This window comes from Wolffia australiana, chromosome 3 (assembly GCF_029677425.1).
Source record: "Wolffia australiana isolate 7733 chromosome 3, ASM2967742v1".
Lineage (NCBI taxonomy): Eukaryota > Viridiplantae > Streptophyta > Magnoliopsida > Alismatales > Araceae > Wolffia > Wolffia australiana.
In genome coordinates, this window is record NC_135837.1 from 17,468,185 (window position 1) to 17,534,743 (window position 66,559).

General features: G+C 41.1%; 11 protein-coding genes across 18 annotated transcripts in view; 4 read left to right on the forward strand and 7 right to left on the reverse strand.

Moving 5' to 3' along the window:
* Nucleotides 1–12,243: 12,243 nt before the first annotated feature.
* On the reverse strand, nt 12,244–13,416 carry LOC144701139 (uncharacterized). Its single transcript, XM_078572864.1, has one exon. The coding sequence runs from the start codon at nt 13,168–13,170 to the stop codon at nt 12,382–12,384; it is 789 nt and encodes a 262-aa protein (XP_078428990.1). The 5' UTR covers nt 13,171–13,416; the 3' UTR covers nt 12,244–12,381.
* On the reverse strand, nt 12,740–22,551 carry LOC144701135 (RAD3-like DNA-binding helicase protein). Of its 3 annotated transcripts, none has more exons than XM_078572858.1 (11): nt 22,049–22,551; nt 21,433–21,984; nt 21,252–21,349; nt 20,561–20,914; nt 20,128–20,418; nt 19,822–20,049; nt 19,527–19,748; nt 18,393–18,900; nt 18,120–18,324; nt 13,462–13,630; nt 12,740–12,874 (listed from the first exon to the last, which is right to left on the reverse strand). In XM_078572858.1, exons 1-10 carry the CDS (start codon nt 22,161–22,163, stop codon nt 13,579–13,581), a joined length of 2,625 nt encoding a protein of 874 aa, XP_078428984.1. In that variant the 5' UTR covers nt 22,164–22,551; the 3' UTR covers nt 12,740–12,874; nt 13,462–13,578. The 3 variants fall into 3 exon arrangements, with proteins under 3 accessions (XP_078428984.1, XP_078428985.1, XP_078428986.1); XM_078572859.1 differs by lacking the exons at nt 12,740–12,874; nt 13,462–13,630 and adding exons at nt 17,172–17,454; nt 17,531–17,650; XM_078572860.1 differs by lacking the exons at nt 12,740–12,874; nt 13,462–13,630 and having other exon boundaries at nt 18,080–18,324.
* A 346-nt stretch (nt 22,552–22,897) lies between these two features.
* On the forward strand, nt 22,898–26,715 carry NYC1 (NAD(P)-binding Rossmann-fold superfamily protein). Its single transcript, XM_078572861.1, has 10 exons — nt 22,898–23,419; nt 23,528–23,606; nt 23,683–23,818; nt 24,061–24,135; nt 24,243–24,438; nt 24,554–24,622; nt 24,721–24,860; nt 25,272–25,394; nt 25,509–25,701; nt 26,155–26,715. The coding sequence occupies exons 1-10, from the start codon at nt 23,051–23,053 to the stop codon at nt 26,341–26,343; spliced, it is 1,569 nt and encodes a 522-aa protein (XP_078428987.1). The 5' UTR covers nt 22,898–23,050; the 3' UTR covers nt 26,344–26,715.
* Nucleotides 26,716–27,347: 632 nt separating this feature from the next.
* Nucleotides 27,348–27,954, reverse strand: LOC144701141 (neuronal acetylcholine receptor subunit alpha-5). The gene is made up of 2 exons (XM_078572867.1): nt 27,725–27,954; nt 27,348–27,601 (listed from the first exon to the last, which is right to left on the reverse strand). The coding sequence occupies exons 1-2, from the start codon at nt 27,890–27,892 to the stop codon at nt 27,554–27,556; spliced, it is 216 nt and encodes a 71-aa protein (XP_078428993.1). The 5' UTR covers nt 27,893–27,954; the 3' UTR covers nt 27,348–27,553.
* Nucleotides 27,955–28,117: 163 nt separating this feature from the next.
* On the forward strand, nt 28,118–31,389 carry LOC144701140 (ras-related protein Rab7). Its single transcript, XM_078572866.1, has 7 exons — nt 28,118–28,262; nt 28,412–28,438; nt 28,542–28,641; nt 29,982–30,128; nt 30,208–30,288; nt 30,371–30,516; nt 30,593–31,389. The coding sequence occupies exons 1-7, from the start codon at nt 28,210–28,212 to the stop codon at nt 30,660–30,662; spliced, it is 624 nt and encodes a 207-aa protein (XP_078428992.1). The 5' UTR covers nt 28,118–28,209; the 3' UTR covers nt 30,663–31,389.
* On the reverse strand, nt 30,338–32,334 carry LOC144701138 (Rhomboid-related intramembrane serine protease family protein). 2 transcript variants are annotated; one of them, XM_078572863.1, is made up of 8 exons: nt 31,993–32,334; nt 31,797–31,915; nt 31,576–31,661; nt 31,462–31,502; nt 31,222–31,388; nt 31,071–31,133; nt 30,817–30,988; nt 30,338–30,681 (listed from the first exon to the last, which is right to left on the reverse strand). In XM_078572863.1, the coding sequence occupies exons 1-7, from the start codon at nt 32,219–32,221 to the stop codon at nt 30,821–30,823; spliced, it is 873 nt and encodes a 290-aa protein (XP_078428989.1). In that variant the 5' UTR covers nt 32,222–32,334; the 3' UTR covers nt 30,338–30,681; nt 30,817–30,820. The 2 variants fall into 2 exon arrangements, with proteins under 2 accessions (XP_078428989.1, XP_078428988.1); XM_078572862.1 differs by having other exon boundaries at nt 30,338–30,988.
* Nucleotides 32,335–41,108: 8,774 nt separating this feature from the next.
* Nucleotides 41,109–42,507, forward strand: LOC144701142 (chloroplast processing peptidase-like). 2 transcript variants are annotated; one of them, XM_078572868.1, is made up of 6 exons: nt 41,110–41,655; nt 41,731–41,799; nt 41,859–41,927; nt 42,002–42,088; nt 42,164–42,231; nt 42,315–42,507. In XM_078572868.1, the coding sequence occupies exons 1-6, from the start codon at nt 41,179–41,181 to the stop codon at nt 42,394–42,396; spliced, it is 852 nt and encodes a 283-aa protein (XP_078428994.1). In that variant the 5' UTR covers nt 41,110–41,178; the 3' UTR covers nt 42,397–42,507. The 2 variants fall into 2 exon arrangements, with proteins under 2 accessions (XP_078428995.1, XP_078428994.1); XM_078572869.1 differs by lacking the exon at nt 41,731–41,799 and having other exon boundaries at nt 41,109–41,655.
* Nucleotides 42,508–42,996: 489 nt separating this feature from the next.
* Nucleotides 42,997–44,761, forward strand: LOC144701143 (uncharacterized). Of its 2 annotated transcripts, none has more exons than XM_078572870.1 (2): nt 42,997–44,079; nt 44,487–44,761. In XM_078572870.1, exons 1-2 carry the CDS (start codon nt 43,651–43,653, stop codon nt 44,685–44,687), a joined length of 630 nt encoding a protein of 209 aa, XP_078428996.1. In that variant the 5' UTR covers nt 42,997–43,650; the 3' UTR covers nt 44,688–44,761. The 2 variants fall into 2 exon arrangements, with proteins under 2 accessions (XP_078428996.1, XP_078428997.1); XM_078572871.1 differs by having other exon boundaries at nt 43,538–44,079; nt 44,544–44,761.
* Nucleotides 44,762–55,938: 11,177 nt separating this feature from the next.
* LOC144701144 (RNA polymerase I-associated factor PAF67) lies at nt 55,939–58,713 on the reverse strand. The gene is made up of 7 exons (XM_078572872.1): nt 58,100–58,713; nt 57,182–57,513; nt 56,770–57,109; nt 56,499–56,647; nt 56,306–56,399; nt 56,162–56,233; nt 55,939–56,072 (listed from the first exon to the last, which is right to left on the reverse strand). The coding sequence occupies exons 1-7, from the start codon at nt 58,643–58,645 to the stop codon at nt 56,028–56,030; spliced, it is 1,578 nt and encodes a 525-aa protein (XP_078428998.1). The 5' UTR covers nt 58,646–58,713; the 3' UTR covers nt 55,939–56,027.
* A 431-nt stretch (nt 58,714–59,144) lies between these two features.
* LOC144701145 (uncharacterized) lies at nt 59,145–65,212 on the reverse strand. 3 transcript variants are annotated; one of them, XM_078572874.1, is made up of 7 exons: nt 64,652–65,212; nt 63,905–63,985; nt 62,628–63,784; nt 62,268–62,443; nt 62,028–62,162; nt 59,866–59,999; nt 59,145–59,408 (listed from the first exon to the last, which is right to left on the reverse strand). In XM_078572874.1, the coding sequence occupies exons 1-3, from the start codon at nt 65,019–65,021 to the stop codon at nt 63,369–63,371; spliced, it is 867 nt and encodes a 288-aa protein (XP_078429000.1). In that variant the 5' UTR covers nt 65,022–65,212; the 3' UTR covers nt 59,145–59,408; nt 59,866–59,999; nt 62,028–62,162; nt 62,268–62,443; nt 62,628–63,368. The 3 variants fall into 3 exon arrangements, with proteins under 3 accessions (XP_078429000.1, XP_078428999.1, XP_078429001.1); XM_078572873.1 differs by having other exon boundaries at nt 62,268–62,448; XM_078572875.1 differs by having other exon boundaries at nt 62,235–62,448.
* Nucleotides 65,213–65,243: 31 nt separating this feature from the next.
* LOC144701147 (uncharacterized) overlaps nt 65,244–66,559 on the reverse strand; it is a 2,182-nt gene continuing 866 nt past the window's right edge. Inside the window, exon 3 of the mRNA XM_078572876.1 lies at nt 65,244–65,457. Coding sequence (XP_078429002.1) covers nt 65,438–65,457 — 20 coding nt within the window. The 3' untranslated portion in view covers nt 65,244–65,437. The remainder of the gene's footprint in view (nt 65,458–66,559) is intronic.

Genomic DNA, 66,559 nt, shown 5'->3' on the forward strand with positions numbered 1-66,559 from the left:
TATGCCTCCTTTTTTCAAGAATATCTTAAATCACCTTATTACTTTCTCTAGGGAAATGTGCATTAGATATCTGAAATGTACATCTTATTAGATGAAGAATTCTCTAAGAGTTCTCCATACAAAAACATTTCACCATTGTCTCTATTCACATGGATTGGGTCAATCCTTCCTACCTTTATAATGTGTCCGTGTATACATGTATTCACAATACAAATATTTTTTTCTACTAGATCCTTCACAGGTAATGTCATCTATGTAAGGGATTACTTAAGTTATTACCCTACCATTGGAATTATGTACACATATAATTATCATTATGAATGAAATCATAAGTTCTTATCTTTCCATCCAATCATTAAATTCTAACGCTGGAAGGCTTAATTTGATAGATTGAGGGACTGATAAATATAAAGTTATTTGAAATAATTTACATGATTTTAGACCTACTAAAATTAAATTTATATTTTTTATATGGTTTAACTGAATATTCATGCCTCGCTGAAAATGTAGAAATTTTTTGTAAATTTGTGAAAATTCAATGTGTATCTTTGGACTTTTAAGATGTATTGGAGCATTGACCGGAGTAAATATTTGAATATATAGAGCATATTTTATGTACAATCCAAAGCTAGAGCGTCATTAGGCACCGATTGGAGAATATCTTTTGATTTGAATACTCTGTATGGTATTAATGATCCCATCGAAGACAAAACTCTCGCAATAGTGAAACAGCTTAATAAACTTATATTTATAGACTTCAACTACAAGCATCACATGCGCATTATAATCAATATATTTTATCTATGAATATTGACAAGGCGTGGAATGTGTGATTGGCTTTTAGGCCACATATTTTCAACATTCTTAGCTTGGATGTAGCAAGAAGCTCATAACTATGACTGAGTGGTCAGATAGGACTGTAATCCCTCAATATAGGAGAAGACATCTCAAGGAAGGTGATGGCATGAAGTCCTTGGAAAAGGTAGTGGACTATGGGAGACGAATTTATTATTATTTTACAACTTTATATAATTACTAGCTAACCTCACCATAAGTCATACCAGCAGCGTTAAGCAGATGATAGTCAATTTAGAGAACTAGGTATAGCTTACCAACCCATAGTATAGAAATTTAACATATTAATTGGGTTAATTTTTTCTGTATTTAACTAATCTATATGTCAATATAGATTATTAATCTGGTCAGAAAATAAAGATTTTTGGACCACTAGAGTTATTTAAGTAATAAATGGGCCACCGGAACATAGATAAATAGTCTTTTGAACATTAATATAGAGTTTAAGGTTAGGAGTTCTTATGAAAGATTCCCATCAAGTATAAATAGGAGAACCCTGTTATAAATATATTCATAAGAAAATTCGACTAGACTAGAATTTGTCTAGTGCCCATCCATCTTCTTCCCACTATCTTGGGTGGCCTTCCCTCCCAATGCAATCCAAATGGCAAAATATGAGGCTCATTAACAACATGGCTTATTGAGATGAAGTTGGAGATGCAATATGACACGGATCACATGGTTACATCTAGAGTTGGACACATGAACATGTCTTGCTTGATAAATTAACAAAATGCATATTCATTCCGTACAAAGTTGATTTTATTGTTGTGCTTTTAATAAATATAAAGGGGTTATACCATTATGATGAGTCTGTTACTGCAGGAATCATTAAATGATCATGTCAATCACATTCTCAGAACCCCAACACCATGGGTCATAGCCATGCATATATCCAGAACCTCATAAAGATTATCTCTAATGAAAACAACCTAGATGGCTCTGTCACATTCTATTAAGATTATCTAGTTTCTGCGTCATTCATCCAATATTAAGTTATCATATGAAAATCTTATCTAATGATTTACATCATAACTCTATATAGGTTCTTATTTCATTGGTTGCCAATAGGTTAATATCTTCATCTGCTTGATATATCTAATGTATTTATTTAAGGGATCTCAATAAATAAGAGTTTATGGAGAATCCTATAGGGTATGTTTTCAAGGGGACTTATCTCAAATGATGATTTATTGTGTATCATTATATGATGTCAAGTAGAGTCCAAGGACTAGTTTGAAAATATTATCTATCAGATTATTACATTTGGCTTTACTTCATGTACAATTGATATAGTTGTGGTGCATGAGATGACATCTTGAACCATTGTCGTATCTTTGATATATGTTGATTCTAGAAGGAAATGATAAGGTGGGTATATCTGCTACAAAAAATTATCTTAATTAATGATCATCACAAGAGATTTCAATAAATATTATTGCTTCATCAGGATTGAGTTTTCTGATCATTTAGAAAGGTAGCTCAATCTTAAAGGAAGTATAGTCGTCGATAGAAATTGGAATTTTATCCATGGAGGCTCACCCTATATTATTGCTTGACACTTCATTGATAATGAATGTTAGCATAAATCAATAATTATTGGGATAATGACTCTATTTTTGGAGTTAATGTTCTAAACCAGTTTGTGTAGGAAGCCCATCAAATCGGATAACCTGACAAGAATTTACATGTCTCAAGAGAATTTTCAACAAGGGATTTTCCCTTTTATAGAAGCATATTTTGACTCTCGATATAAAATGCAATCTTGGCACAATAATAGGTTAGAAATATGACTTGAGCCAACAAGCAGTGCTCTACTTGAAGTAGTTGATTCCGAAATTCATAGTACTAGATTCTTCAACCGTTAACTCCACGAGAGTTTTTTTATTGAGTCTAAAAGAATTGAAGCACTCTTTCACAAGGACAATACCCAGAATACAGAAACAGGCTTCTCAAAACAAAAAAATATTACTTTGAATTGTGTCCTTCTAGGTTACTATGGGACTTTATATAGGCCAAAGTGCGGAATGTACCAGTTGTGTCTATAATGGTGAAGACATTTCTGGGTATTTTCAGCTCAAAAGAATCAACATAACCAGTGTACTATAATTTAGTGCACTTTTTTTTATAACACTTGTAGAATGACAGGTTCTAATTAATGAGAAATAAATGGATCAGAACTGGGCATGTGGGCGATTCTTTCAATCCAAGATACTACAACAGGAATGTTAATATGGTGCAGGGATGCACCATAAATTAGAGAGATCCATGGCTGCAACTTAATTGTGGCCATTTGATCTTTTGTGAAGGAGATCGCATGGCCAAGGCCAGATCTGACACTCTCCATCTTTGGTCGCTGCCTTCTTGTTTCTAGATAGTGGTTTTTGGCTAAGGGGACTTCCAGGGGAAATCCTATGGCCCAAGGAGGACCTTCAAGGCAGCATCACACCATCAACAATGGAGGAAGGCACTCCTGAAGCCTTAAAAATGGCTCTCTTCCCAAATTCACCATCTCTCAAAGAAGTTCAAAGTGGCAATGGGAGACCCTTCCTGGTGTTGTCCATCCAAATCAAAGCTACTGACAACTCCAAGAAGGCTTGTGTGGATTTGGCTTGTGCGGTACTGCGTTGTCTGTTGGGGGAAGCCAAGGCAGGTTTTCACCACCAAAGGGGGAGGACAGCAATCCTGAAGCCTTAAAAAATGCTCTCTCGCCCCAAATTTACCATCTCTCAACATAATTTCAAAGCGGTTGTGGGAGACCCTTCCACGTGTTTTCCAGCCAAATCAAAGCTATGACATCTAAAAGAAGGCCTGTGTGCATTTGGAAGGTGTCATAGGAGGTGCAGAATGCCCAAGAAATGTGGTAGCATGGACGAAGATGAGCATACATGTACACAAGAGCGAGGGGGAAGCAAACTGCGGCCCGACCATTGTCCATCTGAATTAGGGTAACCTGAGGTTTTCTGAATTCAATCTGGTATCTATCTAGTTTATAAACATATCTGGATTCATAGAATTAGATTAAAATTTAGTTGGCACTTGGATTTCATCAAAATTTCATAGTTCATTATCTTTTCTAGGCATTTTGACAAACACTTATCAGGCAACAATCATTTTACCCAATTTCCCCCTTTTTACTTTCGATTTTATATGATAAAAATAATAATAAATATTTATTAAATATATTAAGCTTTATAAACTGTACCTTATTACTATAATCTACCCTCTAACCATTTCATTATTTAAACATTAACCCCTTATTTACTATTATGGGTCCCTGCTATCCTTTATTATTATCTCCCTCTCTTCTTAAGTGTTTATATTTCCCTATAAAAATTAAAATCTATCTCTCTATCTCTTGAATACCTATTGTATATCTATATCTACCTCACTCTATTAATTTACACATAATTAATAATTAATTATCATCAGTAACTCATATCAGGTTCCCTATTTATCAAAGGTCATATATTTCACTAAAAATTAATACACCTATTCACAAACGCCCTAAATCTTAATATATTTAATTACTATATACATCTCTCACATCCTACATATTACCTAAATATCACTTAAAATAAAATAATCATACTAAGTATCCTTATTAATCTCTTTAGCTCAATACTATAACATATTAATTAAAATCCAAAAATAATCTCCACAACCTATCTAACTCTCTCTCTCTTCATTATAATACTATTAATTCATTTCAGTATCCCACTTACTATCTCTGATTTCTATAAATAAATATAAATTCTAATAATAATATATTTAATATATTATCTTATAAATATCTTACGTCTACCTTTCCCTCTTTCTTCCTAAACTCTTACTACTAATCTTATACCAGTTCACTATCTTCATTATTATCAGTTTATCCTTCCTATTATTCTACTACATAACTACTTTCTCTTGTTATCAATACCACCCATTATTCTTCTAAATTATAACTCAAGCATTAGGTCTACCTCTAAAGGCCAGTCCTTCTAGAGAAGACCACACCCCTACTATACATATTTGAGTGAGTTTTTGTACCTAAACATATTTGATTTAAGAAATTTAATTTTACAATGACATTAAAATAACACCATAATGCTTTCTTGAATCTTTCCTATTCCAAGTAGATAAAAAGTATGGTGACGTGGAAGACCAATAAATGGTAAGTCACAAGAGCATAACTAGATGAATATGTAAAAATCTGATGAATTTGCCTGAGAAATAGAGTACCTCCATCATCTTCTTCCTCTTCTTCACCCATGATGCTTGATGATACTATTTGTAGACTGGCATTGGGAATGTAATACCAATGCATCATCAAAATTACAGGGGTACCATGTCGCACTTTTCCTTATGTCGCATGTTTTTGGAGATCAACAAGTTGCATTTTTTAAGCAGGGTTAGATTTCCACTTGAAAGTGGTGCAGCTTGATATTTTTATGGACATTCTTAAACTTATTAATATGGTATAAACGTTTATGGATAATTATTTCATTGCATGATAATTGATGAGAGTTATTGTCTGAGGATCAGACTAACCAAGGGAGTTTTGATCACTTTGTCTATTTGGTTTTCTTGATTGAACTAATTATTTAAGATTGGATTTATTATTTTCCTATTTTAAAAAAAAAATGATATTGATATGATCGAGTAGAATTTTAGAAGGATGGTATTTTTTATGGGTAGCATAAGGAATCGAAATATACCTTTCTTTTTAACCATTTTATTTTCAATCCTTTATTAATCTATAATGTTTGATTTTTCATTCAACTCGATAAAATAAATGAATTTACATAAATTTCCAATTGATTCAGACAATGCCCTTCAAAAGCTACTCTACAAATGAGTGGAAATGATACATCTTCATGCACTTATTGACCTTCTAATATCAACCTGCAGTTCCTTATTCTAGTTCACTTAAATTTGAACAGAGGATGTATTATTTTTCCTCAAAAAATATTTTATTATAAAAAATGGGCATTTTTAAATGAAAATTCTGGGTTAAATCATTTTGAACAATTTTTTAAGATTTATTTCAGTAAATGGATATTTTATTTAAGTATAATTCAGTTTAATTGGTTACAGATATTTAATAGATATTCTAACTCACCTTTTTATTTATTAGGTAGAGATTATAAGTCACCATTTTTATCATTTTGATGTATGTCACTGACTACATAACTGTATAAATGGTCAATTACTTGCCCACCATAATGCATGAAAACCAAAGTATACTGAAAAATCAATAACTGAGAGTTGATGAACATGCACTCGCTTATTTTAAATACATTTTTTAAAAACAAACTTCAAAATATGGTCCCATTTGATGGATCCTTGACTCGAATAAGGTTTTATCTTTCCATCTTTCTCAGAATATAGATATGACCATCTCAACCCATTCAAAATTAAGTTTATCATCTTGAGTGCTTCCTCCAATAGAAAATAATAGTTTCAAGAATCAAAAGCCTCATGGAGGCCTTGTTTCATTTTTTATGGCAATGTTTCTTAGTGGATACTTGTATTTAATTTTAAGCATGATTACTTGTAATTTTGTTGGTGGATTTCTTTTGGTTACCATGGTTCATAACTCTTTTGGTTAGCATGATTTATATTTCTGTTGGCTTACTTTTCAAAAAATGCTAGTCTCATGCAATTCATCATGGAACAGAAATCTACTCACTCAATTGGGATTTCACTAATATTACGACTGTGAAGTCCTAACTATAATTGATGGATAACCATGAAGTATGGTCTGAGCAGAGAATTATTGGGAATTTTTTTATGAATGTCTTTGTTAGAGACATTATGTAATTTAATATGCTAAAATATTGTAACTCAGATTTATGCTGGTATGATTAGCTTTAATTAATTATCAATGACTTTCTCTCTTTAAGATTATGATCATGATCATTGAGGATTTATATTACTATAGGTCCATCATCGCACACAGTTAATCTCATCCTAGGAGGAGGCCCTACAAGAGGGTAAACTAATTTTAAGCAATCTCCGTTGAAGAAGGTGAAACCAACATCAATTCAAGCCAAATGGAGTAAACATCTGTAATTATGGGAAGGATACAATACTTGGGATAGGGACGTTACTTGGGATAGGGACGTTACATGTAAAAGGAGACTTACACAGGCATGAACACTCAAGGAACGTCACAAAGAAAGCATCAAGGGCACGAACTGGAGGTAATGTGTCATTTTGAAGAGTTCAAACTAATCAACATGAAGTGAGGGTGTGCAAGGAGAACAATCCTCCAATTACTACTGCTGTTTAGGGGACCAATGGACTTATAGAAGAGCCATAAGGAGCTTCACAACCATCTCAAAGGCAAATGAGTCAAAAAGACTGAGTTCTAGTGGTCAATGATGTATTTGAGAGAAGTCCACCAATCAGGATGAATACTTTCTATCACATTTAAAATATCTAAGGAGAAGTTGACAAAATTTATCTCTCTTACCAACCAAGCACAGACTGTTATTGACGATATTTTTTTAGCGAAGTATCACTTTATTTTTCACAATATGAAATAAGAATACTGTGTTTGAGGACCATTTTGTGACTGCGTCAAGCTCATCTTCTTCAAAGAGAAGCAACAATTATAAAGTTTCTCTCAAGTGTTGGAAGTTTTTGTTTACCAGTTGACACATGTACAAGCAATAACATGGTTTCATTGTTAGGAATCATTATCTATTGGATTATTGACAGCTGGAGACTTCAATAATGTGTCTTCTTGATAAATAATATTGACAGACCGCATAGCCGGGAGTGTCTCGCCAACTGCCAATCATAGTTTTGGTGGACTTTCAATTGGGAAAAAAAGTTATTTTATTAAAACATACAACAAGAGAAACAATAAGTCAATGATTACAGTGTTGACTTATGCAATAATATATGTAAAACCTACATTTGATAGAACTTGTTACGTGCCTATTATTGCACATGTCATCAACGTTATCATTCAAGACGATATAATGGGCCTGGGAATTCCTCCACCGTTTACCCCTGCTGAGGCAACACAACTAGTAGATAAGGAGTTTGAAGATGCAGGTAGCTGATCACTTTGTGATCAAGGATGGAAGGATCGAGTAAAGCTCTGCACCTTCCATCATAACAAGGCCTGTAGGGGTCTTGCCACATCATAAAAAATGAGCTGCAGACCTAAATGCCTCAGTTGTCGAATCATGCTCTGTTATGGTGACAAGGTGAAGGAGGTAAGCTATTCCTGAATATTTCTTTTTTGGCTTGAGAGTTCCTTCTTTTTTGTGTGTCTAGTGCACTAGTCAAAATATTCTTCTCCACAAGATGAGAAATTTTTATGTACAAATGGCCAAGGTTTTGGCACAGAACATATCCATCCTGATGGCATTAAAATGTTGGTTGAGGAAAAAAATATCTGGACAGTGATATGGAAGAGCCTTTGCTTGAGACTGAGGAGGTCAAATTGGTGGAAAGAGACTCTGGTGATTAGTCTCCACATGAGGAATGGTAGACCCCCTCATGGGAACATGTTCCAACTACCTTTTTTGGTCTCGTGTTGCCCATCAGTTGTGTTATTCAAGGAGCAGAAGGGGCACCAACCAGCACAAATGTTTATAGTTGTAGGTTGTTTCTCTCTCTCTCTTATGAATTCTTTTATTTTCTTACTAATAAGTACACTTCATGAGTTGAATAGAACATAATTAGATTTTTCCTTGTTCTTTTCCTATCAAGAGTTTTTCTTCTTTTATGTCAAATTTACTAAACATTCACTTAGCAGTAAAGCTTTGTAATAATTAAATGGTGTAAAATATATCTCAAAATTTTAGTTTTCTTTGCAAGGAAAATTGTGGGCTTGCGAAGAGATCTAATGGTTGCAAGAAAAGGGCATTGTTTTTGGAGTACAAAGTAGATAAAATAAACTTCTATTATCAATTTGATATCAATTAATTAAACTGATTTGGATAGAGGCTATATAAGCGAATGGAATAAAGGTATCTAGAAGATGGTCTGACAACGAAAACTAGTGTCTTGCTCTCATGCTTCCCTTTTTCTACAGATATTTCTAAATATTTTCCCTGTCAGAGTGTGCTTATAGTATGTATTTTATGGTGGATCACCCATACATCTGATTTTATTGTTTTAAATGCCATAAAATGTTTTTTATGGCATTTTATGGCATAGCTGGATGACTAGTTACTATGTTTTTTGTACAGATGACCCCCAAATCTCACTGACCATCTTAACTGAACTGCGTGATTAGAGTATCAACCTTGATCAAGGCCTCAACCTGATTAAAATTGAATTATAATAGGATTCATAAACTGATCAGAATTTTATTCTCCTTAGCTTGTGACATGGATTAGAGTCAACCTGGTCAGGACTGAGTTATGATCAGATTTGACTCTGATCAACTTATAATTATGATATGATTTGATTTTATCACACTCCTAACCTGATTAGATTCAAAATACTTTAGTCTTTTTGTTATTATCATATAATATTGCCTTTTCTTCTTTGAATTTTGCTTCCTATTTTTTTATTTCTCATTTTATTCATGATATTTCTACGACTGAGTTATTTTTTGTCCTTCTTCGTATTTTCATTTCTCATGTGGCTTTTTCTTACTCATTGTCTTCATCATTCATAGTCTTCATTTATAATTCTTCTACTTCTTCATTTTCTTATTGTTACTCATCATTGTCTTATTATTTATGACCCCATTCCTAGCCATTTTTTTTATTTTATTTACTCCATTTGTAATTATTGCAGTGCAGCATACAAATAGGAGCTAGATGGAATTTTGACAAGCACACTTATTGTGCCTTTTATATTTTCAGGTGTCCATTATTTTTATTCTTCAATAATATTTTTTCATTCATGAGCTAGACCAAAATTCCATCCTCAGCCCCTTTCTGTCTTTGTGCCATTCATGTATTTTTAAGTTCATATTTTATATTGGGAAGCGATGGATTATTTACTTTGTTTTTTTACGATCAAGGTATTTTTCACATTTGAGGTAGGTCCACATTCCGTGCTTAGGCTCTTATTGTAACACTATTATTATGTATTTGTATATTTTAAAATAATTGATGTTTTTTAGGACTAGTGCACATTTTATTCTCTTTTATAGTAGATTAAAATATGCTGCCGTGGTATGCATGTTTCAATACTCAGTTTGTTTCAACATTAATTCAGTAAATACTGTTGGCTGATGTTTTCTGCCAAGAGGGAGATTATATAGTGATAAAAGGGAACAAAATGACAAATATTAGGATAACGTTGTTTTTTACCAATCCATAACTTATAAAAAAACATGGTTTGTACACGAGTTCTCATTTTCCACATGATTGTTCTTCTACAACAAATGAAAGCATGCACAATGTGGAAAAATTCAGAGAGTAGTTCATGAAGGCGTGGATGCTCATGGGCAAATCTAAATATGAAGATTAGACCTTGTCTTCCGCTAGAGTTTTAAGGGTTCCTTTACTTTCTACTTAGCGTTTACTTTATTAATTACTGTCTGTGTGCGCTTCTTGACATAGATGTTGTCACCTGATAAGAATTTGAACATTTGTTTTAAATGGAGGGGGGATATTGGTATAGATAAATATGCAGGCATATGCAGACAAATCAGACGAATCAAAGTGCCCTGGACGGATAACTGAACGGAAGCCCATTCAGTCCGTCCAAAAACGACATCCGTCTATGTCCAACAGCTCTATAAGCCATACTAGCTCCTCAGTCCCTTAAATAGATAGATGGCCGGAGGATCAATAGGTAACTACATGGATAGATAAATAGATTGGTAGGATAATCAAGTATGCAAACAGACAAATGGACCGACTGATCATATTGATAGATGAATAGGTAGGCAAATAGATAATGAAAGAATCAACCACTTGGGTACGCAGAGATATTGCAGCACATTAACAGGACTGTATACTGGAAGCTACAGGGAAATTAATGAACTTCCAATCCCTAAGAGGGAGAGAGAATAAGGAGAGACAGACAGACAGAATAAGAGAGGGCCAAAGAATGAGAGAGGCAGACAGGGAGAAAGAATGAGAGACAGGAAGAGAGAGAGAGAGAATGAGAGGAGGGAGAAGAGAGGAATCTAGAGAGAGACGATGGAAATGGAAAATTTGAAAAATGAGGGGATGGCAGTCGTCGGGTATTTCAGGGGGGGGGGACGGGTCTGCATCTGTTTTGTCTTCTTGCGAGCAAACTCCTCTAACATTCCCTCGCCAATTCATTAAATGGACGACATGTTTGCGATTCCAATGCCTGCGGAAGGCAGACCGAAGAGATAGGGGCGTCCTGATGAGCTTGGAATTCGAACAGCCGAGGCGCCACAACCGATGTAGCATTCAATGCGCAGAAATAGGGGTTTACAGGCCGCTGTAAAGCTTTATCGTAGCCTGTACTGCCAGTCTCCAGTCCCCCTTCACCCTTCACCCTTCTCTCTCTCTCTCGCTCTCATTCCATCTCTATCCTCTCTGTCGGATCAACACACGAAGCCGCGGATAACAGGCATTTAAGCCATCTCTCCCTCCCCCCATCTCTTTCTCTATCTACCCATCTGTCGGAACCCGATAGAAGTGGAGGTCGTCTTCGTGAAAAAAGGCCGCCTTTCACCCTCCCCCCATCTTTTCTTTCTCTCTCTAGATTTATTCGGTATGTCAGACCGGAGCAGAGGTCGAGTTCCCTCTCGCGTTTGGCAACAGACGGCGCCGGGTTGCACAGCATAGACACAGAAGGCAGGGAGTATATAAAATAGATTGTGCTTTCTTCCGTTTTCTCTCTCTATGTCCTCTGCTCGATAGCCTGGGACTGTTGCATTGACGTATCGGCAAGCTACAGTCTCTCTCTCTCTATCTCTATATCTGATCCTCAGGAGGGTTATTGAGTGGGTGGAAAAGGAGACTAGATCTGTCGCAGTCGGCTCTGCCGGCGGCACAGTGCGATAGGAGAGCTGGGATCGATTATCACGCGGCCGCCATCTTAATCCGTCTTTTCATTTCCACTTGAAACGATCGTAAAAGACCGGATTTCCATTCAAATTGAAATGACTACCTTTGGTCCGAGATTCATAATCTACAGCGAGAGAACTCGCAAGAAGCGAGGAATTCAGTTGATGGGTGTCGTCATTGATATGCAGATTAATTACCATTACTGATAGTGATCAAAGTTTTAGAACGAGTCATATCAAATCTAGGCGTGGAGATTCCGTTAGGCCATCCCTTCATTTTTCTTTCAAACATGTCTATATCAGGGTGACGTTGATTGCATATCGGTGACTGACGGGTTTCCAAAACGTGGGAGAGTCGTCGTCGTCGTATAAAATTAGCAACGCAGCCGAAGGACAGTCTCTCCTCGTCGGCTTCTACAATTCAAAACAGCCCATGAGAAAGCGGACAAAGGAATTCACCTTTCCACACTTAATAAACACCTTACACAACAGCAATTCGCGGAAGAACCGCCGGCAGTGCGAGAAAGAGACAGAGAAGGAAAAAGAGAGATTTTTGTGATTTTTCTCTCGGGTCAAGAGAGAAACGTCTCGCCGAAGAGAGTCTCGCGAATCTCCCAGAAAACTTCGATGATGGTGCGGTGATGCGAGGGAGGGTTGAGAGAGAGATAGCTTCGAAGCAGCGCCTCCATCTCCGCTTCTCCGAACATCTGCTGCTCCATGATCATCTCCAGCATCGAACACCGAAAATCCTCGCGCGGGTCGCTGGAAAACTTCTCCACGGCAAAACCCGCCTGCGCGATCTCCTTCACCGCAACGGCAAACCCGCCATGGCCGGAGAAGGGAGACGAAGAAGAAACAGAAGAAGCTCGCCGTCTCCACCTCTTAGAGCTGATTCTCGCTGTCATCTTCCTCGCTGGCTTCTTCCTCCTCTTGCTTGAAACCGGCCGCGAGTAGTAGTAAAACTCGGAAGAGTCTGAAGAGAAGCTCCGAGACGAGAGAAGAGTCTCGTCGCTGCTGAAGAGAGTTTCCCCGTCGTCGTCGTCGTCGTCGTCGTCGCTGTCGTCTCTGCAAGAAGAAGAGCTGGTGAAGCCGTAGCTGTTGGTCAGAAGCTTGCGCCTCTTCCTCTTCGTCTTCTTCTTCCTCTGACCCATCTTCTCCTCCGCTTTACGGAGCTCCTCCGCCACGTCGCCGAACCAGAAGCGAGAGAGCTGGCGAGGGGAAGGCGGGGCAATGGAGACCAAGGAAGGCTCGTAGGCGATCTCTCGCAGGCTTCGAGACGAAGCGCTGCAAGGGGATCGCCTGAGCGTGGCTCGTAGAGCTCCCATCACCCTCTGCTTTAGACCTCTTCTCTCCATCGTCATACTTCTCACTAGCTTTCTAGTGAGAGAGATAGAGAGATGTGAGATATATAGGGTCTGCTTATGAGGATCATTTGGACATGATCACATCAGGCCGGGTTTTGGGATATTATGTCATGCGGAGCCGGCGGCAACTCGGACCCGAAGCATCCCATCACCGTCCGTACGGGGAGAGATCCGGATCGGACGGTGGAGATGGCGCCGGGGGGGGGTGGTGGGTGAGTGAAGGGGATGGGGGGGAGTTAATGCTCTGCATGGGCTAAGCGTAGAGCCGGCAGAAAGAAGGGTACGTACCGAATTTAGAATTTTTTTTCCCGAGGGGTATTTTTCTGAGTATTTGATGAGCCGGCCGGATGTCAACGTTCGTATTTGCTGCTGCCTTCGGGAGCGTCTGAACCGGGCCTGGATCCGCTATTCACATGAGGGGTTGCTCGGAAGCTGACGCCATGGTGGGTTACTCCCCCTGCAGGCAGCACATGCTTCCCCCCCAGTAAGAACTAGAGAGAGGGATATCGAAGCTACTGGGTCGGAGACAACTGTTTAGAGAGATAGAAGATGATGACTCGGAGAAGGAAGGTGAGAGAGATAGATGATGATGACTCGGAGAAGGAAGGGGAGAGAGATAGATGATGATGAAGATGACGACTCGGGAAAGGAAGGCAAGAGAGATAGATGATGATGAAGATGATGACTCGGAGAAGGAAGGTGAGAGAGATAGATGATGATGACTCGGAGAAGGAAGGCGAGAGAGATAGATGATGATGACTCGGAGAGGGAAAATGAGAGAGATAGATGATGATGATGATGACTTGGAGAAGGAAGGTGAGGGAGATAGATGATGATGATGACTTGGAGAAGGAAGGTGAGAGAGATAGATGATGATGATGACTTGGAGAAGGAAGGTGAGAGAGATAGATGATGATGACTCGGAGAAGGAAGTTGAGAGAGATAGATGATGATGACTTGGAGAAGGAAGTTGAGAGAGATGATGATGATGACTCGGAGAAGGAAGTTGAGAGAGATGATGATGATGACTCGGAGAAGGAAGGTGAGAGAGATAGATGATGATGATGATGATGATGACTCGGAGAAGGAAGGTGAGAGAGATAGATGATGATGATGATGATGACTCGGAGAAGGAAGGTGAGAGAGATAGATGATGATGATGATGATGATGATGACTCGGAGAAGGAAGTTGAGAGAGATAAATGATGATGATGATGATGACTCGGAGAAGGTGAGAGAGATAGATGATGATGATGATGACTCCGAGAGGGAAGGTGAGAGAGAGAGATAAAAGCTACTGGGCAGGAAAAAACTGTTTAGAACGAGATTATAAAGATGAAGATGATGTTTCTGCAGACTGTAGAAAGATCAGTTTGGAGCAAGGGATGAATATTTAAAAGCTTCTGTGGGCTGAAGTTGGTAAAAAGAAATATCTTAATGGAGAGAGGATGATGATGCAAGGAGATAATGAATTGGGTGGGTAAAGATTGGAGAGAGATTGTGCGAACAAGAATGTCTTGAACGGAGCGAGAGAGTTCTAGATGATGACATAATAATCTCTCCGGATCTCTTGATTCTGTTATATACTCGAAATGATAGTGAGTACCGATAATTATTAGGCTGGGATAATGATTCCGAAATCGCGGGGACATGACTAAAAATTGAGGTTGGGTACCCCTCTGGTTCGTCTCTTCTCTTTTTTTCTGATTCTTCTTTATTTGTTCCCCTCCCCTCTTTCTTCTTTGGGTTAATATCATGTGACAGTCCAATCCACGTCGAAAGTCTACGACCTAACCTTAGCTTTTTTTTTGGTACGGTATATCCCAAACTCACTAAGTCATCTGCGATATATCCTGGTGATGACGTGGAGTCCACCGTGGCTGCCAGGTGGATCGTCGACCAGTTTTTGACCTGGCGGAACCCACTTGGCAGCCACGCTGGACTCCACGTCATCACCGGGATATGTCGATCTGCCAAGGGTTTTCCAGTAAGAGAGAAAGGGGCATTCTAGAGAGAGAGAGAGAGGCGGGCTAGAGAGAGAGTACGGGCTAGAGAGAGGCGTTCGCCTCGCCACCCTACGCCTCGGCTCCTCCCTCCACGCCTTCTCGATCCGCCGTTCGACCCCTCCCGACCTCTTCCTCACCAACTCCCTGATCGACCTCTACGCCAAGTGCGGTGCGATCGACAAGGCCCGGGCGCTGTTCGACCGCTGTCCGATCCGCGACGCCGCGACGTGGACGGCTCTGATCTTCGGCTGCGCCGTCAACAGCCGCGCCGGCGAGGCGCTGGCGCTGTTCGGGGAGATGATGTGGCCGAGTCCAGTCACCTTCCTGGCGGCGCTGATGGCCTGCAGCCACGCCGGGCGCGTGGACGAGGCGCTGCGGCTGCTGCAGAGGATGCGGTCGGAGCACCGTCTCGAGCGGGGCGCGGCGCACTACGGCTGCGTGGTCGACGCGCTCTGCCGCGCCGGCGGCGGCGGAGGTGGCCGCCGGCTCGGCACCGACCGCCGTCCTGTGGAGGATGCTGATGAGGGGGGAGGTTGGCGGCGCTCGGGCGGTGCGGCGGCGGTTACGGGATCTCGGGGTGGAGGGCGACGGAGATGACGTGGAGATGGGGAATGTGTACGCCGCCGCGGGGATGTGGGAGGAGAAGGAGGAGGCGAGGTCGGGGATCCGACGGCGGGATCATGGCCGGAGCGTGATCAAGATCGACGGCCGGATGTACGAGTTCTCCGGCGGGGATCGCCGTCGACATCGCCGGCGGAAGGAGCTTCTGGAGATTCTCCGTCACATTTCTCTGATCTCTTCCTCTTCGTTGTAGATTTGTGATTGGGACGACGATCATCGCTGCCACATTGCCCGGATCAATCCTCCTCTTCGTTGTAGATTAGTGATGAGGACGATGATCTTCGCTAACGTATTGCTCGGATCAATCTTCCTCTTCGTTGTAGATTTGCGATGAGGATGACAATCTTCGCAGCATTATTGCTCAGGTCGATCTTCCACTTTGTTGTAAATTTGCGATGAGGACGATGATCTTCCCTGACGCATTGCTCAGATCAATCTTCCACTTCGGTGTTAATTTGCGATGAGCACGACGATCTTCGCTGCTGCATTTCTGAGATCACTTTTCTTCTTCGGTGTTAATTTGCGATGAGCACGACGATCTTCGCGGCCGCATTTCTCAGATCACTCTTCCAATTTGGAGTAGATTTGCGATGAGGACGACGATGATTTCTTGGATCACTCTTCCACTTCGGAGTAGATTTGCGATGAAGACGACGATCGGCACGGCCGCATTGCTCAGGTCTCTTCGTTTTCATTGTATATTCGTGATGAGGATGACGATCTTCGCTGCAGCATTGCTCAGGTCTCTTCGGCTTCATCGTAGATTTCTGAGGAGAACGACGATCTCTGCCTCAGAATAACTCAGACATCTTCTGCTCCGTTGTAGATTGGCGAGAAGAACGTCACTCTTCGCCACCGGAGCTAAGATCTCTTCCACTTCGTTACAGAAATACGAGAAGAACGACGATCTTCGCAGCCAGCTTTCTCAGATTTCTTCCTCTTCCTTCTAGATTTACGAGAAGAACGGCGATCTTCGGAGACGAGATTTCTCCGATCGCTTCGACTTCGTTGCAGATTTATGAGGAGAACAATGATTTTTGGAGACGAGATTTCTACGATCTCTTCGACTTCGTTGCAGATTTACGAGGAGAACGACGATTTTCGGAGACGAGATTTCTACGGTCTCTTCAACTTCGTTGCAGATTTACGAGGAGAACGACGATCTTCGCAGATGAGACTTCCATGTTCTTTCAAGGAATTTCTTTCTGGTACTTCTTCCACAAACTTATACCAAGACGCCGATCTCTGGAACGTCTTCTCGTGTTGCATTCTAGCAAGAATGCATTATTAAAATGAGAAACGTACCCCAGGAGACGTTCTTTCCCGGAAGCATTCTCGCTCTCTTTCTCTCTCCCCCCCCCCCACTCTCTGTTCATAAATTTCCCGCATTCTCCCACGCGATTCGATTTGGTCGGGTCTCTCTAGAGTGCCTCTCTCTCCCTTTCTCTCTATACAAAATGCCTCTCTCTTTCTAGAACACCTCTCTTTCTCTCTCTAGAACCTCTCTCTCTAGCCCGCCTCTCTCTCTCTCTAGAATGCCCCTCTCTCTCTTACCCGAAAACCCTTGGCAGGTCGACATATCCCGGTGATGACGTGGAGTCCAGCGTGGCTGCCAGGTGGGTTCTGCCAGGTCAAAAACTGGTCGACGATCCACCTGGCAGCCACGATGGATTCCACGTCATCACCGGGATATATCGCAGACGACTTAGTGAGTTTGGGATATACCGTACCAAAAAAAAGCTAAGGTTAGGTCGCAGACTTTCGACGTGGTTTGGACTGTCGCGTGATATTAACCCTTCTTTCTGATACTGCTGAAACAGTTCTTGCCTCCATTGTTGCCTCAAATAGATCTTCACGCAGAGAATAAGATAACGGTGATGATGATGACTTGGGAGGGCGAAGTTGAGAGAGAGAACTGTTTAGATGGTGAGATGATGATGATGATTACTTGGCATGGTAAAGGTGAGAGAGATATAATCTTCTGTATGAAAGAACTGTTTAGATGGAGAGATGATGATGATCACTTGGCACGGTAAAGGTGAGACAGATACAATCTTCCGTACGAAAGAACTGTTTAGATGGAGAGATGATGATGATCACTTGGGACGGTAAAGGTGAGAGAGATGGAGAAGATTCTTTGGATTGAAGTGAGCAGAAATAACAGTTACGCGAGAAAGGTGTATTTATATATATTGGGCGGGTAATTGGTGGAGAGACACATGAAGATTCAGTGGGCTGAAGTAGGTCTGGGGGAGTTTTTTAGAAAGAGAGAGAGATGATAATGATGATGATGACTTGTGCTAGTAAGCTGTCTGTCACCTTTGACTGTTGAACTGAAAAAACTGGTGGAGGAGACGGTGGACTTCTCCGTAGCTGCCAGAGATAAACGCGAGCCGGGCTTTTATCCATTGGGGAAGCTTATCAACCGGCCGCGAAGAAGCCAACCTTCTAGAAGCCGCCGGAGTGTAACGGGAGTCAACGAGGAGGATGGCGGCGTAGTCCGTGATATGCCTGATCGCACGGCCTTGACCACGGCCAAAAAAGTCAAAATGATGAAAATTTAGGGTTGACTTCAGGTCAAAAAATGCTCACCCACGGACTGATTGACGGCCTTCATGCAGAGGTTCTCGTAGTATTCCCTCCCTCTCTGGGTGCAACTTCTCAAGCCCTCAAACGCCACGTCATCCATAGTTGGGTTGACCGTTGACTCCCCCAGACGGTCAATGTGCTTGACTCTCTCCATCAGCTCCACGTCTGACGGGTTCGGGAAGGGAAGACCCACCATGACAACACACCGTCCCATACCATCGCCGAAGTTGATGCCCTCGGAGACCTTTCCCCCGACGACGGCCAATAACAGCGCGCCACGTGTACCACCGGAAGAGATCGCTTCGGCATAGTCTTTAAGAACAAGGCTCACCTCGTTGCTGCCTCTGGGCTCTCTGAAAATGAGCTTCTTCTTCTCAATTCTTGAGAGGATTCCGGAGCTCTTCCACGCTTCGTAGACGAGGCTCTCGTACTCGAAGGAAGCGAAGAAGACCACAATGCCCTCGGGAACGACGGCCACGACGTTACAAAGAAAACGCCCAAGTTCTTCCATCTGTAACCAGATGATAAACGTAGTGCAGGGACACGGACAGGACAATTTTTTGACCCCGGGAGAAAAAATCATCCCGTCCAAAGATATGAACGAATTTTGGGACGAAAATTCATCCCGGGGACCACCGGACGGGATGGTTTTCGTCCCATGGGACGAAAAAACTGTCCGTCCGGAGGTCTTGGACGTTGGACGGACGAATCTGGACGGAAAACCGCCGGATTCACATCCGGCGGTTGAGATGTAGCCACATGGCCTCGCAATGGCAATTTGCATCAAAGTCCCTTTTTTTTCGTGCGTGCACGGACGCCGCTTAGAAATAGTTGTACATATGGCCCTTCGCATTCTCTCTCTTCTGTAATTCCCTAAAAAACTTGGAAAGATCTATATTAATATTATTAAACATATAAAATGGGTTTTTTTCATTCGGGACAAGGGACGGGAGGAAAATTCGTCTCGTCCTTCGTCCCTACACTGAATCCGAACGTCGGACGGAATGAAATTCGTCCCGTCCCATCCATCGTCCACATTCGGGACCATCCGCAACTATAATGATAAACCCCCTTGACAACTTTTTAAGCATGGTAATCCACAGTAAATTATTAATAGAATGAAGGGTAAGAACTCACCATTTCCGGGGAAGAGCGGGAAGCGTAGCTGAAATCAAAGGTTTTCCCAGATGGCCCTTGGGATATGGCAAGGGGCAAAATGCTTTCAGGAGGAACGATGTGATTGCATGAGAAGATATGAAGTTTATCGGCAGGCAGGCGAGGGAATAATCGGATTCTTGTCTCCTCGATCGGCTGAAGTGTTCCTCCCGCGAGGACGACGGCGTGGGCTTCTTCCACAATCTGACAAAACTCACGGGTCATTTACCGTCCGGAGAGGAAATTGAATAGTTTAGTTTTTAGGTGTGAGCATGACATCAGAGAATATCTTCTCGCCAGAAAGCATGACGAATTTAATGTATCCTTCTTCAGATTTCTCGCATGATGATTTGGCGTCTCGCCTTGCAATTATTACCCTTCCGTCATCATTACCATTAGTTAGGGAACGCAACAGATCAGAAAATGTCTGGAAGCTTGATATGATGGTCCCTTCTGGATTATTGCATTCACTCAAGTTGAAATTCTTCGCTCCGTACCCGCTCACCTAAAACACAAGTATATGAATTATGCTTTTGCAATTCGGTCATTTTTTTAAATTTTAAAACAGGAAAATGCAGCGCACCTTGTGGATGACATTGGACTCCTTTATATACTGGCATAACTTGACTAAGTTGATGTTGTCAACGTCGAGAGAAAATAAGAATTCGTTTATGGTCATCGAATAATCAGCAGGAATCTTTGGTTCTGAAGCATTCATTACATGAACGCCAGTACCATTCTCGCATCCAAGCAGTGTCCCAAGAAAAGCCTTGGCAAGAATCATAATCGTCTGAATGTATCGTCGATTCCCGGGTCCCAGACAGGCGCGGAATCTCTCAAAGTACGCATCAAGATGGGCTCTTACATTATCCAACTAAAAGATAAAAGAAGGTCACCAAAAGACCCCGAAAAGAAAATACGTTGAATGTCAATTTACGAGTGAGAATATTTGTCCTAATCCGGGAAAGATGCTCTTGGAAGAAATAAATATTGAAATGAACAAAAGGAAAATTTACCTGAGACACGGTGATTCTTGAGTTATACATATTAGTCAGAGCGTCTGCAAGATTATGGGCTTCATCTATGATGACGACGTTGTTCTTTAAGTTCAATGCAAGCGACTCACGCGCAGATTTCAGAAGAAGAGACTGATACGGAAGAATGACAAGGTCAATCGCCGGAATAACTCTCCGAGCAGCATAATAAGGGCATGTTCCTAATGTTTTTCCAAGGCCAACGAGATCCTCAATGTCGGTGACAGCTTGGTCAAGAACTTCATCCCTGAATTCAGTTTGTAGGCTCCTCTTCTTCAGCATTGGGCAACAATTTGAATTTCTACTCCGCTGGACTCTCCCTTGTCCACTTTCCCCCTGCGAATTGTGAAAATAATATCACTGATCAGAGAGCGTATCGTCGCCTCAAAGTTTGAGGAGAAACGACCCATCATGTCTATGCATACACGATTCATAATTCAAAAACATCGTGCAGTAGTAGGTTTGTGGGAGAAAAAGAAAAACAGCTTAATTTAAGAAATATTTCCCTTTAATTTTACAGATTGTTCGTTGAGATAGACTGATTGACATATATTTATGTGAAGCGGAGACAAATTTATGAAAATTCTAATTTTCTGATATTTCGTTCAAAGTCCGACAATGGACTCACTATATGTTAAAATTTTCAACCGGAAGGAAAGCAAAGAAGATGTACCTTGGGCTTGAATTCTTTGACAATCTTTTGCTTGGTATTCCTTTGAAGTTCCAGACATCTCTCGTTAATCCTGTTTGAATTTCTCAGTTTTAAAACCCCTGCGCAGACATGAGCGGATAAAAAATGAAAAAAAAGATGAGCTCCACTTCCACCTAACAGACGAAGCAAGAGCTGCCAGAACCTTCGTTTATGCATAAATTCATCCTAGACCCCAAACAAATTGCATTAAGTTCAGAAGAAAATTTCGTCTTCTTGAACTCTTTTACGAATTGCGACAACTGTGAATGGGTTCTGCTACAGAAATATATCTTTGGAGTCACCCCCACTTCCTCTTCTAATCCTTCTGAAGCTTCATCTTCATCGCTGCTTTCCCAACCTGAAACCCGATCTCTCTTAGACTTCGAACATCTTCTCCCGCCCGGAGTATCTTCTCCACTCTCATACTCGTCAACCAGAAACTCTGAATCGTCGATTTCTGCCGCATTGCCAGAAGACGCAACCTCTCTTTTACACACATCATGGTCTTTTTTGCGAGCGGCACCCAATTTCCTTGGTTTTATTTGTACATCGGTGGCCTCCGCAGTCTCAACGACGAAATCTCTCATCCAATCCGGCTCATCGTCGCAACAGCCACTTCCACTGGCAGGCAAATTACTCTCAATCTTAGGCGTCTGCCGTCGATCGAGGACCCACTGAAGCGCGCTACAGATGATGCTCAGTGTTTTCCCGGTGCCTGAATTCGGCAAAACGAAATCAGATGATCGAAAAACGCGTCGTAAAAGAGATAAAGGAGTCACCTGTGGGGCTCTCCAGCATGGCGACGCCTCCTTTCTCCAGAGATTCATACAGAGCAGCCATGAAATCCTTCTGGATCGGGTAGGGTTCGTAAGGAAATGCAGGGAATTTCTTCATCTTTTTCTCTCTTCTTCCTCCTCTCGAGTCTCGATCTGCAATCCTCTCTTCCCACCTCTCCCAACTTGTTTCCCGCGCTCCCGACGCCAAGAACTTGTAACTAAGCCCCAATATTTACTAAAATTGTTCATATGGCCCTTACCTTATTGGGCCAGTACTCTTTAAAAGGTTCGGGGACGGACGACGAACGGAACATGACGGAGGACGGAACCGCTGTGCTGATCAAAGATATTTCTCCAAAAAATCTAAAGTGGGCCCAGACGTCCTGTACGGATTTCAGAAAGGAATTAAAAATACTATTCCCCTTTGTAAAAAAAAATCAACAGAATAATTAACACTATATTAAGAGAAAATTTGGGGGCGATCAAGCTCGAGTGTGATGGGAAATGTCCCAATCGTGGTCACAAGAGATCAAATTCCGCTCAATCTTCTCACGATCATACGGCAGCGGAAGAGGATTTCCGTTCTCCGCGAAGATCTCGAGCTTCGTCGCGAGTTCTTCGGATTTACAGGTCACTGTTCTTCGGATTTACTGTTGAGCAGGGATGGATTTCGTCGTCTAGTCTGCGCTCAGATCTGGTAATTTCTTTCACCGTGCGATCGTTCCGAGGAAGCAGGAGAATTGTTGACGGTAGCCGCCGTTTAGATCTAGTCGTCGGGACGGAAGAACGAGAAAGAACTTTCGTAGGATAAACGGAAAAGCGACGGGCAGACGTGGCCGAACGCCTACGTGGTGAAGAGTGTGGGGATCAGATTACGGAAACGTGTGGTATTCCCGTTGCGAGCTTCGGATCTTTTCTCTTAAAAGCGACGAGAGGGCGAGTCTCAGGCCAGGCGTTGTGTTCTTGAGTTCCGTCGCCCACAGATTTGGGAATCAACGGGCGGCTATGGCGGCAGCCGCTACGGCGACGGGGAAGCTCTCATCTCACGCCTCCCTTACTGACGTGTCCAAGGCGGATTGCAGGCGAAGGATTCGCCTCTTCCTTCACTCCTCTCAGAATTCGTTTGGGGGAATCTCGCTATTTGATTCGTCGGGTCGCCGTAGCTATGTGAAGATTCAACCATGCCGCTCTTTCCGATCTGAGGATAAACATCGAGATTCTGGGAGGCGAGAGATTTCTCAAGACGAGGGGAAGAAGCGGAAAGGGGGGCTCTACTCCCTGAAATCTTTGATTGTCAATGTCACGGGATCTAAATCGGGATATGAAGGGCAGTACAAGAAGGCCGTGGAGAAGGCGGAGGCCATGTTCTTCACGGTAAATTAATTCTGTCTCATCGAAGATTTTTTACTCTTGCAAAGCTATTTGGGTTAATTTCACTGTGGAATCGGAATCTTATCGATGTTTTTTGGGTTGACTCTACAGTTAGCCAGCCATCTGGGTAGATACCTCTTTACCATGATGAGCACTGGAGTTATTCTCTCTATTGGTTTTGAGCTCGCAGGTTTGCAGATATTTCTCTTCTTTTTTTTTTCCTTATTTTCAGTATTATGATTAAATCCATCTTGTGTTGTCTAAAGGCAGCGACGGTCCGATGAACACGTTGATATGGTACAGCTGGCTTGGTGGAATAGTGATAGGAACCATGGTCGGTGCGAATATGGTCTTGGATGAACACTGCAGGGCTGGGCCTCGCAACGTTGTCATCACCGGGAGGTATTTCTAATGTGTCCATATTCCTAATCTTCCAGTGAATCGTTTTCTATTACGAGGCAAAGATCGGTTTAATGATTACCAGAATATTACAATTGTCGAATTTGTGATCGATTCAAATCAAAGTTTCTTTCTTTTGGAAGTCCACAGAATATTAGCAGGATTTTTCGCGTTTAATTTGAAAATTTTTCAGTATTTGTCATTGGATATTTCAGTACTAATCACTTCTTCTCTATCTATGATAGTACTCGGGGATTGGGAAAAGCTTTGGCTAGAGAGTTCCTCCTCTCTGGTGATCGTGTTGTTGTTGCTTCCCGCAGGTTAGCGCTTTATTTCCATTTTTTTACTCTTTTTTTATTTACAAATTTATAGTTGCACAATATTTTAATATTTGCTGCTGACTCCCAGAGTTTTATTTCTTTTGCAGCCCAGAAGCAGTCCGGAAGACTGTTGAAGAGCTTGAGGAAAACATAAAGGAAGGTATGAGCTTAGCTGGTCGGAAGTCCAGAACAAATTTGTCCCAGGCGCAAGTGATTGGAATTGCATGCGATGTCTGTCAAGCTGATGATGTTAGGAAATTAGCCGACTTTGCTGTCAGTGAGCTTGGAACAATTGATATCTGGGTGGGTTACACAAAATCTCAATTGCAATTTTCGACCCTTTTCTTGATTGCATTCTTCTCCATGATTGTTTCAATTTAATAGTGGGATACTTATTTTTTTGTCATGTGGCTGACAGATAAACAATGCCGGCATAAACAAAGGCTTCAGGCCCTTGCTGCAGTTTACGGACGAAGACATTGAACAAGTAAACAATCCTTGCCATTATCAGATTATTTTTAAGATCGGCCATAATAATACGTTATCTTGCTTTGGAATCTAAGTTTTCATTTATCTACAAATCAGATTGTATCGACAAACCTGGTGGGATCTTTGGTCTGCACAAGAGAAGCCATGCGGATCATGACTACTCAGCCGAAGGGGGGGCACATCTTTAATATGGATGGAGCTGGTTCTGGTGGCTCAAGCACACCGTTGACCGCTGTGTACACCTCTCACTCTCAATCTCCCGTTTCGCCTGCATCATTACAGTGGTCTTTGAAGACGACGACGAAATTGTCGTCGTAAAGCAAAACCTGTCATAGCTATCGTCGTCATCTGCATCCTGAGTGACTGTGACGATGAAGTCATCGTCATCGTTATCCTCTAGTAGATAAATGATGATGGGGATTTCATCGCCATATCTTATCAATTATGTGAGATTAACAAAGGGATGAGCTTCTCTCGTCATAACTATTGTGCCGAAAGACGAGGGATGATGACGATCTCATCCTCGTTATTGTCATCTTGGTGAGGACAACGAAAGATGGAGACAATGACTATTCTTCATCATCATCATCACCATCATCACCATTATCATCATCATCAATTCCCCTAAAACTTGGTCTTTCTACCAGCTATGGTTCCACCAAATGCGGGCTAAGGCAGTTCCAGGCATCGCTTCTGGAGGAATGTAAGCGATCCAAGGTCGGTGTCCACACGGCTTCCCCAGGGATGGTGCTGACCGAGCTCCTTCTAAGGTAATTGTTAAGCCCTTGACAATACTGAATATTTATGTGTTAATCCCTCCCATATTATGCTTCAAAAAAAATAAAAATGAAGGCCTCCCTTATTGAGAGCCCTTTCTTATGTAGTGGATCGAGTCTGAGGAACAAGCAGATGTTCAACATCATCTGCGAGCTGCCCGAGACAGTGGCCCGGACGCTGGTTCCGAGGATGCGGATCGTTAAGGGCACCGGAAAGGCGATTAACTATTTAACCCCGCCTCGGATTCTATTCGCATTGGTCACTTCCTGGCTCCGACGTGGCCGCTGGTTCGACGACCAGGTATCCCTCATTTTCTTAAAAGTAACTTCCCTGAGTTTTTTTTCCTACAATTATAATCTCTTCGCCCATGAATCATCCCAGAAAGAAATTCCTTCTCAACCTTGGTCTTTTCTTAAAAGAGTTGTTCTTGTCCGAATCCGTTCTTGAAAATAGATCTTCACCAAATTTGAATAAACACTTCTCTTAGTTTCTTTTCCTAGAAATATAATTCCTTGTGAAAGTCGGATCCTCCATCTTGACCCATGAATCTTCCCAGAAAGAAATTCCCCTTAAACCGAACTTCTACTCAACCTCGCTGCCCATATTCTTGTCCGAACTTCTACTCTTAGAAATAGTTCCTCTTCGCCAAGTACCAGCCATCAGAAATTAGAATAAAACTTCTCTGGGTTCTTCTGAAACCCGTTGATGTCTTCCTTTGGTAAACTTCTCTGAGGTGGGTTGTTATGGATGAAGGGGAGGGCACTGTACGCGGCGGAGGCAGACAGAATACGCAACTGGGCAGAAGAAAGGGCGCGGTTTTCCTTCACAGACGCCATGGAAATGTACACGGAGAGCACTTGGGTTTCCGTCTTCTCCCTCTCCGTTGTCTGTGCATTCATCATTCTCTCCAGCTCTGGCGGAGGCTCTTTTCCAGGCACCTGATCTTGCGCTCGAAGAAGACAACTCAACAAATCGCCCCTTCTGGAGATGAGTGGAGCAGCTCATTGATGATTTGATTTCGCCCTAATTTGATGATTAGGGCTGGAAAAAGGGGATAGGGAGGGGAGGGGAATTCCCTCCTTGGTTGTAAATAGTCTTAAAGAAAGGTTCAAACTCTTTTCACTATGGTTGATGTGTGTCAGGAAATGAATGGAGGAAAAGAAAGGCTGGGCTTTGGGGTTGTAATTAGACATGGTCGTTCTGTTCTCTTTGTGCCAATTTGTGCGAATTGTTCGTTCTGTTCAGTTTTCAGAACAGAATAAAAATAAATTCGAACAGAACATCGCACAGACCCCTGTGCGATTCTTTTGATCACTTTGTGCGAATTTTGTTCTAGTTTTGTGCGAATTTTGTTCTAGTTTTGTGCGAACGTGTGGATGCGCAAATTTTGTTTGTTTTTGAAAAAAAAAAGAACAACCATGTCCGTTTAAAACGAACAGAACAGAACAACCATGTCTAGTTATAATCGACCAAATGAATATGAAATAAAAGGTTGTAAATGCCTGTCTTATCCGACGGATGTGTAGTTGATCTATCTTATTCAGCTTATCTTCCAATTCTTCATCAAGCAAATCAGATAAAAAGTGGAGTTGAATCAGATAAGAGCCTATTAAGTAGAAAAGAAGCATCACGGTATTGAACTTAAAGTGAACATGGCTAAATCTTCCAAAAAGTCTAAATATATCATAACATATCACCAGACATACCCTTCTAACATGCGCCACTAGAAAATTTCTACGAAAATTCAATGATATCAAATAGTAACCAAGCAAATATCTTTGTTCCGTCAATGATTAGTATTGCTTCTTGGAAGGCTGCGATACCATAAGCGGATGGTAATTTATGTTGAAGTTAATTAATACAGGATGAATTGGAGATTACCTTTGAATGGCGAACTGGAGGATGGAAGAACATTGCTATTTGGGAGACCTTTCCGACGAAAAGAATCAGAGAAAAAGTGTGACTCCCAATTTATTGACGAGCGCAGAGAACGAAAATGAAGATCAACAAGGGTACGTGCCCTAGTTCTACTTCGACAGCAAGAGGGAATGTCACAAATCAAACCGGCGGCATAGGTGAGAGCCAGATTTCCTGGACAAACGTCATAGCAAAAAGCAAAGAAGGGAAGAAATTCCCACGGCATTGAGGTTTTTCAGATGAATTTCCTCAGAGGCCTTCCCGCATCCTCGTCTTGCATGTGCTGCGAGAAAAAATAGAGACGATTCAGCCATCGCCAATGCGTCTGGTTGAATCACAACCCCTGAATTTCCAGGAAAAACAGCAAATTACGATATAGAACGGAGGAGAGGGCCGAAATTCTTACGAATTCCTTGACGATCCCCTTGTAAACAAGTATGGGAACGGCGATTCCGAAGATTCCAACGAGAGCGAGATTGCGGCGGGTCCAGCGGAAATTCAACTCAAGATTCTCGCGGCCAGTGCTCCAATCCTCGATGAACTTGTTCCTGTTAACCTCCATCCCGCCCCCCATCTCGTCGTCTCTCTCTCGCTCTGCGTTCTTCAGCGCTCGTCTGCCCTTCCTGCGAGTTCCTCTTCTAGAATACATATTTATACAAAATGGAAAATATACAAATCCGCGAATAAGGCCCAGATAGGGTAGGAGACGGCCCATTATAACTCAAAATAATTTTAATTATTTTGTAAATGTTTTTTTAATTTCCACGTGTCCATTTTCGATGAACTGGCAGAAGGGCGGGTTGAACGGCGAGCCTGATAGTTGATACTGATCGGCCTTTTCCTCTTCTGTTTGGGGTTTTCTCTGGTGAAGAACAGGCACGAACCGGTCTCATGGCTTCGCGGAGGAGGATGCTTCTCAAGGTTATAATTCTTGGAGACAGTGGGTATGTTTTCGTATCTTTCTTGTTGGTTTGCCGGATTCTTGAATTTTTTCTGGTCTTTTTATTTCCTCGATCTGATTCCCTGGCATTTTATTTTCTGTAGTTATGGTGTCCTTTTTTTTTTTCATTGTGATTTTGTTTGTCTTTAACAGGGTTGGGAAGACGTCTTTGATGAATCAGTATGTTCTTAATCTTGATTCCTTTTTCGATATTGTCGAATCTGATTTAGGGTGAATAGTTGGTTTGAAGAAATTCCTTCTTTTGGGTCGGTTGATCCTCTAGGTACGTCAATCGTAAGTTCAGCAATCAGTACAAGGCGACAATTGGGGCTGATTTCTTGACGAAGGAGGTTCAATTTGAGGACAGGTTGTTCACTCTTCAGGTATTTTGAACGAGTGTCGTGTTTGTTTTTGCCTTGCCGTATCCTCTTTACAGTGTGACATCAAATTTGACGAACTTGTGGATATTTTCTCTTTCGAAATCATTAATTTCTGACGGATTCAACTGCATTCACTTGACGTCTGAATGGAAGCAAAATGTGCAATTAATTGTCATGAAATAACCGACTTGTGTGTGGCAGTTGGTATGAATCCAAGAGTATGTCGCATCTTTTTTTCTTTCTTTATCTCCACCCGCACACAATTCCACAAACCCATGCACGAGTATGTCGGATAATGCCATCTTCTGAAGATCTTTTATTACCCCTTTATTTGCTAAATTCTAGGGAATTAGTTGTTTTAATGCGATTTGTTGGATTCAAGCGATTACCAACTGTGATAAAAGCTGAAGCTGATAGCAAGGCCGCTACTTTTCATCTTTAAGCAGGGTATTGTGCTTCAACAGGATTCATTATGAAAATCAAATTAAGATTAAATTAACGATTTCTCTTTCTGAAATTAGACATAGTTGATTAGACATTACAGTGCCATTACTCCTCAAATAAGCGTAAAGCATGTGGATGACCTGAGGTCTATTTCTGATGCATACTAAACCGATACGAATATAATGTCTCTGGATGAACTGCCTTGTCTTGCAGGCAGTCAGGACCTCCATAGAATCCTCTCAATCCTTGATAACAGATTTCCATGGCATGATGTGGTTGTCTAAATTGGTTTTTTCATAAATTGGCCCTAGTCAAAATGTGGACTCCAAAACATCAGCTGTACCTCTCTCGTTTCTGTGTTCAAATATGCATTAATAGATTCAGGATGGCGTTCTAATTTGAAAAAGATCCTGAATCCGATTCTAGTTGACTTAGTCACCGACAGTCGGACCTTCATTTCATTTCTTCGTCTTTGAAATTAAGTTTTTTGTGTGTACATATATCAAACCCTTGAATTAGTTATACTGCGAGAACCTATTCTATCTCAGCATCAAAGTGGGCTTGATCAATTAATTCCTTCATCTTCTTTGAGGCAGGCATTTTGTAGCATAAGAAAACATTTCCACGATTTTATTTGTTTGGGATGTATAATCTCTGCTTTTCAGTTTACTCAAGCCCTGAGAAAAGGCGAGAGTAACTTTCAACACTTCTCCCCCGGTCTTAGCATTTACGTTTGAGTGTGGAATTTCGCCACTCCATTAAAATTCTTGAAACCTTTTGTACCAACTACGAATTTTTCATTTTTCATGGTTCAGGAGATCGTATTTTGCATTGTTTGGGTCAACTAGACAGAAAAAGTAATATTTTGTTGTATTTATCTGACTTTTGCTGGGTTCAAGATTTGGGATACAGCTGGGCAGGAAAGGTTTCAGAGCCTTGGCGTGGCATTCTACCGCGGCGCCGACTGCTGTGTTCTTGTGTACGATGTCAACGTCATGAAATCGTTTGATAACTTGAACAATTGGCGCGAAGAGTTTCTCATCCAGGTGCCAATTATTTAATCCCCTTTATATTTTCGAACCATCTGCCGAAGAACTCACGGATCACATTCCAATATGAGCACAGGCCGACCCGTCAGATCCAGAAAATTTCCCCTTTGTTGTTCTTGGCAACAAGATTGACGTGGATAACGGAAACAGCCGCGTTGTGAGACTTCTCTTTCCCAACAAAACTAGTAGAGATAGAGAAAGAGAGAGAACAGAAATCTCACACTGATTTTTCTCATCAGGTTTCGGAAAAGAAAGCAAAGGCTTGGTGCGCTTCAAAGGGTAACATTCCTTATTTTGAGACCTCAGCCAAGGAGGGATTCAATGTTGAAGCTGCTTTCCAGTGCATAGCAAAGAACGCGCTGGAGAACGAACCAGAAGAAGAAATGTGTGTATATTCTTAAATCTTTGATCGATGATTACCAACTGGGTAGCCCTTAATTTCTTGATTCCCTTTGTCGCAGATATCTCCCGGACACAATCGATGTTGCCGGCGGGAGGCAGCAGGGATCATCCTCTGGCTGCGAGTGCTAAGCTGACTGCCTAAGATCCCCTGTTTATAATTTGGCGAGGTATGTTGTTTTAATAATTATTGCTGTTCAGAAAGTTCATGACATTAATTGGATGAAAATTATTGTGTTCTCCAATATATTTTCTAATTTGCACAAGGGTTATTTCAAAATCGCACCTTCTCATTTCTTGGCCTTGTTTTCCTGAGCATTTGAGGGCACCTTAGTGATAAGCAGTATCAGGGCAGCTCCGATGAGAGCCCCAGAGAAGTGAGCAATGTGGTTGACTCCATACATTCCTCTTCCCATCCCGCCGTTTAAGCTGGTAGAAAATCTAGCCGCCTCCATCACCTGCAGAAAAAATATAACTCTCCATCTCTGTTCAACCATATCTTTTAAAGTAAAGTGAATGGTAGAAAACATAAACGCTTGCCTTATCCACGACGAATTGCCCAAGAATAAGCACTTCCAAGATTTTCCTCCAGTCCCATGACAACTGCAAAAAGAGGATGGTATGTATAAAAAGTTGAGAATTGTTGTCCACAAAAAGGGTTGTTTTTTTTCATTTTTGTTTTGAATTGCACCTTGACAAGAACGCTGATGGTGAAGAGTCCAAATACGGCACCAGAGGCGCCCATGGAGACTGCAGAGCGGGGAAGAAGCAGCCACGAGACAAGGTTCGCCCCCACGCCGGTGATTATGTACGATATCCATAGGCCCAGACTACCTTCCTCTTCTTCCACCAGCTTCCCTGATTGAAGAAGGGCAAAGTTTTAGCTGCTTTAATTACAGTCCATCCAAGAACAGGAGGCGTTTGAATTTACCAAAAATATACAGGAAAAATAGGTTGCTCGAAAGATGGTTCCTGTGGAGAAACAAGATTAGTGGGCAAGTCAATTTTGAGCAGAACTGTAAGAAAAAGGATGGAGTAAACTGACCAGTCAGCGTGGCAGAAGGTTGCGGAGATGAACTGGTACCAAACCGGCCACCGGTGGTACAAGTACAGAGATTTCACCTGTTGAATCTGAGCGAGGAAATAATAGATCAAAGTTTCCCAATTGGTCTGCTTTTTATGTTTTAACATGAAATAAAAAATGACGCCCTTGGAACAAAAGTAATTCTTCTGCAACGGAATTCGAGAAACTAGTCAGTTTTTAACCTGTAGCAAATGATCGGCCAAAAAAAGAGCAAGATTAAGCAGTAGAATCCAGAATATCCCGCTGGCTTGTCTGCTCGGCTTTCGGTCCGGCTTCTCCAACTCAAGCTGTGATGTAAAATCTGCCCAAACGGAAGCCTAGAGAATGAGATTATGTGGGAAATTCACATATATAAAGAGAGATAGATAGAGAGAAGACCTGATTTGCTGCTCTTTGTACAAATGTGGCGAGGATGGGGGGTGGTAGTGGAAGCAGGGCATAGTCGCCGGGGAAGAAAGAGGGGGAAATCTCCTCCAATTCGCGAGGACATGGCGGGAGAAGGACGGAGAGGAAAGTTTGAACAACGGTTCGCTGACGGCCGATTAGCGCTTGGCCATCGATGTAATCTCTCCAAACTTGTCGCTCGCATGGAGAACGCCCGAGCCATCACCTCTGAACTCCGGCTCTAGTTCCTTGCACAAGTAGCCTTTCCGGCTCCGCTATCCCCCCCTCCTCTAGAGAGAGAGAGAGAGAGACCCAATGGAAACTGTGATAACAGCTAAGACAAAACTGGCCCTAACCATAGAGTATTTTATTTGTCCAGGCCCAAACATAACAATACGAAATTGGGCCTGACCATCTCTCTCTTTTTCTCTCTCTGTCGTCCGTTCTATGTACATCTCTCTCTATGTGTCTCTCTTTTTTTCTCTCTCTGTCTCCCTTTCTATGTATATCTCTCTCTAGGTCTCTCTCTTTCTCTCTCTTTCAATTTCTATGTATATCTCTCTCTAGGTCTCTCTCTTTCTCTCTCTTTCAATTTCTATGTATATCTCTCTCTCTTTCTCTCTCTGTCTCTATTTCTATGTATGTATATCTCTCTCTATGTCTCTATGTATCTCTCTCTTTCTCTCTCTGTTTCTATTTCTATGTATATCTCTCTAGGTATCTCTCTCTTTCTCTCTCTGTTTCTATTTCTATGTATATATATCTCTCTCTATGTCTCTGTCTCTCTCTCTTTCTCTCTCTGTCTCTCTCTATGTCTCTCTCTCTTTCTCTCTCAGTCTCTCTCTATGTATATCTCTCCACGTCTCTATCTCTTTCTCTCTCATTCTCTCTATGTATATCTCTGTCTCTATCTCTTTCTCTCTCTCTATGTATATCTCTCTCTATGCCTCTCTCTCTTTCTCTCTCTGTCTCTCTATGTATATCTTTCTATGTCTCTATCTCTTTCTCTCTCTATCTCTCCTTTATGTATATCTCTTTCTATGTCTCTCTTTCTCTCTATGTGTCTCTCTCAATGTATCTCCATCTCCCTCTCCCTCTCCCTCTCTCTATATACATTCTATATCTCTCTATGAATCTCTCTGTCCCTCTCTCTGTCTATATATATACATGTGTTTGTGTATCTTTCTATGTATATCTCTCTCTATATATGTATATCTTTCTATGTATAACTCTCTCTCATTATACATGAATTTAAAATAATAAATGGGCTGGTCAAATTGGTACCACCAAATAGTTGATCAACTCACCTGATTTGATTTTGATCCATAATCATCCATTTATTAACTTGATTCATCATTAACATGGCCATTCTGATATCTGGACAAAACTTAACTAGATTTCTCCCATTCATCCCTGAACCAAACAATATGGGTCAATGGCTGAGCCCTGATCCCTGAACCAAACGATGGTTATTTTGAACGAGCAAAATATTCTGGTAATTGTAAGCAGGAAAAAATCTAAGGGTACCTTTTTTCATTGATGGGGGGCTATATTTATAGAATCAAGAAGGTGGACAGATAGATGAGGTAAATATGGAGTTACCCTCAAAATTGAAACCTGAAAATCCTTCTGGATCGATATATATCATTGATTCGATTTGGAGCGATCTGAGACGTCCAATTTTCTCTCTCCGATTTGTGTGTTGGATAGAACGCGTGGCATGCAATTCAACAATTCAACAAGAATACCATAAAATCTTGAAAATCGGACTATCATTCTAAAAATATAATAAATCCCTAAGATATTTAAATATTTTATTATTTATATATTCATTGTATTCAAAAAATTAATGCCATAAAATTATGTTAAAATATTATAAAATCAAAAACTCAGAAATTGATTCTTAAAGTGGAATAATTATTTTAAGATTTAATAACAGGGATTTATGATTGTTTCAACAAAAATAAGAACATAAATACATGATACATTTTGACATGCGTCTCAAGTCTCAGTCTGATTCATTTGGATTATGGCTAATGATTGGCTACCCCTGTCATTGAAAATGTATCATTATGTCATCACAATTTGTGATGCGATAATGCTCCAATCATGGACTATATTTTATCTTTTGATGCACAGAATCACCTGGTAGTGTGATAAATCCAAATATCAAACTCTGAATCAATGCACACACGTCAAGGAATGATTCAGTGAACGGAAAAAATGCACTAAAACATGATAATGATGATGATGATTTATTATTATTGTTATCTCACATCAACATCTCTATCATTTATTTCAATAAAATATGATGACAATTCTGTAATAAAGAGAAAAATATCAAAGTTGTGATGGGAACTGCGTCAAACCATGAAAAGTGGATAGAGGAATTTATAAAAAAAATTCCCAAACATGGGCTCCAGTTTCAAATAATGTGAGTACATGTGGTCATTGATGAGAATTATCAGAAGCCAGTTAATTGAATACAGAAGTAGCAGAATCTTCATTGAAACTGTGGATTGCATTGACACGATGGTGATTGAGAAGAAAATAAATAGGTGTGAGAGAGAGTAAAATAAATAGCTCAGATCATCCAAATTTATAATGCAATACTTGAATATCCATACATATTTCTGGTTGAAATTTTGAGGGCATTTTTACTCTATCTCCTCTACTCATCTCTACTGAGATCTATAAATAGTCCCTCATATCTCTGTAAAGACAATCTTGATGTTTCTCCACATCAGTGGGCCTACTGAAGTAAAGTGAGTTTCATATCCATAAAGTTTTTGTTGAAATCATTGAGTACAATTTAAAGATGAAAGAAAGTGGAGCAGCTCATAATAAAATAGCCAATTACCTTGACATTGGTAACAATTTAGGATATAAAGTGAGTCCCTGGCACCTAATTGTGATATTCTTATCAACATATCAGTTTAGGTAAACCCATCCGTTGATACATCCAAAACCACTTGTACCCATCTCATCCACGTCTCATCCCTTTGATATCATTTTCTATCATCCATCTTGATGTCGTATGTCGTCGATGGCGTCGTCCGACGGATAAAATCACTAAGTGAATGTAACTACGTGATGCGAAATGTCCTAGACGAAATGTACATGCAGGGCTGACGTGTGGGAATTCACCGAGCTCCGAGCTCCGAGGCAGTAGCCGTTGACGATGACGGTGACCTTCTGACCCTTGTCGGAGCGACGACGGCGACTACGGCACCGAACGGAAGGATTCTGTTGGGGCTCGCACATAACGGACGGGCGCGGCCCATGCCTAGGAAACGCTCAAATTCGTAATCTTCTTGATAATTTCCTCTCACCTAATCTAACCCGAGCGCGGTGGAGTGCAGCCAAAAATATACTGTAGAAAGTAATTTAACGGGCGAGCAAGGGGAACGACATACCTCGTCGGTGACGGTGTTCGACGTCGAAGATTTGTCGACAATGCATATGGCGGTCCGAGATGAACTTGTGAGGGACGTGCCGAGGAAGGTACGGTTGACTCAAAGATGGTGATGAAGCGGCGTGAGAGGAAGTGATCGAAGATCACATCGAGGAGTAACACAGCGATGCGCGCGCGGGTGCGGGTGGCAGCAAGCGACGGGCGCCATGGGCGCATAGACGGCAATTGGCAGCGGACTCGCAAGCACGCAGGAGACGTCAGGCTCGCTGATGCACGTGCAATTGGCCGATGGCGAGCGTTCTGATACAACCGGCGGGAGTTGCACGGGCAAGGCCGGTCATGGGTGCAGGAGTGGCAACTAAAGGCGAGCGTTGAGGCAGCAGTAGGAGGTGGTTGAGCAGCCGAAACTGACAAAGAGCTCGTGGGTGAGCACGCGTGCAGTTGACGGCTGTCAAAGGGATACACTGGCGCACGGATGCTACCAGCATCAGCAGATGGCCGATGGCGAGCGCTCTGATCAGCAGATGGCCGCTTGAGGGAATGCAGACGCGCGGTTGCAACTAGTAGAGGGTGCACGGCGTCGACCGGCGGTGGACGCGCGAGTGATCGCCGTTGGAAGGCAAGTGAGCAGCGACTGGGCGGATCTGCGGGCGTGCGAACGACTAGTCAACGGTCTATGCCATACACGCGGATGCGCGGGCAGCGGAAGACGGAGGGTGGTCACACAAACCGACGGCCGGTGGTGTCTGCCTCGTGGGCGGGCGTTGACCAGCAAAATTTTGCAGATGACAGAGAGAGGTCAATGGGGGAAAGGGGGGGGGGGGAAGAAGGAAAGCCCCTGTTCTCCTCTTCCTACTTTCTCCTCCTTCCTCTTCCTCTGATGCTTCTCCTTTCCTCTCTTCTCATAGTGAGACCTGGACGATAACTGAAAATTGCAATTCCAGATCTGAAACAAGAACGTGGGGCCATCATGGTCTTATTTAGGCCATGATGGGCCCCTTTACAAAGGGTCCAAGAAGGGGAGTCCAATAAGGGACCCCCCTCCCTTTTACAACACAAATAACTGACATAGGAAATGAAATGATGAGACGGACAAAAATGATGACAAAAAGAAACCAATACGGACGAAGACGAAAACATAATGGTGAAAAAACAAACGATGTGTATGTGGACGTGCTCTACCCAAGGTATTTAAACCCGGGTGTCTTCACGGACGCTTTGGCATGCCGGTCGGGCTGGATTCGGACCGGTGGCGATGCTGGTGATGGCGATGATGTCGGTGATGGCTCCTCTGATGATTCGTTGGCGTCGTCTAGATGCGCTCCATCACATCTAGTATTCCCTATATTCTTCCATGCATTTTATATACATATATCTTCTAAATCTAGAGTGATTTGGTCCTTCAGTACTCCTTGTTCTGGCTCGGGCTTCCGCCTCTAGTCCACATCTTTTTTTGGAATTTCCCTCATCTCCATTTTACCCCATTAATTTCTCTTTAAGATTTACCGAGTATTTGATTCCAAGTAATCTAGAGAAAATTGAGAGCCTTAAGATTTGACTTCAAGGAAGTCAAACGGGTTAGTCTAAAAATAGTAATACAATATGAAATGACTCCTTTTATAAATTACATAGTGAAATGAAATTATTAATACTTTTATAAATAGTAAATGCATAAATGTGCTTTTTTACCAAATTATGAATAAATAAAAATGTCAATTCTGAATAATGCATATGATGATTTGTACTTATAACTAGTCAAATAGCAGTTACTTTTGGACATAATATCCCACCTTTAGAACACTCCTAGAATTATTTATTGACATTTTACGGTTCAGATCAGTCACTTATTGATCCAAACCCACTTGTCCATACACAAGATGTGTTTGTTGTCTCGCGTGTCAGAAATGCATACACAATGATATCAACATTCATATCATGAAATTATATGTCACTAATCATTTTATGAACGTGTGATTGAAATTAAAGAAAATTTATCTCATAAATATTCACATTATTTCATAAATATTCATAAAAGTGTTTTTATTTTTAGATTATTTTAAGAAAGAGTCAATGGAAAATGTCATGCATGAAATGATATACAAAATGATACTGGAATTTCCCTCTAGATATTGTGATTTTTATATATTTTAGGATACTTTAAAAATCCAGATTCTATTTCATAACTCCTTTACATATTTTAATCACAACATAACTTTTAGAGATTGATTTATATTTGTTTCATGATTTTTAGGCTTATAAGACCTGAGATTGGTTTGTACAGAGGGTTTAGAAAGAATCGGATCGCAAGAGAGGGCTGTTGGTCGATGGGAGCATGTCAAATAGGCTAGGAAACTGAATTAACATTAGAATAATCAACCAAGTTGACTCTCCAAGGTTCAAGTTGATGAATCCTGAAAAACTTTAGAAAATAATAGTGATGCTTTAATTACCTTTCCACAAAACCAAATGCACCAATGTTTATTTTCTTGAATGAGTCATCACGAGTCACACAAATATTGATCCTATAGAAGTATCCTTACAATCACTGGCACATTGAATCCATTTATCGCCTACTCGACAAGTGAAACCATTGATCTAAGAGGATATTTCTCATTATTTGGGCTGCATTGAAAGGAGAGTTCCCATGGACAGGGTATATTTTTTGGGCTTTAGTTATTTTAAAATATAAATATTTATTCAAAAATCTCGTTCACTTTTAATGTAATTTTTTATGTCTAAGAAACCTTATGCTTGTGACCCTTTAGGTCCATGGACCCATAAATTTAATAACTCCATAACTGGAATAACTCTTTATTTGATGACCACATTATTTAACTATAGCTAAGACATTTTTTAGTTCTAGGATTGACTTAACTCAATCGATAGATCGAGCAGCTAGCAAGTGGGGTCCCCAACTACACCTCATCCTTTAGAAGGTAAAGGAAGTTAATAATCTATTTCATGGAAATTTTTTATCATCAATTACCTTGTATGTATACCTCCTCACACATGAAACCAATGGGATCACTCAGGGAATTGGTCAACTTTATCGAAGTTCCATGAAATAACTACTTATTTGACATTTCTATTGTGTGGGCCATGAACTTTATTGCATCCTCTTCCTTAAGTTGAGCCCTCTTATGATTAGGGTGTATAATCATATGTTGGCCACAAATCACCTGGGTGGTTTCATCGATGAATTTGATCTGAAACTTTTTGAATTGCATGACCAAAATATAACCGTCCATCTACAATATATATTTGGTGTCTCATGTGTAAGGACCACTCACACAATCATAAACTGAATCAACCAGATTGATAATTAGGTATAAAACCATCCATGGGTTCATAAATATCAGTTTCTTGAAATATTTCCCTGAATAACATCCACTATATCTCTATTTAGCAAATCCTCATCAATTATTACATGATCAAACTTACTTATCATATGACTAGGAGCATATAGTACTATTCTATAATTAATATACATCACATATAAGGACAAATGATTACCACATTTAGTTCTCATCTTTATTTTTTAATCATTGCATATTTCCTTGGAGTTTATTATATACATCACACATGCAAAATAATGAATATAAATGTTTTAACAAATGCTGAAGAAGATGTGGACTTGGTGTTTGATTTGCAAGCCATGCATAATCCCATCAAATCACCCATTTCGAAAAAATAGTTGAGAAAGCTACATTTGAGAACTAATTTTTTTACACGTGTTATGCGTTGATTATGTCAAGTGTGTGGTGAATGAAGTGGAGTTCAAGACACTTGGCTCCGGCTCTACCTTTTATAAATCCAAAGTAAATAAAAATGAAAGAAGAATGTGACTGATATTAATGTTTAGATTATACATATAAAGGCAAAGGATTACCACATCGAGTTCTCATCTTCATTTACTAGTCATTGCATATTTCCTTGGAGTCTATTATACAAATCAAACATGTAAAATAATGAATATAAATGTTTTGACTAATGCTGAAGAAGATGTGGACATGGATGTTTGGCTTGCAAGCCATGCATAATCCCATCAAATCACACAGTTGGAAAAAATAGAAGAGAAAGATACATTTGAGAACTAATTTTCTTGCATGTTTTATGCATTGATTATGTCAAGTCTTGTTTGTCCGTGTCACCGTCATCGTGTGTGGTGAATGGCTCTGGCGCTATTTTTAATAAAGCCAAATAAAATGAAAATGAAAGAAGAATGTGATTGATATTAATGTTTAGATTATAAAAATAAAGACAACGGATTACGACATCAAGTTCTCATCTTTATTTAAAAGTCATTGCATATTTCCTTGGAGTCTATTATACAAATCGCACATGCAAAATAATGAATATAAATATTTTAACAAATGCTGAAGAAGATGTGGACTTGGATGTTTGGCTTGAAAGCCATGCATAATCCCATCAAATCACCCATTTGGAAAAAATAGTTGAGAAAGCTACATTTGAGAACTAATTTTCTTACATGTTTTATGCATTGATTATGTGAAGTCTGGATTGTCCATGTCACCGTCATTCTGTGTGATGAATGACATGGAGTTCAAGACACTTGGCTCTGGCTCCACCTTTTATAAATCTAACCACAAGCAAAAAAAATGCATCCAAAGGAAGACATATAACATAGACCTCACATGTTTGTTATCAAATTTTTTTAAAACCCTGACCTGAAAGCATACAGACCAACCCTGTTTCCTTCTAGTAGAGTAATATTTATTAGAAAATGTTATGGAATGATCTAGAGTCAACAGAGGGAGAGTTGACCAATGCCAATGGATAAATTGTCTCCATTTCAAGAAATACGAACACTACGCTTGAAGCTCTTGTCTAGCTTGAGAGGAAGCTGGGGACAACATAGAAAGAGAGGCCACTTCTTCCCTCTTCAATGAGCTGACCAGAATCATCACTTCCTGGGGAGGAGTTTTTAAGGGAGATGAGTGAGATCAAAGCAAGGTCAACTAAAACTAGGGAACGACAACCATCATCCGTCACGTCATGTCACGTCACGGTGACAGCAATGTGACGGATGACCTGACGGTGACGGCGACAAATTTAGGGGCTCGCGACGGTGACAGTGATGGATGACGAACTGGGCGTGATGGTGACGCGACGGTCACGGGGGGCCTCGAACGAGTGACATGACAGGACGGGCGTCATGGATGAAGGCCGTGACGGATTTTAAAAAATGACCAAAAAAGCTTAAAAATAGTTAGATTTAAGCTTTTAGACTGCTGAGATTTCACCACGTGGTGTCGTTAACACGAAAAGTCACTGCATTTTGCAGAAAAGTCCCTTCACTAATTTGCGTGTGCAAAAGGATGCCATCCAAAGATAATTGGAGATATGCCCCTCCAATATTCTCTCCTCTGCATGGTTGTTTTTCCCGTCACACGTGACGGTGACGCCGTCCGGTGACGGGGATATGACGGGGAAGACGCAAACCATGACGATGACGTCAACGTGACGGATTTTTCCAAAATCTTTGGACGCGAATGTGACGATGATGGAAAAGTCCCATCACGTCCGGGGCGTCACGTATCGGACGTGCCGTTCCCTAACTAAAACCACTAAAAGATGACAAACCCTACTCTTCCGAGCAGTTTCCAGGTGGGCTTAATCCAATAAAGAGACTTCTTTGAAAACTGGCCCATATTTAAAGGCCCAAAAGACTCGTCTCTCCCCCTTACCATCTTCCTCCTGCAGCTAACACGTTTCCCTCCGCCGAGCACCTCGGCGGAGCAGCCATGGCTTCCTTGTCGCACTTCCTCTCCACCTCCCAAAACCCTAAACTAAACCCTCGAGCCCTTCCAAACCCTAACCCTAACCCTAAACCTAACCCCATCGCCAAGACCGCCATCCTCGTCCGGCCGCGAGCCAAGTCTCAGCAAGTGCACTCTCCCCGCATACCCCACTCTTCATCCTTCCCCAAGCTTCATCTCCCAGCTCTGAACGAGCCCGAAACCCTAACCCTAAACCTAACCCCGCCACTACCCTCGAATCCTCTCAGGCTATGGCGCGACGTCGAGACAGCAGCTAGCAATGGCACGGCAGCGAAGTTCCCTTGGACTGTTTTGGGCATCTCGCCGCCAGAAGCGAGGGCGGCGCTCGTCGCCGCTGCGATTTCCTTGGCGTTTCGGTTCGTCTTGGCTGAGCCGCGATCGATTCCTTCGCTGTCCATGTACCCGACTCTCGATGTCGGAGACCGGATTGTTGCAGAGAAGGTAATCAATCAATGGTGAGATCTTCATCTTTGGTGGGTTCTACTGCTTTGAATCTCACCTCGAAGCATCGATCAGGTCTCGTATTTCTTCAGAACACCCTGCGTGGACGATATTATTGTATTCAGGAGTCCGCCAGTGCTGCAGGTTTGTAATCGCATCGATAAATCGTTGAAGAAATCGTAATTCCTTTGTTTGTTCTTCAGGATCTTGGGTACAGCGAGCAGGAGGTCTTCATCAAGCGTGTCGTCGCCATGGCGGGGGACGTAGTCGAGGTGATCTCTACTTCTTTCCTACTCGTTTGCTCTTCTTCTTGTGGTTTGATTCTGAGTTTGGCTGATCATCAAAGGTGACGAACGGGAAGCTCGTGGTGAACGAAAGAGAAAGACAAGAGGAATTCATCCTTGAGCCGCTTTCATACGACATGATTCGCACTGTAACTCCCCTCTTCTTCTTCTTCATCATCATCATCTTCTTCTTCTTCTTCATGAAAATTCAAGAATTGATGCAGATTGTGCCAAAGGGCAGCGTTTTCGTGATGGGAGATAATCGGAACAACAGCTACGATTCCCACATCTGGTAAAACTGGTTTGATCTTGGATTGGATGACCGTTCTTGGATTTTTTCTTCCCTGATTTGGTGTTTTTTCGTTGATCATGGAGGGGGCCTCTGCCGGTGGAGAACATCGTGGGAAGATCAGTGTACAGGTACTGGCCACCGCACAGAGCAGGAAGCATTTCCTGATTAGGGTTCTTCCACCGATTCTAAACCAAAGACCCAAGCTTTTCGCAGTTTTCTGATTCCTACGATTCATGGTGTAAATCCCGTTCATTGATTCAAGAGGAGTTCTTTGTAGGCTTCTTTCTCAACCAGAAGTCAACGCAAAAGCCTCCGTTGACCTAGAATGAGGATAACGTAGATGGGTCAAGGGAGAGCTATAGTTGACTTTTAGGACATTTCTCTGCTTTTTGAAGCACTGGACGTGATTTTAGGAGGTGGGTGCAGTTATGTTGACTAGTCAATGTCAACGTAAGAGAAGAGAAATAAAAAATGGCATGAAGAAAGAAGAGAAAGTAACACAAAAGTCGAAGGAAAGAAGAATAAAGTAAGAAATCCCTAGGGTTCGCCCGTCCCGATGCCGGTATCGGGACAGATGCTGAACTGGATACCAGAAATGAAATTTCCAGTATCTGTTTTTTTTCGATATCCGGATACTGGATATCGGTATCGGTTGCTACAGTGCCGACATCCGATACCGGCATCCTTCTCTCTCTCTTATAATTTGAGAAGCACATTTAAACCAGGTTTCTCTCTCCTTAAATTTTGATAGGCATGGATCTCACACATTGCAGAAGTAACGTGGGCAAGGGGGTACCACAGTACATTATTACTAAGTAACTTAGTTATTATATACAAGTGACTATTTTTGATTTGTTCCATATGGGATTGAGGGATTCTGGTTTTGTGTTAAATTCGGAATCCCTTTATCCCATATGGAAGAAAAAAAAAATTGCACACTATATAATAACAAGCATTGAATATATATTAAAGTCAATTAATGTGATGTAAAGTAACAAGCATAATGTCTGACGGCTGATTATTTTATCGGTCGATATTGGATATCGGTTTTCTGATATCCGGATATCGAAAACCGGTATCCGTCTCTGACATCCGGATATTGGAAAATCGATCTGGTGTCTGATTTCGTATTCGTCCTCACCCCTGATAGACGGATATCGCCCGATATCTGGAACCGTCCCTTTTTTTTCCGGATATCGGTTGTCCAATACCGGTTATCAGATAAAAGGAGACTAAAAAAAGAAAAAGAGAATCTATACTACTATAATAGGAATTGGTGTACCCTTCTGGTCTCTGATTGGCTGACAAAAGAATGAGAGAGAAGAGAGAGAGTGAGAGAGCCCCCTCTCTCTCTTCTCTCTCACTTTCTCATTACCGTGAGAGGCGATGATGCCGGCCCGCTGGAGCGGAGGTTGAAGGATGCGTTCATCGCCGAGGGGAAGCCGTTGGTGCTGGATAAGCTTAGGTTGTTCGTGCGAGGCGAAAGACGAGTTCGAGGCGAAGAAGCCTAAGCTTCCTCGGCCGGCGGTGTCGGCGACGACGGCGAAGACGGAGGCGGCGGCGGAGACGACGACGAAGAAGGCGGTTCACAAGGACAAGGACGGGTTCATGACGATCACCATGACGGAGAAATTCTACTGCCGGGCGAGGAGCATTTTTGAGATTTTGATGGATGAGAACAGGTGGAAGGGATTCACGCAGAGCAATGCGAAGATCAGCAGGGAGATTGGAGGGGTGTTCAGCCTGTTCGACGGCTCCATCAAGGGGGTGAACGCGGATTTGAAAGAAGAGAAGTCGATTCTTCAGAAATGGCGGTTCGCGAGCTGGCCCGACGGCGTTCATTCCACGGTGAGATTATTCAATTCCATCGCCATCGCAATTCTGAAAATTGATTCCTTGTTCTTCCTCTACGATCTACCCCGTCTTTCCAACTCTGAAAGTCTCATTTTGGTCTTGAAATTCCTTCTTTTTCAACGATCTCCCCCTCCATTCCAACAGCGAAAGCTCATTCTGATCTTGAAATTCCTTCTTGTTTTTCTTTGACGATCTCCCCCCCACATTCCAACTCCGAAAGTTCATTCTGATCCTGAAAAATCTTTCTTCTTCAACGATCTCCCCCTCCATTCAAACTCCAAAAATTCATTTTTGATCCTGAAATTCCTTCTTTTTCTTCAACGATCTCACCCCACCATTCCGATTCTAGAAACTCATTTTGATCTTGAAATTCTTTCTTCTTCAACGATCTTCGATTACAGCTTCTGGAAGTTCCTTCGATTACAACCTCACAAGGCCATAGTTTGGTTACTGTGAAGGTTGGGAGGAGCAATCCGCCGGAGGTTAGACGCCGCAAATGGTCTCTTCCCGGGGCGGCGGAGAAGCCGCTGGCGGTCGTTTCCGACGCCGTCCATCGTCGGCCATGGAAGGCCGAGAGAGAGATTGGTTTCACCATGGATTGATTTAGTTTACAATAAATGGAATATTAATGATCGAATGCATCACAACTTTATATCCAATAATTGCTTTATAATCTTACGCCTTTCACGAACACATATACTTAATTAGTTAAGCAAACTTAGATGTTATCAGAACAAAGAATACAATATTTACAATAAATATAAAGCATTCTATCTTGAATGAGTTTATTTGGAATCAGATCTTAACATTAAAACCAATAATTGCAATTCATATAACTGATTTAATTCACAATAATTGGAACATTAATGACCGAATGCATTAAATATAAAGCAGGTTTATCTGAAATCAGACATTAACATTAATGTGAAAAATTTTAAATCATATAACCGATTTAATGTACAATAATTTGAACATTAATGACCAAATGCCTTTCAGCTTTATGCATATATTGTTTATCTTAATAATATAAAATATTGTTCAATAATTATTTCCTATTCATTAGCCTTTCACATACAGCAATATTCAAATAGTTAAGCCAACTTAAGTGTTCTGAGATCAAAGAACACAATTATTTCATTTTTAACCGGGGCACGCTGATGAATAAAATATAAAGCATCTATCTTGAATGAGTTTGTTTGAAACTAGATCTTAACATTAATACAAATAATGTCAATTCATATAACGGATTTAATTCACAACAACTGGAACATTAATGTATATACGCATCACAACTTTATGCATGTATGATTTATCTAAGTAACAGCAAATATAGTTCAATAGTTGTTTTATAATCTTCCGCCTTACACTGGTTCATGAATATTGAGTAATTATTGCTTTTTAAAATATCTCTAGGATGGTCGAGAGCTTGGGGAGAAGCGCACCTAGGAAACGGGTAGCTCCTTGGCTCGCTATCCTTGATTACATTTTTAGTTTGTCACGACGCTTCTCCGTTTGCAGCATCGTTGACTTTTTCTTTATTTTCTCTCTCTATCTGTGTGTGTGTGGAATGGCTGAACCTCACTACGGGTGGGGGGATGTGGTGGGGGACTCAAGCCAGCCGCTGTCTATTCACCCCACACTGCGGTACGCAGATAAGAGAGTGAGGCTGATTGACTGAGAAGAGAATGAGACAGTCAAGCGAGCATTGCAAGCGAGCCCCTAGAGCATTGCTGTCTATTCCGCCGGCTCGAGCGGCGACAGGGAGGAGGGCGGGGTGGCGGGGGGGAAGGGGCGCGGGCGGCTGGGGAACGAGGAGGCACGGTGGCGAGGAGGGGGCGCGGGCGGCAAGGAAGGGGGGTGGCGGCTGAGGGGAGGGGGCGATGGCAGCGGGGGGAGGAGGGCGGGGCGGCAGCGGGGAGGGGGCGCAGGCGGCCAGGGAGGGGTGGGGCGGCGGCTGGGAGGGGGCGCGGGCGGCCTGGGGAGGGGGCGCGGGTCGCCAGAGGAGGGGCGGGGGCAGCGGCTGGGAGGGGCTGCGGGCGGTCGAGAGAGGGGCGCGCCGATGGCTGGGTGGGGAGCGGGCAGTCGGGGGAGGGCCGGGGTGGCAGTGGGGAGGGGGTGCGGGCAGCCCGGGGAGGGGCAGGTCTGCAGCGTGCGCACATAGCCGCACCGCATAGACCCGTGTGTGGTGTGAGGTGCGGTGTGCAACTATTCTGTGCGGTGCGATGTGTAAAATTGGTCTACCCTTCTGGACGCTGATTGGCTGACAAGAGAGTGAGATAGAAGAGAGAGAGTGAGAGATCCCCCTCCCTGCCGCCGGCCCGCCCTCCTCCCCCGGCCTCCCGTGTCCGCGTAAAGGCACGAAATTCACACCGCACCACGCAAAAAGGCACAAAAAATTATATAAAGCAAGCATTGCGAGCGGGCCCGACTAGTAAGAACAAAATAAGAAAGAAATAAAATCACAATGAAGTCGAGAAAAATATGAAAATAAGGATGATGAAAAGAAAATTAAAAGGAGAAAATAAAAAAAGAAAGAAAAAAAAGGAAAATTTAAAAGATTAATAACAAATAAGAAATTAAAAAGATAGAAAAGAAAGGAAGATGGAAAATATTAATACAAAGATGAAGAAATTAAAAAGAAAAGAAAGGAAGATGGAAAGGATTAATAAAAAAAGAAATTAAACAGAGAGAAAATAAAGGAAGATGGAAAACATTAATACAAAGATGAAGAAATTATAAAGAGAAAGATAAGAAAGGAAGATGGAAAAGATTAATAAGAAAGAATAAATTAAAAAGAGAGAAAGGAAAGGAAGATGGAAAACATTAATACAAAGATGAAGAAATTATAAAGAGAAAGATAAGAAAGGAAGATGGAAAAGATTAATAAGAAAGAATAAATTAAAAAGAGAGAAAGGAAAGGAAGATGGAAAACATTAATACAAAGACGAAGGAAATAAAAAGAGAAAAAATAAATGAAGATGAGGAAGAAAATGAAGAAGGGAAGAAAAAGATAAGAAAAAGAAAGGAAGAGGAGAGTGGGGTGAACTGTGAAAAATGAGGGGGAGGTTGCAAACAATGAAAGGGCGGGGGAATGGGGAAGAGAGTGGGGTGTGGTGAAAAAAGGAGGGGAGGTGTTGATGTGGCGAACAAAAGATGGGGGGTGACACCAATGAACTGTCCACCTTGAGATGACGGGGCGATGGTCCTGGTCCGATCTCAATGATCCTTGGTCCAAAATTGCAAACTCTACAGATAGGGAACGACACATCCCCATCATGACTGATGACGCTGATCATGGTTAAAATATCGACATATATTTTTTCATGTCTCCCACCTCCATCATAGGCATAGTTGTTCTGTTCTGTTCATTTCAAATGAACAAGAAATTCGCACAAAAAAACCACACAGGGCCTTGTTCTTTGTTCTGTTATTTTTTTTTTCAAAAACAAACAAAATTTTCACATTCGCACAAATTCGCACAAAACTAGAACAAAATTTGCACAAAACGAACAAAAGAACCGCACACGGGTCTGTGCGATGCTGTGTTCGGAAAACCGAACAGAACGAACAATTCTCACAAATTCACACAAAAAGAACAGAACGACCATGTCTACCCCATCACACAGCCATGGGCTTTGAAAAATCCATCACAAATACCGTCACACATCACAGGTTCTCATGTCCTGTCCTTGTCCCATCACAGGGAGGCAACTTCATTTGGGTACAAGACAAGAGGTTAATTAAGCTGGATGTCGGAGCTTAATACTAGACTATTTTAAAATTAGAAAATTGTTAGTCAATGAGAGAACATCTCACGGTGTTTAAAATAAGGTAAAAGAGATCAAAACATTATGTAATTCATATTCAAATTCTGAATTTATATTTACACTTTGGGTCTCGTTATACTTCAATTCTGCCTGTTTCCCAACTTGGAGTCTTTCTCACCTGGACATAAGTTTGGATTCATTTTATTTAAAATTAGTACATCAATTTTATCAATTTTAAAATTAGTATATTGAAACCCGAACCAGCTCAATTTTGGAGCTGGTTCAAAAGTTGAGACATTTTATTTATTGTAATAATTTTTATGGTTGGGTATATATTTGCAACATCAGATTCATGGCTCAAATTCCAATTTTATGTTAGTCAACATAACAGCATCTTACTCCGCTTAAATAGATTTGAAATAAAAAGGAAATTATGCTTATTTGATTGACTTGAACCAAGACATATGTACTTCGAGCCATTAATATGATGTTGCAAATATATATGCAATCCTAAAAATTATTTTGAGAAAAATTCAAACATTTTGAATCACCTCCTCAATTGGGTAGTTTGAGTTTCATTAGAGATTTGAAGTTAGAGTTTTTTTTCATGAATGTAAATGTTCAGATACCTATGTGAGAACAAATGAATTCAAAATAATAGCCAAGCGAGTAACTATCCACCTTGTGCCAATCACTTTAGCTTAACAAGATAAAGTTTAATGGGTATGTATATACCTTCAATTTAATAAAGTCCACTATGCCGGATATAGTGCAATTTTATTATAACAATTGAACTGACGGACGCGGTTGAATTTTTTATAATATACTTATAATAGTTCAGTTACAATCATGCCGTATTTGTGTTATTTTTTGTGATAATTGCTTACTCATTAATTTTTGGTCATTCATCTTAGTTTGTTGTATATAAGTTTTTTTAGTCTACTTCATTGTCCTTAATTTAAGAGGTACGACATATCCATTTCATCAAGATAATTAAAAATGTATGACTTGTTTTTGTAACATTTTTACCATATTATGTTATGTAGGAATATTTGAACAATCTATCAGAATAGAAGCTTTTTTAAGATTTATTACTATTACATTAAATCACTGGCTTCAAAAAATAGCGTTGAAACAAGTTCCAATTCCTGAAACCTGAAAGAAGAAAGTGAATTAGGTGCCATCTTCCAACTCCTGACAAAAATTCCATCTCTCAAAGCCAGATCCCATCTTAATATGTACTGTATGGTATGTATGATTTGCCTTTATAATATATTCAATCACATTATCACAGCTTCATGATCTTTTGGGTGATCATATGTTGTTGGACAACTAATGAGCTAAATGGGCAATGTAAGCAAGGGCTACCTCTCACCCAAGACCTTGTGGCCTTGAAATGTATGTAAAGATAGCTTTTTTTCCTAATATTCTGATTTTAATTTTTGAAGAACACCATCCTCCTTAGAGATAAAAAGTAGCACCCTTGATATGCTTGATTTAATATTCCTTCACGTGTGTACTTTAAATACATTATTTTTAGAAGATTAATTTTATGAACTCGGAGTTTGAAATACAATTATTTTAATATCCAACTTGTTTTTTTATTTTTTTGATGCGCTTCTAGTACTTCTGTTATTTATGCTTCACATGCATTGTATGAATTAATATTTTGAATTAATCAGGTAGAATAATGGATTCCACATCCGCAACCACTATGGAATCGACGGCTAGGGATACGTTGTCCATGTTGGCAAAGTACCTTAGAATAGAGGTTGATGACGATGTCTCATCTAGAAGCAAAATAAATAATCGGTCTAAATTTTTAGATCGATTAGTTAAAGTTGGCCCGGATGAGTACCAGTGTACGCTTCGTCAAGTGCACAACCCCATCCGTAGGGTCATCATCAAGAGGAATAAAGATAAGAGCACAAACGTCTTTTGGAAACATCTAGAGAAAGCCCATTGTAAATTTCACGATGACATCAAGGGAGGCCCAATAGAATAGAGACTCTTCTTCACTATGAATTACTCTCAAACAAGTTATACTTACGCGACCTCACCATGGAGTAGACGAAGGAAGAGTTCGCAAGGTTCATCTATGATAACGATCTTCCTTGGCAAATTGTGAAGAAGAAGTCATGCTGAAGATTATGGTTCTACGGGACACAAGTGGTCTGGGAGGTCCCTGGTCCGGATACGGTCAAAGCAACAATGGAAAAGATGCACATAGAAGTCCAAGGGAAATTGGTGGAAATGTTTCCTCACGTCCACAATGTCTCTCTTACCATGGATGCTTGGACATCCCAAAATAACATCGCACTTTTAGATGCCATTGCCCAAAATAACGTAAAATTATATTAGTGAAATAATGGCTTTATACTTAATTTTTACTACATATTTTTAGATTTGTACTAGCATTATTCACCATTTAAGGAAAAAATGAGAAATTTATTATTTATTTTCCTTAGCTCTATTTTTATATATTTTATTGATCGATTTTTTGATTTGTACTAGCATTATGCACCATTTAAGGATAAAATGAGAAATTTTTTATTTAATTTCCTAAGCTCTGTTTTTATATATTTTATTGATTTTTGAGACTAACCCCACCTGACTCTTTAGAGTCAAGTGGATTTCTCACATCTTCTTGGAGTTTTAATGATAGACATGACTTAGGTTATTGTAATGGTGAATTTAAGATGCAAATGGGAGGAAATTAGAAATCAAATGGATAATGAGAGGAGGCCCAATACACAAGAAGCCCATTGTAGAAGTCCATTCAAACCTCCTTAAAGACCTGGTCAACTAAAGGCAAGAATTGTGGAACTAACCCACAATTTGAATTTGAATGATCTATTTTTAAATCTGAGGAGGGCATGTAGGTCCAGGCTGAAAATCAAGAAATCTTAGCCCTTCAATCCTTTGAAATTAAATCCAATGGCCGAGAGAGTTAGCTTCTATTTATTCTCTTTTCCCCTCTTTTTGTATCTCACCTTGGATTTTTTCTCCCAACTTGTTTTTGGAAGCCTAGTGCATCAGATTTATTTGATACATTCATTTTCTACAAGATTTTGGGAGAGAGAGTTCAAGGGTGATCAAGATTTTTGGAGGAAGAGAACCGCTTGGCCCTTGGGGTATGTGACAACAAGGTTCGTGTGATCTCCTGAAGTTTTGATTTAAATTTTCTCATCGTTTTTTATAGATATTCCAGATGATAGCCTGGATTTCAAGCTTTCCAACGCATCAAGCGTCACTTAAAAATATCTCCTGTAGCAAAAGTTACACCGATTTTGTCTACTACTCATTTCTAATGCAATTTCACCGCGGGAAATGCGGCCTAAGGTTCTATTTATCTTTAACGTTTTTCTTGCACTATAAAATTATTAAAAATCACAAAAAATTATGAGAATTCATAATAAACAACATAAATGCTGGTTTTACTTATTTAAAATAGTTCTGACTAGTTTTCTATCATTTAGTTAATTTTCTCTTAACAAAATAGTTAAAAATTCAAAAATATATAAAATCACCAAATAAAGTTATTTCAAAATATATTTGAATTACAATTTACTTTCTCATTACTTGCTCTTTGAGGATTCAAAAACCACTGAATGTGACTCGGTTTCAAAAACCAAGTCACATTATGTTTCCTCCAGATGTGATTTCCTATCTTAGTGGACTTTTAGACTATACCTCAGTTTAAAAACCACTGAATGTGACTTGGAGCAGGGAGAACTGTTATAAAGTCGGCGTCCACCACATTATGTTTCCTCCAGATGGTAGTATGTGTGTTTGAGCAATCGTTAGTGACCACGCTCCACGCCCAGACAAGAGCTGGATAAAGATCTCAACATCCCATGCAACAAGGAGGAGAATGATCCGCTGAGCTGGTGGAACGAGGTAGGCACGCGATACCTTCCAGACTTGACTATAATTACGTGACAGTTTCTTGCCGTAAGCCCGACCAACGCACTGGTGAGCAACTTTTCTCTGTTGGCCGAGGCATCACCACATATCAAAGATCATGCCTTGATGCAAAGAGCGTTGAGATGTTGATGATGTTACGAGCATGGTTCTGTCGTGTAGACCGATACTCCTCAAACTTAGATGACGACTATGATGACAATGACAGGTCTTGTGCTGGTACGTTATGTTCTTTTTATCACTTTCTATCATGTGCACAATCATTCTTCTTTCGCTTAATTCTCTCTATTTCATGTAAAAAAATAACGGGGGGAACAACAGGAAGGCAGTCTATGGGATAACATTGCTGCTTCGTTCTAACGTTCAGTGTAAGTCATGATGGTTAATTGCGTTTATCATTACATGCTTTGTTAAAAACAGCACGGCGGCGGCAGTAGAATAAAGAACTTAAAATTCAATTTTTCGATATCCTTTATATTTATGTTACTATTTGCCATAAGTTGTAGAACCTTTTGCCCTATCTCTATTTGATTCATTGTCCTGCAGCAAAACATCATGCTAATGAGTTTTTTCCCACAGAAACACATTAGAACGTTACACGGCTTCCTCATATACATAATTTTAAAGGGAATCTGCTGATTGCTATCATTTAGTATTCATTTATGATATTCCAGTCATTGATTTACCCTAACATTAGATCGTCTTCATTGAACTCTTTTGCGTATTTTTCGTAAAAATCCTAATGAAATCCTATTTTGTTATTATTTTTTAGTTTTTTACAGTATTATGTGCTTAATCAACTTATACACTGATTTTCTTGCAATGGAAAAAATTTACGGATCTAATTTTCTCCAGATATGTTATTCTTTGCGTGTTGGTACGGACTGCCTAAATCTGTGAGAGATGACAAGGCAATTTCAACACTGCCGTTTTACACCACGATGAAGATGATTTTGTGCCAGTTGGATGGACGCCTGAGTGAACTCTACTCTACATTTTGTCCTAGATTCTGAATGAACACTGCCTATGTTTTGTCCTTCTCTGACGCGGTAGATGAATGACCAATTTAACCCTACAAAATTTTTAAACTCTGTGTATGTGCTCTTTCATTTTGAGTCCTATGGACATTTGAAAGGCTCTGTGAAAGAAATGTCTACAATTTCCCATTACTAAATATTTAACCATTTCAATTTTAGATGGAGAGAAAAATAGATAAATAGATATATATAGATAGAGAGAAAAATAGATGTACAGAGAGAGAACAACATAGAGATGGTCACGGACAATAAGAGAGAACAAAAAACAGAAAGAGAGTTAGATAAAGGGGAACTCAAATTTCTTTGGGATGAAGCGATGTGTAAATTTGGCAGGTTTAACTCAGACTGACTGCAATGATATTGAATTTTTTTCTGAATTTAATCGACAAGTAAATGACTTCAAAAATTCTGATTTTACCTTAATTATATGTTAAATTATAAATTTCATGCAATTTATTTAAGCTTAGAATAACTCCATTTAAATGATAATAGCTTCTTTAAAAATTATTTTTATTGTTCACAAATCTGGGGATTAAATAATGAAATTTCTACATTTCTCTGCAAATGTATTGCATTTTTTGGGAATCCCTCCAAATTTATCGAAGATTAAATGAAAATTCAAATTCTCTGTTAAACTATTCATTTCATGAAATTTATTTAAGCTTGAAATCACTATAATAAAATGATAATGGCCTGTCTAAAAATAAATCCTATCCTTAATTAACAAGGGGATTAAATAATGAATTTTCTACAGTTTTCTGGAAATCTACTGAATTTATGGCAATTTTATTAAGGGATGAATGAGTTTTAAATTTCTGATTTTACCCTAACTATCTGTTATAATATTCATTTTACGCAATTTATTTGAGCTTTTAATTACTATACTAAAATGATGATGGCATGTCTAAAAATAAAATTTACTGCTAATTAATGTGGGGATTAAATAATGAATTTTGAACATTTTCTAGAAATTTATTGAAAATTTTGGGAATTTAATTGCCGAGGAATTCAATATTTAAGTCCCAAAAGATACAACTATAAGAAAAATAGGAGTTTAAAATATTTTCGAAAATTGGAGGGACTCTTTTTCAAATTTTGTTTGTAAATATGCCCTTAAAACAGCTCTCAGTCGCGTGTTGCAGGCGTAAATATCCAATAAAAATAGTTCCAAGGTCTCATTGAATTAATATGGATCTTTCTTAGTTTTTTAGGGAAATACGGAGGAGAGAGAAGGCGACAGGACATATGTACAATTGCGTTTGAGCGGCGTCAGTATGAGTGCGCGTAAAATAGCAGGGACTTTGATGCTAAATGCCAAGGATCTGATACAGCGATGCTACATGGCCAGATCTCAACTATCTGAAGTGCAGCTGACGGATTTTAGTCCATCTCTGACTGTCCATCAGGACGGGACAGAAACTTCAAGATCTGATACAGTGACGGATTATTTGTCCGACGAGATGAAAACCGTCCCGTCTGTTCGTCCCGGGACGAATATCCGTCACAGCTTTTGTCCACTCCATTAGACAGGACGATTTTTTCGTCCCTGGACGAAAAACCGTCCCGTCTGCATCCCTGCACTAAACTCTTGATGTCATTGAAGGTCTCCGTCTCTCTCTTGAAGTTTCCCAAGGTCTCTCTTCCCTCTCTTTCTCCCTATCTCCCTCTCTTGATGTCTCTGAAGGTCTCTGTTTCTCTCTCTCTCTCTCTCTTTCCGTCTCTTTCTCCCTCTCTCCGTCTCTTGATGTCTAGGAAGGTCTGTCTTTCCCTCTCTCTCGGTTTTTTTGTTTCTCTGTCTCTTTTTCACTCCTCAGGCATTTAATTCTCTCTATCTCTCTTGATCCCTCTTTCTTAGGAAAAGAAGTTTTGTTCGTTGGTGAACACAAACACGAACAGGGAAAACCCCTTCCAAATATCTACGGAGGTTGGCGTTCCCCAGGAACTTTTTATTTTTTTATAATATTCTATTTTTTTAAAACCAGTCACCTCAGCCATCCGTAACGGCCCGTCCCGTCTGATTACCCGTCCGAGACAATCCGTCATCGTCACGTTACCCGTCGGGAGGCGGACGATGGAGAGAGAGGGAGAGGGAGAAAGAATAGACAGATATGCAAAAAATACTAGAGACAGGCAGAGAGAGAGAGAGAGAGAGAGAGAGAGAGAGAGAGAGAGAGAGAGAGAGGAATAAGAGAGGCGCTACGTGAATAGTTCGGAGAAGAGGAGATGGAGAAGGTGGAATTCAACATGGCGGACGATCTCCCGGGCTTCCTGCACGGGAAATAACCCTCCCCACCCCAACTCCCAATCCCCCCCTTCCAAATCTCCTTCTCCTTCCTCCGCCTTCCTCCTCCGCCGCGATCGCGATCTCCCCACAAACTCCCGCCGAAGCGAAGCCGATCTCCCCTCCTCAACCCCCGCAAGAAGACGACAATCCGAAGACGTCGCCTCGATCTTGATCTTGATCTTGATCTCCTCCCGCCTTGATCTTGATCCGAAGACCATCTCGCGGGAGTTTCTGACGCCGCCCGAATTGCAGGGCCGAATCACGACGATTGGAGGCGGATCGTGATCTTGATCCCAACCTGACTTCCTGCTTCTCTGATCTTCGAGAAATCCCTTGAGCTTCATCGCTTCCAAGACCTCTTCCAAGGTTTTTCTCCGCCGTTTTGGTTCTTTCTCCCGCGGCGCCTCTTCCAGCCCCATCAACCTGCCGATCAAATTAGGAGACGGAAGAGCTCGCCGTAAGAGTATCCTTCGGCGATGCCTATCTCTGATCGCCTTCTCTAGCTCTGCCACGCCATGGCTTGGTTCTTCTACCATCTCTTCCCCTGCTCTCCGGAGAGACTTCCGATAATCCCCTTACATCCCCCTCCTTTTCATCTCTCTCTAGAACACTCTTTCTCTTTCTAGAACACTGCGAGTACAAATTGAATGGTGATGGACAGCTGTGGGCCGAGAGACGGGCCCAATAACTTTTATTTTATGGGAAAGGACAAGTATGTCGGAATAAGCGTGTAGTCTCACGACAGACATCTGTTAGTCCTAATCGTCGTAGATAATAGACCTGAGGGTTACAGTTTTTTTTTTAACAATTTTTTTCTTCAATATTCTGATGGGAATCCGACTGTTTTGCGCAGATTAATAAAAAGGTGAAATTCGGAAGGCAACAAAATTGGGATTTTTTTTTTATGATCCATCAGACAGATAGAGGGAGCTAATCCATCTTTACTCTCTCGAGCTCGTTTATGATCTCCTCGAACTGCAGGGTTTGACCGGCGTGAGCGCATTGAATGAAAGAAATTAAGAAATAAAATCAGGGGTGAGGAATTTAAGAAATAAAATGGGTACCTTCAAGGTCTGGCCCAAGAAGTAATCGCCGTAGTTCTTGGTCGATTTGGGTTCCAACACTCGGATAATATCCTGCATTTAAAGTAGAAAATTTGGTCAATTTTTTTCCTCATCGAAAAATGGAATGAGTCGAGGGAAACATGCCTCGGCGATGCAGAAATCTATGTCGGCGTTGGAGACGATTTTTCCTTGACTATTTACATTGTGAGTTTTGTGCTTATACGTCATTAAGATGGTCCTGATAAACGAACAGATACCAGAGTTAAAAACAATAAAATAGGGAAAATTATTTAACCCTAAATTAAGATGGTTCGGTAAGATTAATAGCGAACTTGACCTTAGAGTTTGCTCGTCGACATCCATGTAGGCTGCCAGCTTAGACACAGAAATAGTCGAGTAGAGTTTCAAGAAGCTTCGCACGCTGGCCAGTAACTGCTGCTGTTTCACCTCATAGAGGAACAGTTTCAGCTGCAGCCTGTAGGCGTCCTGCAATAAATCGTTTGATTTTTTTAACAAATTAGATAGCAGACAATTACAGAACAGAACAGAACCCGATTCACTGTTTCTTGATACTTCAAAGATTGCGGGTAATGGGGAAATTTTCAAACCTGGTTATAGTTGGTTAGAGGCTCATCGTACACTGGGGCCGATGGGGTGATGAACTTGGGGCAAGCATAGGAGAAGAGTTCATCGTAAATACCGTATGCCTCGTCGTCAAATCTTTGCATTCTCAACATCTTGTCGTTGTACTTCTCTTTCAGCTGACTGAGAACGCTTTCGTCTACAAGTTTTGTTTGGGGGCACAGAGAGAGACAAATGGCCAGCAACGCGTACATCTGCTCATTCTTCTTCAAGATTTGATCGTATTGAGGAGATTTCTGATGATACTGCTTGGTCTTCAAAATATACAATAGGACCTTGTTGAACTCTTTGATTGCATCGACATACCTACCAAATCAGAAGAAATATTGAATAATAAAGAAGGAAATTCACACCTGATCAAGAAGAAAATAGACGTACCTTCGCAACATTAGACACGCAAAACCATAGTGATAGATCGTGGTTATGTGGCTTCCAATCACAATAGTGTAGACGCCATGCTGATTGATGTCAATTGGCGCAAGACATTTCAACCCAGTTTGATAATCTCCGAGTAAACAATGCACCCGCAGTAATCCTACCATGCTGTAGTAGCCCAAAACTTTTAAGACATTACTCCCCCCTTCATAATCATAACCGTCAGTAGACGTGAACACTTCCAGACCCTCTTTTTCTCGTTCTAAAATTTGATGTATCATGGATTTCTCTACAAGAGCTTGCAGGTAATTGAGAACGCCGTACACACTCCACGCCTGAAACAAGGAAAACATGAATTTGACCATTTATATTGTAATTTTAAGCCCAGACTGGCAAAAAAAGTACAAGAAATTTGAGTGTTTCTCAGGTGCTTTTTGTTCGACACATCGACAACCAAAAGTAGTACTGAAGGTAATGACTGAAAGAAAATCTGGGAAGTACGAATAGCTAACTTTCTTCATGAGGGTTCTTATAAAAGATTAGATATTATAAAAGAACCATTCTTGAAAAGATGATACCACAATGCAGTTTCTTTCTTCCTTCCCCTGGCACTGTAATTTTGATTCTCATATCAATCAGCTTCAAAAACTCACAATTCATTGCATTGTACGCAAAGTTCGAACCAATCCGAATTCTGAGATATCACCATCCCAAACCTGACCAGCATAATTAAGCATATCCCCATGAAACATTACGAGAACAACATGAGCGTCGACCAATGAGATCATAATGCGAAAACTAGCAGTGCGGCTACAACAATAACTAACGAAAAGCGCTTAAGACGGATAATAACACTAAAGCCATGATGAATTCTAAATAATTCGCACAATCGCCATCGCTTAACCATCATTGGAATTCTACCTGGTCGTATTGCCGGAGCAGCTGCAATTCTTCTTCAGTTCGACTCTTCAGCTTGGCCCGATACTGGCAATAAGACTGGAACTGGTACACAAACTCATCCACCATATCCCACAGCCACTGATTCGGAAGCTGCATATTCACAACGCCGTGAAGCACCACACCGAAGAGGCTACAGTAATTATCCCAGGATTCCAATCGCTGCTGAGCCGTAGGCGTCAGGCGCGCATATATATGCCTAAACCACATTTCCTTGTACAGAAGACAGAAAACGTGGTCGTTATCCACGTACGGCGCCACCGCCTCTACCGACGGCCATGGCGTATCCCGAAACATGCGTTCGCTCAATCTCTGGAAGCTTCCCTCGTACATCTGATGGATCTCGTAGACATTCCTCTCGCGGATGTGTCTGTACATATGAACGATGAACGTCTTCACCGAATCAGGTACGAAGTTGGGATCGTAGACCAGATCTGACGACTGCGACGAGGCCGGCCGGCGGCTGTCGTAGGGAAGATCGTCGTAGCCGTATGAAGCTCCTCCGTCCATTGCTGCAGAAATCGGAGCTCCTCGAGAACGAAGGAAGAGCACCACCGCGATGTTCTTCAATCCCGAGCCAGATTAGGGTTTTGAGAAAACGCAGGAGTTGCGCGCTATACATCTTCGCCGTCGGTTTGGAGGAAATCGTGTGCCGATCGACGGCTGGCGTGTTTCTAATATTTTATTTCTTTCCTGTTATTTTCCTCAAACATATTAATTAGATTCGCCTTAATTTGGAAGTAAGGATCGGCGATCCGATCTGATCGATCGAACTATTGGTGGATTAAAGCAGCACTTCGACCAATAGAAACTTGCCACGTGTATACGACGAACGACCGGTTCCGTCTGAGTTCGTCATCCGTCATCATCTGGATCGATAAACGGATGACTGAACGGAATGATAAACGAGGACGGATGACGGAAGTGTGGCTAATTTTTTCTAAAAATGGGATAATCATTTTTCAAAATACTAGTGGGGCCCGCTCGCAATGCTCGCGTGACATAGAGAGAGAAAGGTGAAAAGCAGGGCCGTTATCATCCTGAACTGAAAGTCTTGATGTTTGACAGGGCTCGTTGCGGAGATGAACTGAAGATGGGAAATTGATTTAGGAAAAACATTGTGGTGCTGAGGTGATATGTAATCCAGTAGATGCTGCTGAGTAATGGTCTTGGCATGCTGTGCTGAGCAATGTATTGTAGGCCCCAGTAGAGTCTAACGGAAAGCTGTCGCATTTAAATGATGAAAGAGAACTCCCTCAGCCTGACCTTCCACCTGAAAGGAAGGAAAGAACAAATAATTATGTGGATTGAGTTGGATGGAAATTGATGAGTTGGCTTTGAGAGGAAGACATGATTGAAAGAAGGAACCAAAGATCAGGGAAAATTTTGACTTGATTTTGGCTTGATTATAAATTGTAAATTTTGCCCAGTTTTCGACAGCGAAAAGTGTGATGACCCAACTGAGTAGACTGAATTGGGAGAACTCATGATTTCCGAGAGTGAAAAGAGAAAGTGCAAGATGACATTGAGTTAGATAAATGTGTATTTGAAGACGCATGTTGTTTAAAACAGCGAGGATAATTTATATCCTCCAACAAAGGAAATTCGTGGAGGATAATTTATATCTCCAAATGTGGTCTCCGACTGATCATTGAAGAACATATTTAGAGAAGAAACGACCAAAAAATCTAAACAGGTTATATTTGGAATATTATCCTCCACAATTTTACCGTTTATATCTTGCAATGTGGTAACCGCCTGATCACTAAGGACATATTAGAGCACTTGCAATCCCCAAAGTTCCACAGCCGCAGCCAAAATCCGCCACGATTTTACTGATTATACCTCAAGATGTGCTCTCCGCCTGATCATTAAAGAACACCTATTAGGAGAACAGACCACCAAAAAACCTGATTTTTTATTTATTTGTTGACAGAATTTTTCTCGTCCAGAATTTTCTGACAGAATTTTTCTCGTCCAGAATGCAAACGGGCATGAGAAAATCCACAGGGTTCATGACAAAACTAATCGAATAGCCAAAAACCAGGATTTTTTCGGAATTAACAGATCAAATCTTTAAGACTTTTAACAGAAAAATTGAAGAACACGTATTAGGAGAACAGACCACCAAAAAACCTGATTTTTATTTATTTGTTGACAGAAATTTTCTCGTCCAGAATTTGCTGACAGAATTTTTCTCGTCCAGAATGCAAACGGGCATGAGAAAATCCATAGGGTTCATGACAAAACTAATTGAATAGCCAAAAACCAGGATTTTTTCGGAATTAACCTTATCCTTTCACGTTCTAACGGCCATGAAAACACCACTTGACAAACAGATCTAGAGATAAGATCAAAAAATCAACCGTAAATAAAGGAAACAATCAGTCGATAGTCAAAATGGAAGGAACTGATGATAAGCGAGACATTACGGTGATGATCATTCTCAAAGCTATGATTCTGGCCAATACAGACATGCTTTGATTTGATCGGCATGAAATTATTTTTCTAGGATTTGCCTCCAATCAATTTTCTAGGATCCGCATGAAATCATTTTTCTGGCCATTACCGACACCTGGCCAATACCGACATGCTAGGATTAGACTCCAATTCCGCATAAAGGGTCATTTTTCTGGAGATTTGATCGGCATGAAACGGAAAATTTTCAATCGTAACAGAAAAATTGCGAGAGAGGAAGAGATAGCAGAGAGAGGGAGGTAGAGGTCAGGCGAGAGGGAAAGGAACTTGCTTGCACGATGAATGCAGATAAATCCAAAACAGTAAGGCCCAAAAAAAAGTAACTTGCTTGCACGCTTGATTATGACTCTTCTCAGGCCAAAAATCAGCTCCACTTGATCCCGGGCAGATAAAATTCTTAAAGATTTGATCGGCATGAAAGGGCATGAAACGAAATGAAACAAAAAATTTTCAATCCTAACAGAAAAATTGACCAGGTGGATCGTCAAAATAGAGAAACATGAATCTTACTCTCACAAAAAAAGAAAGTAACGTTGCACTGAATACGCAGAAACCTGGATTCGACTGGCCTCCAAATCCGCAGAAAGGGTCCTTTTTCTAATGATTTAACCGGCGTGAAATGGGAATTTTTCACTCGTTGTTGTAAAATCGACAGGAGGATCGTCGAAATGGGAAAACATGAATTATACACTCAGGAAAAAAGAAAATAATGTCGCCTTGAATACCCAAAAACCATAATTTGTCTGGCATCAAATTCCGAACAAAGGGTCATTTTTCTACCGATTGAAATGCTCACAATTTTAAAAAATTTTAAATTCAAAATTATTCGAAAATTTGAACAAAATTCGAAATTTCTCGCTGTTTTCTTGCTCATTTCAGCGATCTGTGAGGATTTGAATCGTTTCTTGCTCTAAACGAACGTTCCCGCTGATTTCTAGGTCATTTCGATCTCTATTCCATCGCGGAAGAGGAAATGAAGAGCGTGCATTTTGAATATTCTTACTCTTCTTTAGCTCATCTTAAGGAGCGTCGGATTCAAAATCTCTTCTCAATCATCGCAGATTTAATCGGATTTGCCAATTCAGACATTCTTGTTGGTTTCTAGCGACTGAAATATCTCCTTGACAGGATTGGTGGATCAGGAATCGACGTCCGCAGCAAATCGAGGGCGAGGAACAAAGCCTAAGATCGTTAAACTTGATCTATCTAAGATCAAGATCATTGATTTTTTACTGAAACTCGTTCTCAAATTCGGAACAAAGGGTCATCTTTCTAGCGATTTAACCGGCATAAAACAGAAACATTTAGCTCGGAACAGTGAAATCAGCCAGGCTTGACAAACAGACTGATGATAAGCGACTGATGACAAACAAAGAAACATATAGGAAGAAACTGATGATAAGCGAGACAATACCCTTTCACATTCACGTTCATTCTCGAAGCTATGATTCTGGCCAATACCCTTTCACGTTCAATGACATGCTTTGAATTTGGCCAATACCGTTCGTGATTTGAGAACGCAGCGGGAGAACGGGGCAGGAGACCGCGGCTGGGAGCGAGAGATGTGGAGATGTAAACGCTCAATGCTTTCATATTCCACAAAGCTGATGTAGATCCTTACAGTTAAGTTGAAGAAGAAAACCGTTCAGATTACCAGAAAACCGTTCAGGCGATCAGGGACGAAGTGGTGAAGCAGTCGCCCTACGCTCGGGCGATCAGGGACGTGGAGGACGAAGAAATCCGGAGCTTCTTCTACGGCATGTTCCCATGGCAGGTGATCTCCTTCCGCAGTTTCTGCTGATCGTATCCGCGAGCTTGGTCGGAGAGGGGCTGTTCTACCGCGCCGCGATCCAGGTCAGAAATCAAATCAAAAAAAAAAACCCGGAAAATTGGATTAGAATTGCGTTTAGGAAGCGATCGAAAACCCAAAGAGAACCAGAACGAAAAACATCAAGAAAACCCAAAGAGACCCAGAAAACCCAAAGCGAATGAATGAAAAACCCAAAGGGAATACCGTTCGAGATTTGAAGAAGACCGAGGAGAAGAGGCTGATGGTCTCTGTCATGCGAGAGATGGGAGGTCGATCGAGAAATGCTGTTTTTCGTTATGAGGAGAAGCTTGATCCGAGTAGAAGAGGCTGGGAGCGGGAGAAGAGGAGATTTGGAGATTTGGGGAGCGGGAGAAGCGAATGGAAAACCCAAAGCGAATTGGTGTTTTCTCTCTCTTCTCTCTCCCTCTCTTTCTCTCTTCTCTCTCCAACTCTTCTCAGCCAATCAGAGGCCAGAAGGGTACACGAATTTCCTTTATATATATAGAGATTAGTCAATACTGAGATATAAACTCATGGACTCTATGATTAACAGAATTGAGATAAAACTGATGTCTTTCACAATTAGCAGTCTAACGACGACATTAGTGACTACCATAAAGGCCGTCTGAGACAGACATGAGGACCGTTCTCGATACAGATGACGTGAAAGGACATGGACCGGGATAATGGTCGGCGGGAAATGGACCATCATCGACAGTGTGATGGCAACCATCATCACAGGGATTGTCACGGGACTGATGACGGAATGGTGACATGACAAATTAGGACAGATGACCACAGGAAGAAATCAAATGCCATGGACAGATGACTGAATGGACACCCGTAACAGATTAGTCAAAATTCATATTCCTCAACACAAAAATAGATTTTTTGTTATTGTCTGGTATGCCTCCCATGGAAAGAAGAGAGAGACAGAGAGAGAGCTCAGGGAGTTTCATAGAGTAGGGAAGCTTGAGAGAGATGACACTCAGGGCCATCTTCCTCCTCATCAGAGGAAAGAAGAGAGGAGCCAATCCAAGCTTTGAAACCTTCGTTGACCTGTCTCTCCATCTCGGGGGTCAACTCGTGGGCCGGGCCCAGCATCTCAAGCCCAATATCCCGGCCCGTCAATTCAGCCCTCCACATCATCCCCGTCCCTGCCACCGCCGCCTTCCGCCGGAGGACGAGGGCTGCGCCGCCATAGAGCAACGCCAGCCCCTGTGCAGACACCTCGTAGCACCAGAACAGTGGGACTGAGCAGCTGCTCCCCAGCGTGAGCAGGCTCGAACCCAGAAACAAGCCCAAGAGCCCGAAAACCAGGGCAAAGATCACGTTCAAAACGTAGAGGCAGTGAAGCCCACCTTTAAACACAATAATTTATAAAATTATGTAAATGAAATCAACAAAAAAAAACTAGATACACCAAACCCCCCGACTTAAATTAGTGATTGTAGTTTAGGTCTAGGATGAGAATTATCGACCTCTTTTCGATGAACAGAAGTTGTTTTCCACCAATTTCAGGCACCAGTGCCTCGACGAACGAGAACGTGCCACCGCCATTCCTAACAAGTTGGATGATAAGGTGATAAATAAGTACATGACCGAAGCAGAAGCTAATAAAGCATGAAAATATGGGAAAACATTAAGGTGGCAAGTGTTAGACCAATTTTCTTTACATATATATTTTCGAACAAGTGAAAGTTTTGCACGATTCTGTCCATCCTCGCTAGTCACGGAACGACAAGAACGCATCGGCAGCACATAACAGTTGAAAAATAACGAACTGTGGTGAGTTAAATCATACAAAATGTGCTTTACATAAGGTTGAAGAACAAAATTCAAGCCTCCCTTCGCGGGCTGCAAACCCTTGAAAGTTCTTCCCATTGAGTCCAGAATCTTTACACTTCGCTCAGCAAACCCCGTTCTAATCTTCTTAATCTACCTTAAGCGCAAGCAGAATTACGAAAAACAGGTAGAATTCACTAGTTTTTTTTTTTGAAAAAAGAATTCACTAGTAGTAATCCACACATTTTTATGTTCTGCGGCCATTCGACAAGCAATATTGATGTTCTCGTTTCTTCCCAAACGAATTCTCAGAATCCCAGAAAGCTCAATGTGGTAATCCAATCATATAATACAAGATCACTGTTTTTAAAGTCATTCGCGATGAAAAAACTTCGCGAAATTCTAATACAACGAAAGCAGATGCTGAAGACGAGGAAATTTACCTGCGAGCAGATATACGACTGAGACGAAGAAGATGATCACCGACGGGATGAACACAACCATCCAATAGTACTCCGCCGCCTCATCGTCTGTGAGGTAGAACGCTCCTGGGTATTGAGGAACATCCGATTCCCGCAAAGACAACGCCTGGAATCTCTTATCGTGGCAAAAAACCCTACGACCTGTTTCCCCAGGAAAGACAATGCTCATACTCAGTGACACGGCGACGACGACGGCGCAGCCAATGCAAGAAGCGAGCAACACAGATAGCGGCCTCTGGAGTCGACTCCACGCCTTCTCATCATCCCGAAGATTATCAAACTCGCGCTTTGGCATGAACGCCTGGCGGAGCGCGTCGCCGATCACCGCCATGGGAGGAAATTACCCGCAGACAAGCTATCGGCGAGATCGAATACAAATCATATCGACGAAATCATCGCAGCAAATACCTCTATCGGAAGATCTGGCTCGCAAATGAGATCTAAAACCCTAGCTTACGGCAACCGAAGAATCATCCTTCAGCCGATTTCGATACTTCCTCGTCCGCGGAGGTGAAATCTTCACGATCTTGCGCCTCTTTACAACTCTCGACGGTACTTATAGATAGATTTTTGGAATTATTTTAAAGAAAATCAAAATAAGTTCCACTGAAGATCGCCGTCCAAGAAGAGTAGGCCAAATCGACGGTTGCAAGGCCCTCCCGACATACTACAGACAAAATAAAGTAAAAAACCAACCAATCCGAGCTCATTTCCTGAAAGAACTCCCCTGAATCCACCTTCTCAGCGTCATAAAGGCATCGACAGTCCTGTATAGATGAAAAACGGTAGAAACAATCGAAATTATCAGGATTTTTTCGCGAATTAGAGAGATAAAGATGTCAAACTGTTGGAAATTCGCACGAAATGTTTTCAAATTAGAGAGAGATGGCGTGGTCATAAGTTTTCCCCTTCAAGTTCATGAGAAATTCCTCAACCTGAATTATTCTCATAACGAGGTGGGCTTCATATTTAAAAGGAAAATGCAGAGACGAAAAGGCCACTAGTGGGTTTACGAGAAGGGATAGATCGTAACACATTATTATCTCTGATAAGAAAACCAAATAAATCAGACGTCGTACTAAACAGAATCTGTTTCGTATGGATGTATCGGTTGAGAACATAGTTGGCCAAGCATGCAAATTTCAAATATTCATTTAGTTGACGGGAAAAGAACCTGTGAATTGAAGCGTGAGAAGGAAATTTAAGCGAGATGATATCAAGGAATGATTAAAATCTAGGTTTAAAACAGTTCTTCGTCGAGAAGTCACATTCTATGTTTCGAATAACAGATCATGAATTTCAGATAGTCATCGTACACCCACGCTCCCTTCAAAGTGTTTCAAAAAACTTATTTAAGGGAACTTCAAATGAATCATGCAGACAATTCAACTCGCCGAGAACAAGAAAGTGTTAACATGTGTCAATGTCTTGTACGTGGGAACAGAATAGTTATTTTTTTAAAGAAAAAAGGGGAAATCACCCTGAATCTGTGATCAACCTAGTAGTTATATATATATATATATATAATATTTACACGTGTTACACATATGATCGTAATCAAGTCCCTCCCCATTCAGGTCTTTCTAAGCCAGCCTGCAAAAAGACCCTCCACGTCGTGAATGACACCGTCTTTTGAAGCTATCCTTCCCATGGAAATCATCTCGTTATGATGCAACCAGATGGCCGATACCCTCCACATTCCGTCAAAGAACATATGAAATTTTCTTTATAGATATATGTCTGGGAATACTCTATTCCCTGAAGGTTCTCATGATAAGTCTTTGCCATAGTAGCAGCCAACCAAAAATTCACACTTTTATGGTGTATGAAATAGAGTAGTTCTTTTGTTTTTTCCCTTTGTCTCCACCT

Coding starts and splice junctions, on each gene's coding strand:
- LOC144701144 (XM_078572872.1), bottom strand. CDS start 58,645: ATGGACGGAGGAGCTTCATACGGCTACGACGATCTTCCCTACGACAGC. Junction 56,400..56,498: donor GTCGACGAGCAAACTCTAAG/GTCAAGTTCGCT, acceptor TTCGTTTATCAG/GACCATCTTAATGACGTATA. Junction 56,234..56,305: donor TAGATTTCTGCATCGCCGAG/GCATGTTTCCCT, acceptor CTTTAAATGCAG/GATATTATCCGAGTGTTGGA.
- LOC144701138 (XM_078572863.1), bottom strand. CDS start 32,221: ATGGCTCGGGCGTTCTCCATGCGAGCGACAAGTTTGGAGAGATTACAT. Junction 31,503..31,575: donor ACCTTCTGCCACGCTGACTG/GTCAGTTTACTC, acceptor GTTTCTCCACAG/GAACCATCTTTCGAGCAACC. Junction 31,389..31,461: donor ATTTTTCCTGTATATTTTTG/GTAAATTCAAAC, acceptor TTCTTCAATCAG/GGAAGCTGGTGGAAGAAGAG.
- LOC144701135 (XM_078572858.1), bottom strand. CDS start 22,163: ATGAAGAAATTCCCTGCATTTCCTTACGAACCCTACCCGATCCAGAAG. Junction 21,350..21,432: donor GAATTTATGCATAAACGAAG/GTTCTGGCAGCT, acceptor ATGTCTGCGCAG/GGGTTTTAAAACTGAGAAAT. Junction 13,631..18,119: donor TTTCAGTTCAACAGTCAAAG/GTGACAGACAGC, acceptor TGCTGCCTGCAG/GGGGAGTAACCCACCATGGC.
- LOC144701143 (XM_078572870.1), top strand. CDS start 43,651: ATGCGTTCATCGCCGAGGGGAAGCCGTTGGTGCTGGATAAGCTTAGGT. Junction 44,080..44,486: donor CCGACGGCGTTCATTCCACG/GTGAGATTATTC, acceptor CTTCGATTACAG/CTTCTGGAAGTTCCTTCGAT.
- LOC144701142 (XM_078572868.1), top strand. CDS start 41,179: ATGGCTTCCTTGTCGCACTTCCTCTCCACCTCCCAAAACCCTAAACTA. Junction 42,089..42,163: donor CATACGACATGATTCGCACT/GTAACTCCCCTC, acceptor GAATTGATGCAG/ATTGTGCCAAAGGGCAGCGT. Junction 42,232..42,314: donor AGCTACGATTCCCACATCTG/GTAAAACTGGTT, acceptor TTGATCATGGAG/GGGGCCTCTGCCGGTGGAGA.
- LOC144701141 (XM_078572867.1), bottom strand. CDS start 27,892: ATGGGGGGCGGGATGGAGGTTAACAGGAACAAGTTCATCGAGGATTGG. Junction 27,602..27,724: donor AGGGGATCGTCAAGGAATTC/GTAAGAATTTCG, acceptor TTTTTCTCGCAG/CACATGCAAGACGAGGATGC.
- LOC144701140 (XM_078572866.1), top strand. CDS start 28,210: ATGGCTTCGCGGAGGAGGATGCTTCTCAAGGTTATAATTCTTGGAGAC. Junction 28,642..29,981: donor ACAGGTTGTTCACTCTTCAG/GTATTTTGAACG, acceptor GCTGGGTTCAAG/ATTTGGGATACAGCTGGGCA. Junction 30,517..30,592: donor AACGAACCAGAAGAAGAAAT/GTGTGTATATTC, acceptor CCTTTGTCGCAG/ATATCTCCCGGACACAATCG.
- NYC1 (XM_078572861.1), top strand. CDS start 23,051: ATGGCGGCAGCCGCTACGGCGACGGGGAAGCTCTCATCTCACGCCTCC. Junction 24,136..24,242: donor GTTGTTGTTGCTTCCCGCAG/GTTAGCGCTTTA, acceptor TTTCTTTTGCAG/CCCAGAAGCAGTCCGGAAGA. Junction 25,395..25,508: donor CTGACCGAGCTCCTTCTAAG/GTAATTGTTAAG, acceptor TTTCTTATGTAG/TGGATCGAGTCTGAGGAACA.
- LOC144701145 (XM_078572874.1), bottom strand. CDS start 65,021: ATGGCGGTGATCGGCGACGCGCTCCGCCAGGCGTTCATGCCAAAGCGC. Junction 63,986..64,651: donor AGTCGTATATCTGCTCGCAG/GTAAATTTCCTC, acceptor CCAACTTGTTAG/GAATGGCGGTGGCACGTTCT. Junction 63,785..63,904: donor CTTCTGTTCATCGAAAAGAG/GTCGATAATTCT, acceptor TTGTGTTTAAAG/GTGGGCTTCACTGCCTCTAC.
- LOC144701139 (XM_078572864.1), bottom strand. CDS start 13,170: ATGACGATGGAGAGAAGAGGTCTAAAGCAGAGGGTGATGGGAGCTCTA.